Source organism: Diuraphis noxia, unplaced genomic scaffold (assembly GCF_037042655.1).
Source record: "Diuraphis noxia isolate RWA-SAM2 unplaced genomic scaffold, SU_Dnox_SAM2 contig0004, whole genome shotgun sequence".
Lineage (NCBI taxonomy): Eukaryota > Metazoa > Arthropoda > Insecta > Hemiptera > Aphididae > Diuraphis > Diuraphis noxia.
Genome location: NW_028301714.1, coordinates 69518097 through 69590185, shown reverse-complemented (window position 1 = coordinate 69590185; position 72089 = coordinate 69518097). Strand labels below are relative to the sequence as shown.

General features: G+C 29.5%; 1 protein-coding gene across 1 annotated transcript; it reads left to right on the top strand.

The window, feature by feature from the left end:
- Positions 1-12383: 12383 nt before the first annotated feature.
- On the top strand, positions 12384-48468 carry LOC107168169 (uncharacterized; the record flags this gene model as incomplete). Its single annotated transcript, XM_089227078.1, is given in 3 exon segments — positions 12384-13113; positions 19024-19028; positions 47962-48468. Coding segments are annotated over 3 exon segments (1242 nt in total), but the record flags the coding sequence as incomplete, so codon positions are not given.
- Between the last annotated feature and the right edge of the window lie 23621 nt (positions 48469-72089).

The window sequence follows — 72089 nt, the reverse complement described above, 5'->3', positions numbered from 1 at the left end:
CTGGGTACGGAAAATGTTGGCCGCCACTCAATTATTCTTTTTTATACTATTGCTAGGCTAATCTAATACGAAGTTTTCAAATGTTTAACCTTTGATGATGTCACCTTTTTTTAGATAAATTTCTGTTTTTGTTATAAATTTTAGAATTTTACATTGATGTTGGAAATAAGTATAACTATTTTGTACTACAAACTATGAATTTTTAATGAGAAATTAAGCCCATATTATATCTTTATACAACGGAATGAATTTATTCGATCAGTACCTATTAAAATTGTATTTTAGTTAACCTATGAAATACTTCTAAAACGTACTGGACATAACCCACATCACGTGCGAGATGATAATTAAAAAATATAATTTTTTACATGATAATTTGTAAATAGAATTGTTTAAACCAATCGGATATATAGCGATTGAAATTGAAACCAGAAATTCAATTTATTCCAAGTTAGAGAGTTTGACCCCTGTAATATAAATTAATTAATGGATAAATCATTTGAATTACGATGAATATATTATATATTAGGTACTATATTAGGCACATGTTACTGGTTTAACACAAACTTAATTAAAATCAATGGAAATAATAATTTAAAAAAAACGGGGATTCCTATCTGCTGTTGATATGTATGTTGTGTTCCAAAGGTATCTCTGAAGTTATTGAGTAGGTTTCAGTAATTACTAGATATGTATAAAATTTAAATTCAATGATAAGTATTTGTATACAAAAAACGATTCTGAGCGGAGAGCCGGAGACAGCGTGTCAGCATCTACTCGTATTTCTAAGGTTATTTTTCTAGTACTATTACAAACTCAATTATAATATTTTATTCTAAATCAATAATAAGCACGTAATTTAAGATATAAATTTATTGTATGTAAATTTCTAAAATATGAGCTTAAATTAAATTTTCATAATTTTTTTTTACTATTTTCCTAAATAAATTAACTTTTTAAAGTCTGAGCAGAACGATGATTTTAGAATATTTTTTTTCTAAGATCATTTCAGGTAATAAACTGGATCTAGTCTGTACTTACTATTAGGGTCAAAAGCAAAAAATTTCTAAGTTTAATACTTTTGAAAATAAATGTTCATTTAGTCTAAGAGCTCGGATATTTAGTATAAGGTTCATCCTCATAAGTTTTGAGTGTAGATATTTCAAAATATAAAGAAACTTGTACACGATTTTTTTTTATAAGTAATAGAAGAAGTTCAAACTTTTACAAAATTACGAAAACCGCATAATTTTGTAGTTAAAAATGTACCTATATGATGTTCAATTTTACGCTAAGATTTGAAAATTGAATTCGAGTTTCCCCTTAAGTTGTTAATGATAAAATTTAAACAATTTCAAATATATACGTCATGCGATTTTTCATAAACCTTTGTTTGAAGTTTAAATTTGAAACTTTTAATGTATATTATTCATTATTATAATATTATATAGGTTTTAATGTGTTATTCAAAAAATGGAATTTTTAAATTCTATGATGTTTTTCGCAAAAATTAATTCAACTTATCATTTTTGTATTCAATAAATAATATATTGAATATTAATATATTATTGAATTTAAATTTAACACATATAGATTACAATAGCTTACTCAATGACGTACTCTCGACATCTATACTGTATATCTGCAAAGTGGTTATTTAGTTTACTATAATTGTAACTTTTATTGAAGATTATAAATAAAAATAAACTTTTGACCCAATATACCTATTTTGTACCACTTAACCTTAGTTATTTATTTGTCACATGGCTCCTTAAATATAATACTTATTACTATTCCAAGGTCGTATAGTTTTAATTGCATGCCGAGGAATTAGAGTTTTCACCCTGAACACATATGAAATTTGTTATGTTAAGTGTTAACCAAACATTGCCTTCGTATTTGCACCATGTACGCCCACGTTACGGGAAGCAACTTGAAATTTTTGATTTGACCATGAAATTCTCATTTGCAGAGTGTCTGGCCGTTATAACACTTATGGCATATCGATACCAGCATGGTATTAAAATTAATCTGGTTGACATTTTTGTTCGTATAATCAAGTTGAAAAAATATACATAGGTACTTTAAAATACATTTTCTGTATTGGTTTGACATTACGTCTTGCGAATAATGAGTATAAAAAAAGCTATGTTAATAATAAATTATGTATCTATTATTCAAAAATTAATAATAATATTTCAGACTTTGTTTCAATGGTATACTATTGGTAAAGTTATTTAAAATACAAAAAAATTAACACTAATATAGTATTGCTAGTGAGGTTATAAGTAGTACTTAATACATTTCCGTGTGTTTGTTCAATTAACTGTTCATTATGTTAACCACTTTAAACAAAGCTATTATAAAGCAAGCTTTTAGATATCTATTGTAATCTAATATCATATTTATAATAATTTAAATCATATCTACATTTCTTAAAAAAAAAAAATAATAAATGGTTTTCCATATATTTAACTACGATTTTTTAGAAGGTATTATCGTATTTAAGTGTGTAACCGTATAGGTAATTAATATTTAAGTATAAAATTCAAAGATTATGTACATTTTAATCATCTATGATATATCCATACAATTTAAATATTGCAATAATTAAACTATTATTATTGGTTTTGTGTCGAAAATTGATTTTTTTACTATCAATTGTTGTTTTTAAAAAGTGGGGTGGTGATGCATCAAAGCTCAGAACAGCTGTACCGGTGTAACCGGTTTGGTTTAACACTCACAAAAACAAACCTTGCATTACATAAGTTAAGAAAGGGTTTGTGTGGTGTTAACTCCAAATATAATCTCCATCAGTAAGTTATTTGTATCAATTAGATTTTAACACTTTAATTAATAATCCTTGAACATAGAAACAGACTATAGATGAGATTAATCCATTATGTCTGTTTTTTAATATTAATTCTAACTTAATTTTAATATATTTAATATAATTATCAACTGAATTTAAATTAATTAAATTATTGTGTACTTCATTTTTTGAATATTGCTATGAAATTGATCAAAACATGTGTAATATTCCGTAGGAAATAGATACTATATATATGATTACAGACTACAGTTACAACGTGAGTTAACTAATTCAACGCAATAGTTGTTAAAACAAAATTTTCATCAAAAGTCAGGCTATTTAGTACCTATTTTGTAATAATGCATAAATATGCATACAACATACTTTACATACATACTGCTATACGCCTACACATGATAATAGCCTAATACGAAATATTGAATAAGACTTTATATTAGATATATATTCATCAAAAGTAAATATTGTAATCAGTCTTTTAAGAGATACTCGTTAAAAAGTATTAAAGTAGCTACAGTTAGTTTTACATACTATTTTTAAAAAGTATATAAAATACGTAATACTTGGAAAAAAAAGTTTACTTAAAAGTAAATGCTATTAAACTTTTACAAACATTTTTTCTACTTTGTAAACCAATTGAACCATTTTTTTCTATTTTATGTGATTGAATTCAAAATATAAAATATATAAATTAAAAAGTAAAAATATTTGAAAATTATTATTTACCTCTATATTTTAATTTCTAGTACAGGTGCTTTGAGAAATAATTAAAAATACTTTATCCGTGTAATTTTTTCAAAAGCATTTAAAATACATATTTGAGTACATACTTCAAAAAGTTATTGAAATTTAAATACTTTTACTCAACACTTTACAAGAGTGCATGTAGGTATCATTGTGACATGTTAAATAACACTTTGATATTGGTATATTAGATTAATTTAAACAAATATTTAAAGAGCCATTTTAAGTTGCTTTTTATGATCAAATTTAAAAAAAAACTTTATTTAGAAAAACTAAAGGTTAAAATGTATTTTATTAATATTTTCAATTCTGAACGGCTCCGATGAATTATTGATTTTACAATGAAATGTTTTTTTTTTTTTTTGTGTCTGTATACACGAAAAGTACCTAGTCGTAATAATAATGCTTCGATTATCAACTTCAGTAACTTTACTAGTGGGAACATGAATTAAATTTGTGCATTCAAGAGGTCAACATTATTGGGAACTCTCGTTAGGAAGCCATCAAAGCGTCAGGAAAAACAAAAATTATAGAAAGACGGAAATTTAATCTCATAAATCAGTTTTAGAAAAATAGGTATTTCGCTGAGATTGGAAAAACGTAATACAGTAGAAATCTTCATTGAATGTTTATATTACTTGAGCTATTTTTATACATTTTCAATTTTAATTTTTTTTTTTTATAAATCAAAATTATTTATTCGTATGGCAATAATAATAATAATTAAGATACATGGGCAGAATTTTTTTTATACAAATTTTAAATTAAAATTTTGGTAAAACACTAAAATTAGCCAATTAATTTGTAGTTCAACATTTATAAAATTTTCAATTTTTATAGTTATAAGGATAGGTAAAACAAGGTTTCTCAAAAGTGTTTCTTAGTGTGATCAAAAAATCAAAAAATTATATTAACACAGTATATTTTAAATAGATGTTTTGAATTAAAATTTGAATGAAATATGATATTTAACAGAAGATAGTGATGTCACTATATTATAGTTATTTTTTTGTAATTTAAAATATTATTATAAATTATAATATAAGCTGTCGATAGAACATCTTCACATAGAATCGTTTTTTGTATACAATAATTTTATATAATTGAAATCAGATTTAATACATCCATTACATTGACCCACACAGCAGTTTAGCTAATATACACTACCCAGTTGCTCACCTTTTTTGGTTAACGTTTATTTATTTAATTTTATCTCACATAAAAAATTCTGTGACTCCACTAAGTCTCTTGTACAACATTTATAAATGCATATACATATATACGCATAATTTAAAATTTCAATAACAATTAATTAAAATATCAATAATAAAACAGAGAAGACACAAATACATTTCATATTACAAAATAATAGAACATAATTTTGATCTGTTATATGAGTTGACTGTAAATTATTGCAATTCGTATAATTCGCAATTGGGATTGCAATAAATTATAATGGGTAGATACCTAGATATATGATATTCACACTGAGTATCGACACAGTTAATAATTATATTTCTTGAAAAACAAAAAAATGGAGACCTATGAAAAGCTTTAAAATTCACTAGCATATTATATTGATATAGACTCTGTGATAGGTAAATTTACCTAGGGCTACAGAACGGTACATTGATTAACAAATTCCAGATATTATACTATATAGAATCTATTAAGAACAATATAATATTATGTTGAATGTTCCCTGTAGTTAAAAAAATAAAATCAATATTTTTATAATTAATTTCATTGTTATTTGAGACTTTACTTTTAGTATTTTTATAATTGTAATGAGCAAAACATAATTTAATTTAATTTAATTAAAAAAAAAAGGTTACTAGTTATTACTTACTAATAGTAATCTTTCACATGTATTTTTGTATTTACTTCTATAACAAAAAGGTTAAAAATTTTAATTATTGTTTAAATTTTAATTGCAAGGACTATTGGCAATTGACTGATAAACCAATATTACATATTATAACTACTTTGGATAATACATAATATTAACTTAACATCAGAAACGGCGCTAGGATTTGCGGGGCCCCGGGCAAAATAAATAAAAGTCACATTACATATTACCCAAACTAACTAATCACTGAACAGTATAAAATATCATTTAAGAACTGCGAGACCTTGATTATAATTTTAAGATCGCGGGGCCCGGGAAACTGCCCCGATTGCCCCCCCCCCTCGCGCCGTCCCTGTTTAACATAATCAAAGAACTATGACAATAACATGCGATCATATCCTAGTATTGCATGAAGATGTTTTAGATATAGTCCAAAAATTATTATGTCCTTTTAAATATTTGAAGGCAAGGAAAAACACTTCCGGAGTCATCATATATTTATATTTAAAAAAAAAAATGTAGCTAGTTATTTAATTGTTCACCTATTGTCTATTGTCTTAAAAATATTAACCTCGGATAGTAAACATTATAGTTGTAGCTGCTGATTGCCTTCAAATCAAAAAAACGAATCGTCTAATCGTCTACGCGTCATGTCTACGTGTATTCAAAACACGGACGCAAATATGTTTAAACACGACCAGAAGACCACAATTAAAAAAACACGTCCCGTCCTTAACCCACCATTGTGTTTGTTTTACTTTAAGTATTCAAGAAAAGTATTTTATCTTTAATCGCACTACTTCTACTGAAGTTTGATAAATTTGAAGTATTATTTTACTGTCGTATATAGGTATAGATGTGTCGTCTAAGGTACTTAAAACAAATTTATTCAAACGATGGTTAATTCCTTTAGCATCGTCATTTTAGTATATCATAATAATAATTATTATGTAAATTTGTAAACCTCAAAAATTTGAATTATGTTGAATAATTTATTTATTGTGAGCGCTATTAATATTTGTATTGAAATAATTAGGCGCCTACTATACTATATAGTTACTTAATTTATAATTTATATACGCAATTACTCAAAATGTTATATAGGTACACGTTATGATTTTATGTAGAATAATTTTTTCGATAGCTTAGCAAATATAATTTTCCAGATTGACGCTGTAATTAATTATAGGAATGCTATAAAATGGGTCCACTGTATACCATAGAATTGTCTGCATGAAAGACGATCCAACTAGAAATATCACAAAATCGGTATACAATGACCACAGAGTGAAGACAAAAACGTCAAGGTTCCTCATCTAGAGTTTGACATTTCCGTGCGATTATGATTAATAACCACCACGGCGTCCATCTTTGTGCGGAGGTGGGGAGATAAATATACTTAGTATATAATATATAGACGATGAACTCAAGGCAAGTTCGCGACTCAAGATTATTGCCATGGCACAAAACTGAAACCTTGCAAACCTAATAAATTATATTATTACCGAAAAGGTTTCGGTGCCCACTGAATAAGAATGGGTGGGGGAAAAAATCTACGTGATCTTTAGCATTGCTTATTTTTTTGCAAGGTCGCTTCTTCATTATAATAACATATACATACACAATGTCGATATATTATAAGGTTTGGTAATTTGGTCCTTGAGAAGTTCAATCACCTAGAGACCAAAGTAGAATATGACTGAAGAATAAAAAATAAACCATCTCATGATATTTTGCACTTTATACTTTTTCGTTATAGCTTCAGCAGTTATCGTTTTATTATCATCACTTTATCAGAATATAAATACGCGCTTGATATTGTGCAAAAATAAAAAAATTATTTTGCGAATTATTAATGGCAACAACGGTAAGTTGTTTTTTCAACGATTGTGTTGTAAAATTAATTTTTTCCCCCACCTCACCATTGTATCTAATCCGAAGTTGCGTTTTCAATTCGCACAGATAATGAATAATAGCCATTAATATAGTTAATCTCAGGTCGCGCAAGTTCATTGTCACAGAAGAATAATCACTTTTAGGGCAACGACACCTGTTTTAATTAAAATGAAAATAACACACAGCAACAGATAATATATTTTATAATGTGCATACATACTACTATTTATTGATTTTTGAGAAGCAAGAACTGAGTTCTTACAATGTTTGTAGTGCTTTATTATTTTTATAAGCCAATTCAAAATATTGATTGACACCTCCATGGGTGTTATTCTTGTAGCTGTAATTATTATTATCATTATTATTATTATAGGCTAGAGATAAGGTTATTCGGGCGCTGATCCATTGAAAAAAATTATTGGTTTGATATGTTTGAACAAGGCCATAACCCATAATATACTCTCAAGACGCATAAATTGAGACAGTATAGCAGCACTGGCGCACATCGGTGCAAAGATTAACATTCATTTCCTGGGTGACATACACTGGACAAGTACCTACATACACTGGGTGAAGGTTATTTTAATGAAAACAAAATCATATCTACGTTACAAAGTATTTTGATTTAAGCTTACAACTACCTATGTAAAGTGTATAATATAATACATTTTTTTAATCCCCGACTCTTGAGTTAAATCATGTAATTAAGTGTTTCAGAAAAAAATTTGAGTATTAAAATCATAACAATAGCCTGTATGTACTTACACTATACTTTATGTACCTCATACCTATAATAATGAATATTACGACACGATTCTAACAGATTAACATTTCATCATTATAATAACATTACTTTGTTAATAGTTATTAAAAAGAAAGCTACTAAAAAACTTGTAAAATTCATTAAAAAAATATTGATTTATAAAATATTAGGGCAGATTTTAAATAGATCGGACAAAGTTATGAATGTCCCTCCCCTTCAATGGTTTTATACTATATTATTCTTAGTTACTATACCTAATTTAAACGGCTTAAACCTTATTAATCATCAGGTATAATTATTGGTCGTGGTATAGATGGACTTGATTAATTCCTGCTTATAAACTCAATAATGACAATTTAAGGAATCAAAGCAATTATTAATTATATACTTATATAGGTACATCGAGGGAATAATTATTTTGTAGTTGGCAAAATTTTAAAATGCTATAAAACAAATGTAGAAATTAAGATTTTAAAGTTTGTGATTTAATAAATTTAGTTAATTGTTTAAATTCTTAATACAAAACAAGTCCAAATCAAAAATATGATATGTGACATGTGGTACTAAATTTGGATTCCCCCCCCCCCCCCTCCAATTAAAAATATGTCAAATTATTTATTATAACTATTAATTATTAGGTATTAGATAGTACAGAATAAATTTGGATCGTGGGTTGATATTATAACATTTTTTTTAACAGAAATATAAATTATTTATGCAAACATTTTTAATGTGATTGCTAATTATTTATTTTTATGACTTATAATCTTAAATATAAATAACATTAAAAAGATTAACCTAATTAAATTTTATTTACTCATATTTAGAATATATTTCAATAAAAATAAAGATAACTCTTAGTTTTTCACCAAATAAAAAGCTAGTCCATATATAAAAAACTTATAAGTTATAACCCACAAATAAACAAGTATAATTCCTAAATTTGTCTAAAATTTGATTTTTTATAAAATTTATGCACCAATACCCATAAAACTTGTAATTTCCATTCAATATATATATGACTTGTATGTACAAGGGTCATGGTCAAAGATTAGTAAATATAGTAAACTATTTTAGTATGTTATTCTGACCTTCTTTGATAACTACCGAAATGAACACGGCAAAGCTTATTACCTATCATAGTGTGGTGTATAACAATTTACGTGCATTTAAAACATTTAATTTTCATCATCATAGATTACCAGGCTATTAATATTAACTCCGATTAGTTGTATTATTGATTTACCCTTGGCTTTGAAAAACAACTGCAAATGTTTAACTATATATTTTTTATTATTATTTAAAATGATATTTACAATCTATGTTTCAAAGCATGATAAGCAAATTTTTATATTATACTTGGAAATGAAAATTATATAAAATGCATCCTCAAAAATTATTCCTATAATAATTTTTAAGTCATCGAAGTTGATTTGTAGTTAATTATTTATCGTCATTATTTTATGATAGTGACCTAATATAATAAATTAAATTGAAATATTGAAAAATATATGAACTATGAAACTTGTAAAATTATTATTTTATTTTTGTAGGTGGTATAGATTTTTTTTAAGAATATACATTACGTTCAGGGCAGTCAGGAAGCTTTTGCACTAAAATTACCAATTTTGTAAAATATCCAGTGCAAAAACAACATACTTGTCTTCAACAGCAGAATACTTAACTTAATGATGTACATTTGAATACCTATTCAATAAGAAGCGTTCATATACAATGCATACCTACGGATAACGTTTGATACTTTTACGGTGTTATAAATCCAGAAAATGATTAGCACGTAATAATAATATCAAATAGATACATCAAATATTTATAAATGTGTACACTCAATACTGCTTAATATTCTTTTGTATGTAAGTATTCGTATGTATTGTGTATTGTATGGATATTAGATAATATATATCATTAGATCTTTTTATAATAGTTTTTTTTTTATCAATATTGGCTTTTCATTGAATACCTACCACAGTTTTAATACTATAGTTAGTTCGGGTTAACGTATTTATTATTTATGTAAACAATATTATATTACGCATTTAATTTATATTTATTCTAATATACAAAAACAATAAATTAATAAAAAATATTTTGTAGTAAAATTTTGTTGTGTGTATAATTTAGATAGAATAGGTACAATCATTTTTGCACAAAAACTTTTATTATTATGGTTTATTATATTAATTTAAGTTAATGGAAGAACAACCCGGCTGTTATATTCAATATAATATTTAAAAATTAAAAGTATATAGGTACACGAGTAATACATGTAATTTAAAGCAATTTAAACATAAAGTATATATTACTTAATATTTAAATTATTTTTGATACTTTGATTACTTTGAGATTATTGTCTTATAATAACTCCATCACTAAAAAAAAAAAACGGGTAAGTGGATGTCGCCCTGCTGTACATTAGGTGGTGGAGTGGACCTCTGACTAGGGTAGGTTAGATTTGAATGCGATCATTGTATACGAAAAACGATTCTGAACATCTGAACGGAGATGATTTGTCAGTCTAGGATATATTATATTTAAATATTGTCATATATTCTGTTTTGAAAAAAATATTTTATTTTTCAATTAGGACGCATTTTGCATAAGGCATGGTTAATCAATTTTCCAAAAACATTGCATGTAGTTATCATAATTCATAATATCTTATATTATCATAGATATACATATAACTGGTTAGAGGATAAATCGTTATCATTACGCGATTTCATAAAAATTTAAAACTCAAACGCTCAAAACATTTTCCTATAATGACTCTTCAAATTTTCTCTATAGCTATTTTAAGAAAAACTTATGGAACACTTAGTGTTGAATTTTATAACCTTAGATATAAATACAAACAATATTATGAATTTTGAACTACAAAATAATTTGCAAATATTCATGGTTTTTACGAATTTTTGTCAATCTTTGAAATTCAAATGCTAATTAAAATTTAATTTGAATTTCCGAAGGACATTTTTTTGTGATAAAGATTGATAAATTTGTAAGGAATATTGTATTAAATTTTCAAATCTTAGATTTAAAAAGAAAATTTTTTATGAATTTCTAGCTTAAAACAATTTGTAAAAATTTCCGCTTTTCTGTCATTTCTTTATTGTTTTTCCTAATTTTTTTGAAAACTGTTGGAAAATGTTAACTTTTATTTAAGGGGCTCCTAACACATTGTAACAATAGCAGTTGAAAAATATTAAAAATACATAGGCACGATTTTTTTTATAAGCATTAAAAATTGACTAAATACGTAAAAATTATGGCAATGTTCAAATTATCTTAGATAGAAATTCATAAAGTTTTTTTTTTTTTAAATCTAAGATTTGAAAATTTAATACAAGGCTCTTATCATATTTTTACAATAGCAGTTGAATAATAAAATAAATATATTTGCATACTTTTTTTTTAAAAGTATTCAAAGTTTGAATTTTGACAGTAGCTTATGATGCAAAAGTTAGTTATTTAAAAAAATCATTTGGTCAAAAATTCGTGAACTACCTTGGTCCAACCTACTTTAATTCTATGCCTATAATTACAAAAAAAAAACATTGTCTGTAAAATTTTTAATGCCAAAACATTAGTTGTAAAATGGTTGTTTATGTCTTTAAATCAATAATTATTTATATCTGTAAATGAAAACTCTGTTATCTGTTTTCCTTTTTTCTCTTAAAAACCTAATCTTTAAGAAATAATTTAATGTATTGTGTTGTTCATAATAAGTATGTAATCACCAAAAATCAAATTGTAAATTTACATATTATATATTATATAAAATAGTTAACTCTATACCTTCGACACAAGCTATGCTTACGGAAGGTATATAATTTTTTATTCAATTGTATGTATTTAATTGTATGTATAATATAATAAAAAATAAAAAATAAATATATATATATATATATATACAGCTTTCACCTTATTTTCATTTGTATTGATTTATATTTTATCGTTCCAATTTTAGTATATGTACTGCCGAAGCAAGTACAATTATTTATATATTTTATAATATTTTTTTAATTACTTTAATATTGGTGACAATTCGTTCAAAAAATGAAATTGCTCTAAATCTTGAGCATACTACATAAAAAATACTACATCAAATACTGGCTTGAAAATCTGGTGTGGTCAATAAAATCTAATCGATCATAAGCAAAAAAGTCTATAGTTACCAAATAGATTTACGAAATAAATATTAAATAAATTGTGCACAATTAGAAGTAGCCTGCCATCACTCCAACCAAAAAATGAATAAGAAAAATTATCCATGAAATATCTGTAACAAATCATTCCACCAAAGTGGCCTATTGGAAATACATCGACGCACACACACTGGTGAAAAACCGTACGGGTGCGACGTTTGTGACAAATAGTTCAGCAATAATGGCAATTTGACAGTACACCGACGCACACACACTGATGAAAAACCGTACGGGTGCGATATGTGTGACAAATCGTTCAACGATAGTAGCAAGTTGACAGTACATCGACGCATGCACACTGGTGAAAAACCGTACGGGTGCGACGTTTGTGACAAATCGTTCAGCAATACTGGCGATTTGACAAAACATCGACGCACACATAGTGGTGAAAAACCGTACGCTTGCGATGTGTGTGACAAATCATTCAGCCAATGTAGCAGCTTAGCAGTACATCGACGCACACATAGTGGTGAAAAACCGTACTGGTGCGACGTTTGTGACAGATCGTTCAGCAATAATGGCAATTTGACAGTACACCGACGCACACACACTGGCAAAAAACCGTACGGGTGCGATGTGTGTGACAAATCGTTCAACAAGAATAGCGATTTGCCAAAACATCGTTGCACACATAGTGGTGAAAAACCGTACGCGTGCGACGTGTGTGACAAATCGTTCAGCCAATGTGGCAGCTTAGCAGTACATCGCCGTACACACACTGGCGAAAAACCGTATGTGTGCGATGTGTGTGGAAAATCATTCAGCCAATGTAGCGAATTGACAGTACATCGCCGTACACACACTGGCAAATAACACACTTATATACTTTACAATGAATATATTATTTAACATTTTGTTTATTTATTATTTGTTCTTTATTTAATTACATAAATATAATTCATACAAGTTATTCTTATAATATATAACTTAATATCTTAATATATAATAATTTACATATAGAGCAATCTACTGTAATGGTAACTCCGAGTATCGAAAGTACTTACTATTGCTCATTTCAGAAATGATATGTATAATAAATGTTGTTCTGTGAATTTTTTTGATCGCATAGAGTTATTAATTAACTCATTGAGACTTGTCTATGACAGTAATGTATCATTTGGTAATCATAATTTTATTGTATTTTTAGATTCTGATCGGAGTAAGGTATGTATTTATTTTATGATTTTACCATGATGTGTGTGTGTGTGTGTGTTTTTTTATAATAATACTTAATAAGTAATGGCTTAATTTTAGATTCTGAACTCGAAATAATGCTTCAATTTCAATTTTTGGGGTTGGTTTCCGATGTAAAAGTGAATATCCTTGGTGCATTATAGAGGTCAAAAGTAAAAATTTTCCAACAGGCAACAGTTTTAAATAAACAGTTTTTTCGAATAAAAACAAAAAAAAAAAAATGATAGAAAAACGGGAATTTTTACGCAAAACCAATTTTCGACCAAATCTTAAATGGTTGTAATTCAAAAACTAATCACTGTAAATACTTGATATTTTCACCAAATGTTTATGTTAGTGTTATCTATATACAGTTTAATTTTCAAAATTGTTTGACTTTTTTTCAGTTATTTATAGACCACTGAAATTTTCGATTTTTATGAGAATTTTTTTTAAGTATCGGTAAAAAAATTTTGGATCACCAAAAAAACTTGAAAATTTAATACAAGGTTATTTATGAGTTGTTCTTATTGTAGCTAAAAAAAATTAAAAATCGTTAGTCATAAATTTTTTTTATAAGCGTTTATAGTTCAAATCTGTCGAAAACGCGAACATTTGCAAGTAATTTTGAAGTTGAAAAATCATAAAATTTTTTGTGTTTATAACTATAAGGATTAAAAATACAACACTAAGTTTTCCAAAAGTTTTCCTTCAAGTACCTATAGAGAAAACTCGAAGCATCATTATAGGAAAAACTTTAAGTGCGATTGAATTTTAAATTTTTACGAAATAGTGTAACGATAACGATTTATCTTCAAACAATTTTAAATATTTGTTATTATTCAAAAAGTATAAGTCGTAGATATTTGAAAATTTTACCAGTTATTAATATTGGCTTTTTCTTAATATGATTAAATTTTATTTTTGCCTTAACGTGTTCATAGTATACCATACCTTGTCAATATTCGACCAAGTACTTTAGATAGGTAAGTTGATACGTAGTTGAATGTAATTATACATAATATGTAAATATACTAACATTGTACCTATATGATTAGTATCATTATGTCAAATATTTTTTTTTAATACTCATCTTATATTCTCATCACAAAATTATTTTATTTTAATAATTGGAGATATTATAAATGTACTCGCATGTAAGAAATATATTATTTTTGACTTCAGAGGAAGCACTTCATACTATGATATATGGTTTGTAAGATTTAAAATAAACATTAATTTTCTTAAAACTTAGTTTTTAATTTAAGTTTTTTAAATGATTAAAAATGAATGTTACTATTAAGATAAAGTAATTAACATATTATTGGTCACTATTAAATTTTGGCATATACAATAATATCAACGTTTTCAGCGTCACTCATCATCATCTATTCGTTAAAGACTCATTATAATATTATACTTTAGGGCAAAATCTAAAGATTATTATTAATTTTCTACGTTACAAATGACAAGCAGGCACAAATTTATTACAATAAATTGTATATTTTAAAACATTATAAAAAAAGTAAAAAAAAATATATTCATGAAAGCGTATGTTTAGAAATATAGAATATTACTATCTAATTTTAGGTTAGACTATTTTTAAAGATTTTATCAAATAAATTCATTGATTTAAAAATAAAAATAAATACATTCCCATACATGAAAATGACTTTACCAGGGCAACAAACATTGACAAGTAAAACACATATTTAGCAAAAAGATTTCTAGTGGTTCATCAGTGTAACAAGTATTGGACAAATTTCAGTATATTGAATATGTTATTACAGTATTATTTTTAAGTTAAAATAATAGTTAAATTTTCAATTTAATACGTTTATCAAGCACCATGAATATTAGTTTGATGAAAGCAAAAACTTCAATGGCTCTTAGTCAATACAAAACTGCTACTAAGTATTTCAAAGCGTATATAGACGAAAATCCTCATATTCCATTAAACAAAGAAGTATGAAACCAGTTATATGAAGCATACAATAATTTATCGAATGATAAGCGTAAATGTGTATGTGAGCTAGAATCATACTTGGAGTTACCCCAAGACAGCGATCAGGAACGCATCGTAGCCATCACCTCTTTGCTGGATGAAACCAGAAACGATTTAATTGCTATCTGTACTGAAGTCGTTAACATTGTAAACACCAGTTTACTCGTTAATGTGGAAGAAATTCAAATTTGAGAAAAATTGTTATAATACGAAAGGCATTTATTGTCGGTAAATTCCGTAGTTTTCGATATTCGCTGTATATTACATTTAAATTCTAGTAATTTTTAGTAATTTAATAATCAGATAATATGTTAAACTTGACGAATAATATAACTTTAATTCAATTGTGTCTTACATTTAAATTCATATTAAGTCCTACAAAAACAGTATTTTTGTTGAAAATATGTCAAATGTTTAAATTAATTCTTTAAATAGTCATAAGAAATAACCACTTTCAAAATTAAAAGTCAGTAAGCGGTTTTAAATTATAGTAATGAACGAATAAACACCAAAAACTTATAGAAACAATTGAACTAATGGATGATCGTCTTCCTCAAGGTTCATTGTTTGACGATGTAATCACCAGACGACGAGACTGATCTTTTTTTCAACTGTTACTAGCACTTTTTTCAGCTTTTCGTCTATTCACTGTTACTGAATACTGACAAGAACGTGCTGTAAATGAAATAATAATTTTAATGAAAAATGTAAAAAAAAATATTAATATACTGTGTTACAAATATTCGCATCAAACGTAACCAACTAAATAATTGGCGCGTATTCCATTCTTATTCTGAGTTAGTTCATGGACATTCATTGACCCATCTCAGAAAATCGTGCAACAAATAGCAGCAAATAATCTGAAGACTACGCCACTATGGGTTTTATTCAATAAAATATTAGGACTGACAAAAATCATAATATAATCTTGATATAACTACTTATTTTTATAGTGGTTGTTTTTTATTGATTCAAATTTCCCAAGTATATAGGTATCAACAATTTTACACGTTGTTATGGTATCAATATGAAACATCAGCGAGATTTTATTTTATAACGAATTAAAAATAATAAAATTGGTTCATGTATTTGAATTAATTTATATGGTAAACCTATACGTACATAAGTAGAAACATGGATGTCGAGAATAACTTTCCTTTTTTGTTTCAGTTTAGTACGAGTATATAATTTAAAAATACCACATTGTGCACACTAGTACACCGAAAGAAAATACTGGGAAATAGTAGAAAATATGACGTGTATCTAGAACGTACTTACCTATGTATTAAGTATAAATGACATAACGCCCATATAGTTTTATATTAATAAATGTATTTTTTCGTCAACTAAATTGAAAAGTAGGTAACTGCATAAAAAGTAAGACGTATATAAACTATTTTAAAAATTCGGTTGATTTATACTTTTAATCATGATGTTACATTACGCAGTACGTACCTTTATGGAGTGTAATTAAATGTGTGTGTGTGTGTATGTTACGAACATTATTTAAATTTTTAATTCAACTGATATTATTACTGTGTTATATTACAAGTCGCATTGGGACTAGTTCCTCTGCCTGCGTCGGCGTGGTCACTCTACCAGCTATACCCACATCTCGATTCACAACGTGTTCTATTTTATTAACGTTATACGCGGGTTGTGCGTTCCTCGTCCACCCGCCCACCCACCACACAACAACACCCGCACCGCATGCACAGCCGTATAATATTTCCCCGAACCGAGTAAATGAATATCTCCGCACCGCTCTCGTTGTCTGCATAATCAAAAGTCGAGTTTCAAAAGTTCGGAATTTTAGAAGGGGATATGTTGCGAAAAAAAAACCGACCCGTTCGCCCCGCCATATTGGTTCGCGAATTCCCCAAAAACTTTTATTCTCCGGACGTGCGGGGGGGGGGGGGGGCAGAGTCCGGATGAAATCGAAAAACACCGAAGAGCGATATTAATGATGACGTAATCACAATATTATTGTGTTTTCCCGGAAATTCGACGGGCGATAGAATATCTGCACGACCAATTCTCCATTGTACCGTGTTATATTATTATTGACGACGATGTACGTGCGGTGACAACCGAAAATAAAAACACGAGATTATCCCTCATCCGACCCATCCCGCACCCATAACCGTCACCAACGCGCTGCTGTCGGGAGGAATCGCGCGCGTCCCGAAGGTTGCGTTTACCATTTTCGCGTCATCTCCGTTGTCGTGCCGCTTCGCCGACAGTTTCGATGGCGCGTCGGTCGCTGTCGCGGGGAGGAAGAGCAGAGCGCAGTGGTACTACAGACAGACCAGCACACACGCAATGACGGAGAAGAAGAAAAAGTAATACGAATATACGGCGGCGAGTGGCCATGACAACGAGCAAAGTGCCGGAGCGCAAAATAATACATATTATATATTTATATATATATATGTAGGTATGCGTGTATATGTAATAATATGCGCGCGGCGGCGCTTCTGACCTTGGCCGACAGACGGGTTAACGTCCTATATCAGCGTTGCCAACGCCGTCGTCCTAAACTAGAATATTATATATATATAATATATGTATATGTGTGTTGTGTTGTTACAACAATCGCAATACGGGTCCTCTACTACGTACACACACACCGCGAACAACTCCCCCACCAACAATCGGCCATCGCGAACACCACCACCAACACTAAACACCGTCGACGGATACGTTCGTTTTTTATAATACTTACGTCTACATCATCTTTACATTATTATTATTATTATTATTATTATATACCGTATACACCAACTTCCTACCTACCTACCTACCTACCTACCTAGTGTAGCGTGCAACGTATACTAAACTATATTGTTATACATGTATATTATATATTATACGCAATACGATTATTATGCTAGTGCACTTTTTTTTTTTTCTTTCATTCGTCGTTATTTTTGCCCTACCGGTTTTTCGCCGCCGCCGCCGCAGTTATCCAAGAATGTTTCCCTCCGCGATCTCGCGCTCGCCAGTGCGTTTCGATCGCGCGCGCGGCGGTCCTCGACTCGGTGGCCGCCCGAACGTTAACCCTGAACCCGGTCGCGGCGCACGAGGTCATTTGCGCCAATGTACACGCACACAAACGCACACTTACACACACACACTTTATCTAGAACTGGGATTATAAACACGGGTGTGTGTGTGTGTTGAACGAAGAGTTCTTGGCGAAAAAAAAGTGGTTTTTTTCTTGTTCTGCCCCTCCAGAGGATCGGCGGCGGTGGAGCATACACGTTTGCATCGTAATATTATTACGATGACGTTTCGGTAATATCGCTATTCGTTCCAGCGATCGTGTTGAAATGTACGCGGGGGCGATACATTGCTACTAAAAATCATCATATTATTGTAATGTTATTTTATAGTTATTAGTTATTACGATACCGACCCGCGTGTATAATATTCAGGAGTGACGTGATCGCGACACCCAAAGAAACATTAGCGGAAAGGCTTAAACCCCATCACGGTAATTTACCGTCGGTAATACGAAACGAACGTTTAATTCAGATGAAGTACAATCCTTTTTCTGGAGTTAATTGCAAGTCTAACAGAGCGAAATAAATAAATATCGTAAATCTAAAATCCATAAAACATAGAATCTGTCTATAATTACTTCAAGACATAAGTAAAATACTTTAGTCTGTCAATTAACATAGCTAGACAATTTTTTTTTAAATATAAGACAACTTTAACTTCGGGCTGATGTTACCAAATACTATTCGAACGACAGGTATTGAAGCAGTTGTTGTCACACTTGTAGAGGCATTCTGAGACACTAGTGCGTTTTTTGCGAAACGAGTCACCGACGCTATTGGAGTAAAGAAACTGTGTTCGGTGTGCTCGACAGTTGACACTTCGATTAATTTTATAACGCCTGATAGATAAGGTTAGATCAGATGAATGTATACGACAACCGTCTTCTGTTCGGCTTCATTTTATAAACATCAACCGAAATATTCGGAGTGACGGTACCGTGGTTATAATATTCGCATTTGAATGTGTTCAATATACTTCTGCCGGTCTCTTTTATGTTTTTAAAAGACACCTCAATCACATGTGTTGTCCCCGTCTTACAAACGTGGAACATATCAAATAAACTGTTATGCGTGGGACGACGTCTTCATTCCCTCTGTATATTTATAGGAGAAATACCAAAATTTCCCAACGCATAGGAAAGAACTTCATCGGTGCGTCGTTATTTTATAACGCTAACCAATAATTTTTAGTGAATAAGTGAAAAAAACAAACTTGTATGCTCTCGAAATGAAAACTTTAATTGTATTTTTGTTATCAAAAAATAACGAATCTGTAGCACAGATAGAGTTCTTCAAGTTCTTGTGGGTGTGGCGTATCTCTTTAAAAGGACGTCGTACACACATGGACTCTTGAGTGGATAATAGTTTTGAATTTAAATTTGATATTGCCTAGGTCAATTAACTCTAATATTAAAAATAACAGTGTAAAATGGATTATACCTAACATAAAACAATGCGTTAGTACAACGGAGTTAGCCCAACCGGAAAGATGTCCCCTTAAGATTCTTGAGTGTTGATTTATGTTTATCATAGTGTTTGATCAAAATATGTGGTACTATATATAAATCCAGTGTTGCAATATAGGAGTTTTGAGACTGTGAACTGGGGAGTCCCAGCTCCCAACCTAATTATGTTTGATTTTTTCTACAAATTCTACGTTGTATTGATTGTCCAGAGAGAAATCGGATGTCCTTTGCCACGCAAAGGAAACTTTTAGTCTGTTCTATTAGACGATGGAGAACTGGAGACCATCTTATCTCTAAAAGAACACGAAGAAAGAGTGAGGCAGGTGGTTGTTAGAAGGTGATGGGACCTATCTCTGACGTTGCATCCTCCATAAATACGAGTTTTTCTAGGCCTAGCTGGTGATGTGAAGTCGGGACAGTCGGGTCGAGAAGCCCAACGTGTTAGTGTTTTTGAGACTGGACTAAGAAACAGGGTCGAGAAGTAATAGGAAGCTCAGGCCATTGGTCATAAGCACTTTTATAGCTTTGATTGTGAGCCATACTATTGTACGCATGTTGTTGTAATATCACATGTTTTGTATTGTTTGCATCAATAAACGATGGGGACCGGATGAGAAGTAATTCCAACAGCAGTGCTTCCGGTTCTCGATACCTAACGCCAAAAGTATGTAGTTGTAACGTATCTATAAAGTATATTTAAATTTTAAATACTTATACGAGCATACATTTTTTTTCAATCATCACCTATAAAATATAAAATGTGCACAATTTAATTTGTAATTTTAATAGATTTGGGCGTAAATCGTTTCTGCAAAAAACTATATTATTTTTGTGAAATCGGTTAAATGAGTCTTTGCAAACATTTTCAATTCATTCGATTTCCTATCGTCTGACAAACCATTTCACGGTCTTACGTAAAAAGCCAATATATTATGTTAAATACTAAACATTTTTTGAAATCAATTTACATAATTTTATATGAAGGTGGTTTTTTCTTTTAAATACTTTGTATGCATTATATTATACTCTATTTTATACAATCCTGAATGGTATGTATCCGATACATCCGCGTCTAAAATGTAGGTAATTAAATTTGGAAAAAAATACACTTATTCTTTTTCCGACTGCCATCATATCCGTTGGCAGATTGCGTATTCAGTTCAAGCACGTACAACCGAATTCTTGTATACTTATATATTTCGCATCAATCAATTAGTGTGTGTGTGTTCCGTCTTAGTTATCAAAGTTTAACAAATCTTTAGTTGATTTCTTTTCAATCGTTGCCTCACTATATTACCTATATTTAATACCTATACAGTTCTGATTATCCTGATCAATTTAAGGTAAACAATTTGACTTTTACAACATTATATTATTTTTTTGATGTTACACTATGTTAGGTACATGTCGCTACGAAGTCTATATCTTTCGTGGTACAAATGTTCAGTTATATAGTAACTTATATCTTATATTGTTATAATTCAAAAACGTATAATCGTAGTTGATTGAAATTTACACCAAACGTTTTTATTATCATTTTCTATACTTGATAACATTTCCAAAATATTTTTACTTGTTTCGAGTTATTTAATGGCATTTAATAAATATTATTATAATTATTTTTTTTTTTTATTATTGACATCATCAACTTGACAGCGAGTGTGGATTTCAACACGGATTTGATCGTCTGACTCTTGTGGATCGGAGAAGTATCTACTTGTAAGTAAACACTAAAGACAATGCGGTGTTCATAGAAAAATAACAAAAAGTAGTTGTTATTATTTTAGATTCTGAGTCAAGTAATTAATGTATTGATTTTACTATAATATTGCGTGCATGTTTTTTTAAATAATTTATTTTTATTTTTTCTGTAATCACGTTTTAAATCTTACCACACCGATAAACTCATACATTTAAGTGTGACGTGTCCAAAATCTACCATAATATATTTTATTGAGGTTTGGTCGATTTGATACGTAACAAAAAAAACAAATGTTTAGTATTCTTTATGGGTCCCACGTGACAGCAAGATTTTGCACAGTGAGACCATTATTCTGTCAAATTAAAAAATCGTACTTTTTAATACTAAAAATAAAAACAAAATATTACTGTATGTAAAAAAAAATATATTTTATTGAAAAATTTAATGAACAATGTAGTTCGATATATTATGTTCTTCTACGGCCGCGACGTTGCAATCTCGTCGTCTGCAATAATGTTCATCTCAGCCAGTCCAATGTTGGATGATTCGTCCGGTTGAGCGATTATAGTAGTCGAAGCGTCGTCGCCTGTGAACTGCTTTGCATAACTCAATAGACTCGCCAAATCTCCATGAGTTATTTCCTTGTTGTAGTCATCGAATCTGTGTAGCTTGGTCTCCATTTCATCGTATTCGATGTTGCTATTCATTTTGTTGATAACTTTTCTTATGATGGTGGTCTTTTCAATGTGGTCGGATTTCTCTATATTATAAGATGCAGCCATTTTGCAGGTGTATAATAATGCGCGTGTACAAAACAAAAATCAAATGAACCATTTCCAGATTTCGTCGTCGACCAAAGCCGATAATTTCAAACAAACGGTAGTTTATTAGTGGCCAGCTAGTACGCAATAATATTATTATAATTGGCCAGCATCAGTTGGATTTTGAGCCCGTTTATTTTTTCAAACACCCCATTATTATTATTATTATTATTGATTTACCAACTATATTTGGGCGGAGATATACTATTGCATTGTTATATTTTGACGAGGATTTATATTTATCGATTTTAAATTTTTTAAAGGTAGTCTTTTAGATTCTGATTGTAGCGATCAATGTGCACCTATTGCAATTTTTCAATAATTGTGTGTGTGTATGTGTATATGCACGCGTTTTCGATGGAACTACTTACACGACCTTGGTTTGATTTTAATCTATATAATATTAACGGTTATTTTTTAAGTATAAATTCTGAATTTTAACATTATTACGAGTACGTCATTCCTTATTTACAGGAATCTGTACAATTTTTTATCACTGCAATAAAATCGACAACGTTAACATTATGATAGGTACTTAAAAAAAAATAGGTAATTATTTAATTTATTGTTTCTTTTGTCGAAATTTAATATTTTAAATATTATCGTCTATTTCATTAATTACAATTTGTTAATTTATTAATATATTATGTTGTAACCTAGATCTGCCAATTAAACTTACTAATCTTTCGTTATCAAATTTGTTGTATTATTCCATCTGTTTGTCAGATATAAATATTATTAATATGAAATTAAGTGTTATAAACGTAAATACATATTAGACTGTATTTTAATTTGATTAACCTTTTTTCTATACTTATATTTTTTTTAGAAATGAATAAAAATAAACACTTGATATTTCTAAAGTTAGCTGTCCAAGTTGGCAAAACTCACGCGCTTATATTGGTGCTTTTTAAAAATAAAATATTGACCTCAGTTTTTATGGATTTCAACGATTAAGACCTTCAAGAGTACGATAAACCCATTTTAATTTCATATGTATAGCGGACATGCGTCATTTAAAATTGTAGCTGCCACAAGAATAGCATTGAACTTGAAAATATTTTTAGCGTGCGCTGTTTTTTTTTTAATAATTTAGTCACCGGCTAAATCAATATTAATTTAATTATGCATTAACGATTTTTATTGAATTGTACTCCGCAAGTACTCGCCTTTATTGTTTTTTTTTTTTAACCCATTTATTATATTATATTTATAAATATTATATGTACAACGTTAAGTAATATTTCATGTACTAATTCATCGGAAAACCGAACGTAACCAGTTTTAAGTACATGCATAACTGACCGTCTGACCAGTACTTCCAGATGAATTGCGGTCAGAAAGTATTACTCTGTATTCTTAGTATTACATTTATTAATAGAATAACAGACTTATAAGACCATATTATAACATGTAGAATGTGGTGTGATCGATACGATAGATGCGATAAAAACGTATTCCATTTATTTTTATTTACCGTTTATACAGAATGATTTAAAAATGACAAACATGCTCATTGCTCATTTTTATTCAAATACCTAATAAATGTAATACAATTCTGATTAATGGACTGTAATATTTTTGATACTTAGATTTTTTTTAACGAAATTATCTGACTTCCGTAAAAAAGATAGTTCTGATAAAAAAAAACAACTTAAATTTTTAGCTAATAATTTAGGATTATTTATTTTACCTAAATAACGTAGAAATATGTTTCAAACGTTTTTAACCATGAAATGTATTATTTCGAAACTTTAACAAACACACTTTGACTTGTCATTTTCACTTGCTAAAGGAGTAAAGATTATCAAGAAAATTACGAGGGAGGTTTTTTTTTACTTTTGACCCTCCATAGTATCAAATATTTTCAAATTTCTATTGACGTTATACAAAATAAAAATAAATACCATTGTAAAACCAATGGAGCGCTCAGGACCAATAAAGCCAATGTATAATTTAAACGTTGAACGTATATAATGGACTGACGTCAACCTAACTTATGATGAATGAGGACATATTATATTTTTAATTACGTTATTTTACGCTTTATATCTGAGTAAATAATAAATAAACGTATTTGAGTGTATTGGGCTTATATTTTCTTGTGGAAATAAGGACCGTCGTATCAAAAAACTGTCATGAACTATTATATTATTTTTAATTTCAACTGTTCATTTAATCGGAAGTGTAATAAAGTTATTTTACACATCCCACCACGATCGTAATATACGTGATATTCCGATCATTATGAGTAATTAGTATGTTGTTAAATTATGTATAGATGCATAAACAAAAATATATATTTAAACGAGATGCATATAACATCATAAAGAATATTATATTGGCTTGGCTTTGAACTTATTTTTCGTGAACTATTTATAATATAATACTATTATATAGAGCACATGATGCATTGTGAATTTTTCTTTATGGAATTATTATGAATTTGTATCAAGTATATTATTATGCAGTAGCAACACATTACACATGCACCGAATTCGGTGTGGCAATGCACCGGCCGGTTTGACTATCAGTGCAAATGAAAACAATTCACTCACAGCTGAAAATATTTCAAATCTCATTTTACCGTTTGATGTTTATTGAACGCCATATTATACCGTGGTCGTATTAAAAAATAGTTATTATTAATGATTATGCCACACTTTTCACGCGTATAAATGAAATTGAACAGTTCTATCTATATGCGGTATGGCAAGTTTTACCTATATGAATAAATGCCTATTCTTCAACACCTTTAACAGGATTTCTCAAGTATTAAACACAAATAAGCAATATACGATAACTTCTTGAACAAATTGATTATTTTATTTTTTTTTAAGGGGAAATGCTGTTTTCCAGCGATAACCACGGGTGACACTGAATTTAACACGTTGGTGAAGTTTTATTCGTTTTAAATTTGTTTTGGCGTCAAATTTTTTTATTTATTATAAACTATTTTTAAGAAGAAATTTATCATTATTATAACTTGTGTGTAATGTGAATAAAATAGTATATAATATTATAATATTTATAAGAAAACTTAAAATTATTATTATCCTTCAACTATGAAGTTTTATTGGTACACATATAAACCAATAACAAAAAATGTTGGAAAATGTTGTATTTCACTTTTAAAAAGTCGTATAGGTACACCAGTGTTTCTCAACCTGGGGGGTCACCGACTTATTATTTAGGATCGCTTATCATTTAAATATTTGAAACACAACAAATATATCAAAATTAATATATATTCTATGCAGGTAAATAAAAAAAGTATGTAGGGGATCACTAAAAAATTGGAATTCAGAAAGGGGGTCTCCACAGTAAAAAGGTTGAGAAACACTGGTATACTAACATTTTTATTGTATACAAATGTACGTACTGAACTAGTAAATGTGATGGAACCAGTATTGCTTACGTTGACGCAATTACGCGTTATAAATACAGCTAAGTGATGTTACACTTTTTACATAGAACGAAATTGGCAAAAATTGCAATAATTTTTTAGGGGTCTCCTCTTATTTTTTCTCTTTACATTTTCCCGTGACTGCAGGGTTGTCAGGTTTTGCAGAAAGCGTCTGTTGTCGTATTGCCTATACATACATTATACCAAATAATATTTATACATTTTCTAGAGAAAACGTTGCCTAAGCTGTCCCAATGTTTCGATGACGATACTCATTATAATATTGGATTGTTATGTCTGTAAGACATGTAAAAAAATGATTACGATTGGAAACAATGATCGATATTGGTGTTTAAGTAGGTAGGTACTTATATATAAAACCGCGCACGTACGTAATAATAATAATAAGCGTGTAAAGCGTGCCACCAGTAAGTTGACGGTGAACCCATTACGATATAATATTAATATTATACATTATATAGCTTAGTATTATTATAATATACCTAGGCGCCAAATCACGTGAGTTTACATTGAAAACCCGTAACGTATAATATCATGTCTTGTATATTTAACATGTAGACATATTATATACGTCAAATATTCTAGTACCTATTCATATTAGTGTATATTATTATTATTATAATTGTGCGTGAAAAAAAGAAAAGTGTGAGATAATTTCGTTTAAAAAGTGAACGGAACGCGTACGGCGATATTATAATAATATATATTATATTTAGTGTATATACAAATGTAGTGAAGACGCGACGCGCGAGAAAAGAAAAAGGAAGAATATTTAATGATAATAATAATAATAAGTAGGTATTCAAGGTCACGAGCAGCGGCGGCAGTTTATTAACAGATTACGACGAGTTCGTCTGAAGTGCAAGCCGGCCGCCGCTGTGTCTTTTATATATAATACGTTTTGCATAATCGTTAAACCGTCGGCCGGCAACTACATCGGAGGCGGCGGCTAAAATTTTCGAAATATGGGTAGGTACCTTTATGCATACCATCAAAATGGGCTTAATATTATTCGTATTTCTATCGTAATCGTTTTAATTATCGTGTAACACTGACTGTGGCGGACTTTGCGTGATATGCACAAACGACGGGACAGGCGTCGTCGATCCAACTTTGGGGGGGGGGGGGTGGCGATAGGGGTTGGCTGTATCTCAAAATGTATTATTTAAATTTAGTATTTTGTGTTATCCCATGTAAATGTATCGTTATATTATTCATTCACAAATCGTCGTATTTTATTTAAAATTTTTAATAACACACATTTATAAATTGTAGATAACAATACTATGACCGACTGATCTATATTGATTATTGGTTATCTGTTCATTATTGCTACCCGCATACCAAAATCGTTGTGGTGACTGATGACTGATAGAATAATGTAGTGGCGCCCAGATAGGTTAGCAGGGAATGCAACTGTTATCGAGGGGGTGGGTATGTACTACTGCAGGTTTCACAGGGAAATTAAAAAATGTATAACATAAACTATAGTCTATACTTATTGATTTCTTTGAATTTCAGTGAATAATAAGTGAAATATTTGCTATAAATAAAAAATTGGGTGAGTGGGTGGCTAACTTTTTTCACTGCATGTGCTCTTAAAATACCTCTGTGCGCCACTGGAATAATGTGAAATTGTGAAATTTTAAACAGGTTTTTGATAATAAAAGGTAATTTTAAATTCAATAAGGACATTCAATTCAGTTTAAGAGGACGCTACACCCGCATATGTTGTCTCTGTCTTACAAACGTGTAACATAGCAAATTGTATTCTCAGCAGGCCACGTTTAGCTCTGTTAGTTTAAAATTTAGAGTAAATTGACCTCTTATAAAAATTAAAGGTAACATTATTATTGAGGGCATCTCGTAGGTTTTTATTATAGTTTAATTTTAAAGCAAGTTATGTGTATTTTAAAACTCTAAATAATTAATTCTGACAATAATCAGTCTATAATCTGCACTGCGAATAATTGTAAAAATTCACATATTGGCATATACCACATATCATATGAGACGTATTATAATATTCATATGCCTAAAATCCTGTAAACAATAATAGTTAATCCAATGATCACTCTTGCGTTGACCTACTGGCGTATACAAAATATTATATTGCTTGTAATATTATGTATATTGCACATTTTTGACGTTTAAATATTATAACAATGTCGGACGTTTTTATATATTTTACTTTCATTTTCCTTATTATTATTTATGACTCGAATATGCATAATATGTCATACGTGTGTATATTGTTTACATTATCTTTGATGGTTATTGGTTATTATTTATTACTGACGTATAATAGAGACTATAAACTTGACATTGAATTCTCACGGGTGTTTTTTCGTATATTCTCAAGCATCACACAGTATAACGGTTACCTACTTAAGGCAAAAGTTGAACTAAATGAAGTTCCAATTTTCATTTTTCTGGGCGGTTCACAGTTTCACTTTCCAAATTGGTGTCTGATAAACATTATTTATCGTTTATTTTTTTTTTTAACTATTATAATCAAACGCAAACAAAAGATCAGTATTTGGTTTTGTCTAACTCTAACACATTATATTCAAACACTTCCAGGTTAGGTTAGGATGTTCACACTTAAGTCGAACGACTTTTCAATTAGATTGAAATATTGCACAATTTCTGCGTGATTTAGTTGTTCAAGAAGTTGATCCAGACATTTATGTTCGTGAGGAGTAAAAATTCTATTCGAAGGGTTTCGTTTCTGATGATTCAAGGTGCATTTAATATTGTTTGTGGTATATTATATTGGACTGGAAAAAACGAATTTTATTTTTATAGGGGTTTTGGCACAATATTGTGAGACAAGAAAGAATTCGGTCCGTTTTCTTTTAAATCCTGAATATTTAGTTTTGTCTAAGCTGCATGTTCATGTGTGCTGTAAATGTTGTTTTATTTTTCTCTGGACTTTTAAGTGTTCGTGCTATAAAATGTATAGCATAAATTATTTAACATTTAGGAATTTATAATATTACACTTTATATATGATTTTAAGTCAAATGAATTATTGAACTAGAGTCTAGAAAATACAATTCAAAATTTTCTATGAATTTAAAACAATAAATGTATTAGCATAATATATTAATATTTTTATATACATATATGCATCATAATAAATGTGTTTATTAAACATTATACTTGTATCATTATGATTATAAAATGATTTTTAAAAAATAATCGAGTATTCAACCTAAAAAATTAATACAGATTTGGTATCAAAATCGTTTAAATTATACTTAACTATTAATAGTTCACTTAACTTAAAAAAGTGTGTTTAATAAATAAAGGAATCATAGTTGAAGACTCAGCCAAATAGTTACTATTAAAAATTAATAGTAATCACAACTGTTTTCGAAATTATACATAATATATATTATCGATGTATATCAAATCATTAAAAATAATACGTGTGAATTTTTTTTTTTAATTTTGTATCTAGGTAGTCTTATCGTCTTTAAATTGTTTGTGTATTTTTGTCAAACGTTCATTAACACGTGATAAGTGATCGCAGTGAAGTGTATTTTTAAATGAAAATATTTTAACAATCGTCATATATTTTTACAATGTTGTTCTCTTTTATTAAAATTAATCTTGTTATCTAAGGTGTAAAATCTTTTGTTTTCAGAATTGTAGAACTTTTTTGTTAGTATAAATACCAATGTGATTGAAAAAACCAACCAATTGAATACTAGAAAAACCTGTTTACATCAGGGTCACTAACGAAATCCAAACTGAAAATTTAGCCGAAAACATACTCATTTTCTTATACAAATATTGGTCGTTAGTCGTAGTATACTAAAGCACGCATGTTAATTATGCTAATAAATGAAAACGTGTAAGATTAGAAATTAGACATATATTATATATTTTGAATTTGTCAATAGATGCTGTTAAATTGTAGTTATTAGTGGGAATTACTTCACTCATATAAATGTTTTTGGGATGCGTAATAGCATTATTTCAAAATTGAAAACGAACATATGATGATACGCATTGTTATCTGAACAGTAACACTCTCACTTGAGTATAGTTGACTGGCACATCTAAGTTTGATTAGCATGTTAGTTTTAGACTCGAAACGTATCGATTTTATTATGATGTGAGTTTTTGTTAATTTATTTATTTTTCTTGTTTATTTCCCCACCTTTTTTTTCTCTTTTTTTTTTTAACAGGGAAGTAAACATGGTTAATATTTTTATACTCATAACTGCAATCAAATGAATAAGGTAAAATGAGATTAACTTCATTATTATTACAAGATAATACTTCATTTCCAATTATTTATTTATTTATTATGAGGTACCTATATTTTTGCTTAAAATTAGAATATTAAAATATTTCCTACAGTCGCATAATAAACCATTCGGAATTTGAATTCGATGAACTTGATTTTATAACCTTGAGACAGGGTATAGAGCCAAACAATCATTATTATTAAAATAAAATTTACCGAAACACTGCTGTTGTGGTGGTCGATGCACTTACACGCCCACGCCCGCTTCGCTACTGATATTGTAGGGGAACGAACTTACCCTTTTAACGATCGAGGTGGAGAGCGACATCATGTAGGGGGAAAGAAGTATACAACACAGAGGGTTGCTACGACCATTGCAAGGATTCGTCGTTATTTATAGTAACCATGGTTTAGAGGTTAAAAGTCATCGTATCCATCGTATTTGTGTAGCACAACATATTTTCACAAGTGATATTATTATTATTATTTATTACCTATGAATTATCATAACATACACTATAGATCTATTCTTGGCATTTACAATAATCTAGAGTTTAGACCTAGGTCAGTTTAAACGTCATCATTATATGCAGTTAAAAAAAAAGATGAAGTAAAAAAAATAAAAATGTATAAAAATAAATGGCAATACAGTGATCATCAAGATGAAACGGAATTAAGAATCACTGCTTTATTTTTCTTTTTGTGTACCATATATACATACATTATATATATATATATATATACTGCACATATATCCCAAGACGTGTCCTCTAAACAACAATATTTTTATACTTGCGCGCAAACATTTTCTAATTATAAATGTAGACATTCTTCGCCGTCCCAGCTTGCTGTCCTCTGCTGTACAAAAGACGATGTCGACGTGTAACACGTGGTTTTCATTCGTTACTATATTATAATAAATGCTCGACGAAGATCAAGTAGTTTCGGAATCTTGAAGGAAAAAGTTTGTGCTTATATCTACGAAATTGCCAGTTCAAAAAGCCCATGCCGTGTGCAATCATTAATTTAATATTATATGAAATTTGTGATATTTCATTTCACCTACTCATCGGTCGGTATCTCATAATATTAAACTATATCAGTTATACGTATTATAGCAAATCGTATTACGATAATTTCAACGGCTTTGATTTAATAGATTTTAATAAAGGAAAATATTTATATAATAGCTGCAGTGACTGGTAGGCCTCCTATCTCCATGAAACAACTACTTATCCCTGAGCAGATGGAAACTTTTCTTCGCAGTGCTTTTGAACCTTTTGCCTTTTCGTTTTTGCCGCTTTCATTTTTTCTTATAAATATTTTCTATTAATAACTCTATATCCCCCTCCCAAATATACTGGTGTTTCACGATGGTCTGCCATATGGAATAACTTTTATGGTATTCGATATTTTAAAATTTGTTTATATATAATTCATAGACACTTGCGCTGCACTTTTAGAATGTTTTTTATTTTTTAATACTGAAAATAAAAAACTTAAAAATCGATAATTTTTTGGATAAATTCTAAATAGCCTATTTGTGAATCTGATGATAAAGAAAAATGTTGATGGTAAAAAGATTTATCTAAGTCAAGTAGTCGATATTTTTTTAGTTAAATTAATTTGGAACGTAATAATTTTTTAAAAAAATAAGATTGTTGAGAATTTTCTAATATCAGTATATTTCTTAAATTATTTACTCATCATATAATATTAACAATTTTTGTCTTATGTTTAATTAGCATCTTTTTTTTTTGGATCTTTCTAAAACGCCGTTAAATGAATTACTTAACATAATATTTACCCATAATCGGGTAAATAATCTAATCATAGGTATAATGAACGACAGATTGGTAGATTATATGTATGCAATTATACCATCCACCGTTGCTTAAATAAAAATGATAAATACGTAAATATATTAATTAATTGTACAATTTTGATTTGTAACCGATTTATTACTGTAATAATGTTATTTTTTTCCATTAAAAATGATCTCATTTGAAGTAGATAATGGGAGTTAAAAATGATAAGTGTATATAATACCAAAAAAAAAAAAACAGAAAATATGAAAAATGTACAACTTGGGTCTTGGAGATATTGTAAATAATACCATATTGAAAGAGGAATAAGACTAATTAGGTAAGTATACAAAAAAAAATAATATGAACATTCTTCGAAATTTATATCTTATAATATTTTAACCTCTATAGTGTTATTTATGATGGATTTTTATTCTGTTAACCTAATTATAAATAAAGTAGAAGAATGAGATCTGAGAGACTCTCAATAGTTATTTTTCATAAAACTTAATTAAATAAAATATGATTTATTTATTTAGTTATAAAGGTGAAATAAAAATTGAATTAATCATTTTAAATATGTTCAACGAACTTATTTTGTAAAATTCAACAGGCATTATAATTGATGTCACTGCTATGGCTGAATTTAATATTTTACATAAAAAAGATATGATTAAATTTCAATAACTAAACTTTACAATCATTCAGTAAAAATGTATAAGGTTAAAGACATTGTATTAAGTACCTAACTATACGAGTACATATAATCAATTTGGGTCATAGTATTTAGCTATGTACACGTTAAAAGTGTAAATTATTGTAATCTCTTTATGTTCCCTTAGTTTTCATTTATGTTTCTCCTTAATTACGTGATTTAATAGTATAACAATATAATGCCATTGCAATTTTATGCTACCAATTTCGAAAAGCCTGACTTAATTTTTCTTAAAAATGTGTTGTTTTTTTTAAATGCGAATTTTTCATTGATATCTTATTGTATCTATTCACAATTTCTTGAAATATCGACTAATAAAATATATATTCCGATAAATTTTAAATTGACTTATTGGAGTTATCAATTTATAATACATGACCAATTCAGAGCATTTAATAGGGCTGTAATCGACTTTGAACTATTACTGTCTGAATAGGTACTAAAAATAAATAAATAAAGATGTAATTTTAAGATCAGATTTAATTAACTAATTATTGATGTTAACTCGTGTGATGCTTTGTTTTAATAATAATTGATCAATTATTATTTTAATAAACCCTATTTTTATATTTTCATAAATTATTTCAAATAAAAAAGATTTTCAATATTATTTTATTTATTTATATGGCAATAATTTCTTAACATTATAATCTATCATGTATTGATTGTTTATAACAATTTAATTAATGCTTTTTAAAACAATATTAGTAACATTAGCCAATACTTTATTATGAAATTTGATTTAACAATTAAAATATAAAATCAAATTATTTGTATTATTTGAAATTCAAAGCAATGATTATAATATGATATTGGTAATTATCTGATTTTGAACTTTGTTGCACTAATGGATTTCAGCTTTTTTAGATCAATGTAAAGTTATTTATTATTTTAAGATACACGAACCTTAAAAATTAAATTAATCAAACTATAAATATCCATTGAGGTCGGCGAAGTATTGTTACCAAATTACAATATTTTACTTTTGACTTACGAGTAGAGTATTATATAATATCTATTTTCAAATATTTTCTACGATATATGTATAAATTAATGTATTAATTCGTGTTACTATAAAATAGGTCTGTAGGTAGTTAAATATTTTCAAGACTTAACTTCCTTGAAAATAATAATAGAGACTCCTGGATGTATTTAATTTTCGTGTGCACCGTATCCACGCAGTGTAGGTATATTGTATAATATATGAACCATATTAATATTTCAATTGATTGTTCATTTTAATAACTTGTAATCCTTGATATAAACCACGCATATTGGTTGTTCCTTCGCCTTCGTATGATTATAATAATTTACCAAATTATTGATTTAACATAATATTATATGTAAGGACAACGTTTTAACAAATGTCAAAGTTACAATGTTCCTGACTATCCCACTCGCTCAATCGAATAACCTTTAAGGGGCTTATTAATCAAAACTAAGGAAACAAACTCGGTAGGTAATTAATTTAACATTGGGATGTTAAAATGTTTTTAAATTTATATTGATTGTAGGACAATGCTATAGTTATAACCGTCAGTAAAACGCATAAACGTCGTTTGAATAAAGTCACCGTGGTTGTCTAGGGAATTGTGACATTTTTAAAAATATCCAACAATATAATATATTTATACATATATTTTTTTACTTCATAGCATCAATTACAATGGTTATTAGTTTAACATAATGTTTATAACGTTGTATTGAGCTATATTATATATTTCGATTTTTTGAAGATGATCAATTATATTTTTGGTATATCTGATAATGGGACAATTTCTTAGTATAGAATTTCTGAAATGTTGAATTTAATTCTAAAATCAGTTAAATTTAGACTGCAGAGGACGATAGTGAGCTTGCAGAATAAGTGTGGTTTTTGTCTTTTCCAAAAGGTGTACACTTATTCTCTTCGATTTACATTCTTATATGTATATTATGGACCAGGGTTTAACGAAGTGTTTTATTTCTCTAAATTTGTGTTCCGTGGTCTTATAATCGATATAGTAAACCAAGTATTGTGTTGTTTTCTACATAATAATATATTGTCACGGTAAATAATATGTGATATACCTTGAAAAGTTGATAAAATGTTTATTTTCCTCTGTTTAAAAATATAATGCATTTTGTTTTTTGGGGTGAGAAAACGAAACCAGTTTTGAAGCATTGCACTCTGAAAAGTAATTTAAAGGCAGTTTTTGAGTAATCTGGTCGTTGTAGAAATTTGAGCTCCTCAAATGTACAATATGTCGGTATTGTCAACTAAGGGTAATTGATTCACATAAGAGATAATATTTGATAGTTTGTCGATGATTGCAGTTTGAAATTTAAAAAATACTATAAGTGGGCGAACCTATTTGGTTACTCCATTTTCCAACGGATAACATATTTGAAGTGTGAACTTGAAAAGATTGCAGGAAATTTGTTGGGAAAAAAATCACATTTCCACATTTGTTCCAATTTTTATGTAAATTTATTGTGCCGCTAAACAATAGTACTATATATATAATAGATTATAATAGGTATTTAATTGAATATATATACAGTATATAAATGCTACATATTTCATTACGTTATTATACTACAAAATAGTAACAAGAACTTACAATAGCGATTAAGATATTATAAAAGATTAAGTAAGTTCTAAGAAAAGTAGGTAAAAATTATAAATGCATATCATATTATCATGCAAACTATATTATTGATAATATTTTTAAACTATGTTTTGTAAGAGTTGAGCACACACACTCAAACACTATACACTCAATGCGTATATGGAATATATAGTGATCTACGCCAATATTGTGTTATAGCTGTTATTTTTGACATCGTCGTTGTCGCATTTCGTCGGTGCTGTACAGTTTTTTATACTTTTTTTTCGCATCAACCAGCATAGAATATAATATGAATTATAGATTTGTGCGATGACTGATTTGTCTGATGACGTTTTCCCATGAACTAGACCTTGGACTCAGTCACAAACTGTGCTTAGAAATCTCTGTCTCCAAACCGAACGTTTATTCTGTTATACTCCGAAAGTTTACTCAAACGATTCGTTTCCGCAAGTAGGCCGCATGACTATATACTTACGTTATATCATACTTGAAACCAAAAATAATTTCGAAAAACATCTGAATATCGTTTTGGCAATATGTATAAATAAAAAAATAAATATATTTATTCAAGTATAGCATATTATATTATATGGGTAGTACTACAGTAGTTTTATAAACAGTAAACACCTATGCTGCACCGAAAAGAAATTCTACTTGTCTTGTGAAATGCGTAAAATCATTATGTTTTCAGTTGCAGTTATGTGAATTTTTTGATCTCCGATTCGATAAAGTATTAATTTATATGACGTTCATCTGTTGTAAGGAATGCACCTCACACATGCATCTAAGCTTTATTGTTTTTTTCATTAGGAAGTTTAGTATATTAAGCACAATGGTTTACCGTTTTCATTATTTTTTTGACAAGTTATATATATATATATATATATATATGTTCACATTGTATTATAGCTGTATATTAGATTATAATAATAATAATAATAATAATAGTAATAGTAATAATGTTCTGTAACTATGTGAATCACAATGGCGTGCTGCATAAAACTGGTCTTGAAAATCGAACGCAATTGACCCCGACTATATAAAGGGCATTGCTCGTGAAACAACTCTGTTGGCAAAAGATAAGTACAATGTCGATTGGCGTAAAAAAATATTCTATTTTGGCCACGCATCGACTGTATATTATTATATATATGTATACTAGTTCTTTTCAATATTGACGGTCACGGCAATATGTCATTCACAAATTTACTATGCCCAATTATTTGCTCAACTCGACCGTAGAGAAAAAATATATTATAAAAGTATACCAACACACAATTTATATAGTTACTTCTGTTATCTACACGTTTTTATACATTACTAAATAGGTGTATTTTACTATCAATATCAAACAAAAGCAGTGATTTTTTAAAAAATATTATTCGTAATTATAGCTGTAGAAGTGTAAGAAGTAGCGAAGAGTTATCGCACCCGACTTTGAATTGTAAATATTTTTATTCATAACATTCCGTTTATATTTTAATGCGTATTTGCAGGAATACAATTTGATATTTTTTTATTTTTGAATTCGAGATATAGATCAGCAATAGCCAATAATTATTGAGACCGTGAGATAAAATATACTGAATGAATATAATTTAAATTGTTCATATGAGTTAGATATTAACCATATCAGTTTTATCAATGATGTTTAAATTATGTATAATATAAGTACTAAGTAGGTTAGGTTAGGTAATAATAAAAACCAATATTTCGACGAACTCAGAAAATTCAACATTCCAACCAACATGAATGAAGCATTAGGAACAGGCATCGAAAACATCGCAAATATGTTGCTTTCCTAAGAAAAATCGACCTATACAATAAAATTTAAGCCTTCTGCTAACGTCGCTTACGATAACCATAATAGTTAGTGGAAATCGCACAAAATTAGCACCATATTAATTGTATAATTTTAGTTCTAGAAATCACTCATTATGTATTAAACTAATAACAGTAATCTCATTTGCTGTTAATGTTTTTAAGTTAAAAAAAAAATAATAATATGATAAAAATATTTCTAATTTCTAATGGTTATTTAACTCATAGTATAGACAATCATTTGTGCAAACAAAATATTAGTGGTCTATTATAGTTTGTTAATTAGTTATTAATTATTATAGGTAAGTTATAAGTATATTATTATTTTAATTGTAGGTACCTATACGTAATATATTATACGTATACGCTATACACGATGAGGTTAGGTCAGGTTATATAATAAACTTATGCTGTATGTAAATTGTAAGTGCATTCTATGTGTAACTATTAAATCGTTTAAAAATTTGTCAAATTTGTCCTAAAAAATTATGGTAGAACAATTTAGGATTTTTAACTGGTATTAGTTATCTGTTATTATAACCAAACAATTTTATTTTATGATATAAATTATGATGGTGGGACTGGTGGGTAGTATAAGCTATAACGGATTAGAAAAAGTTTTTATTCACTCCCAAAGTAGGATTAATATAATTAAATTATATTAAAATTAATCTAGAGCTTAAAATATTCGGTGCCCTGACAAAAGATTACTTATATACACATTTCTTCTAAATTTTGTCCCTTGCAAACTTCGTGAAAGACGGTTGTTTAGGTGACAGGGTCTATTGTTAATTTTTTTTTGTACTCATGTCTGACCTTGATAACCATAAAAAAAAATTATTTTTTCTGCTGTACGAAAATCCCATGTCGTCCGACGTCGGTATTATATTTTATACAATAATAATACAATAAAAAAATAAATAACCTCGTTGTATTATAAGTTATAATATATTGCTGTAATACATTTAGATTATAAGTTTACACGCTGACCTGAAGTGAAACATATGTGTTAACTCGTCGTGCCGTCATATTATGTAAAAAAAAAAAAGTAAAAATACGTAACCCTCTAGTATTATAGACGTCGGTGTGACGGATTTTTAAGAAAGTGTTTTTTTTTTTCTTAAACGACGTCGTGGTGTTCTCATACTCGCGTTCTCTGGTCGATTTCTTCAGTTATCCTACCCACCCATTGCTATGATAAAAACCATGAATGGATTTTAAAGAAATAAAAATTATTAAAACGAACTTAAAAATATATAACATAGCATATTTTAATAATTGTAAGATGAAAAAGATTAGTGCGCGATTGTTAAAACTAAGATTGTGCAGTAGCAATGCGACGTTTATTCCGATGACTATAATGATACGCAGTGGGCCTCAAAGTGCGTTTCGTCGTCTCATAATAATCAATAAAAATAACATTTAACCATAGATAATATATAATGGATAGGATATCCCTATACTAAATAATACCCATGGGGCAGCGTTCCCGAAGTTTCGGTATGTGCCCCATCTATACCATTGTTACCAGTAGTAACCAACAGGTAACCATTTTGACTATCACTATCTACTAATAATTGTTATCAAACAAATAATAATGTTGAACATTAAATTTGTCGTTTACTGTTTGACTTTAAAACACAATTTTGAATAATCTAAAATTCAACAGAAATACAGTTTAAATTTTAAAGTAATCTTCATTAGCGGGTATTAATTTATTTTATATATTTTATTGACTGTTGTTACCACGGTAGATTACAACCAAATCACTTATTACCTAAATACAAATATAATTAATTATTATAAGTAATTTTGTATATATTCATATTTTCTTATATTTCATATTTATCATATTATACTGTGTTATGGAGTATGGACTTATCGTTATTAATTTCCATTTACCAATTATAAAAGCAACTACTGGCTAAAATAAACTAAAATAATTATTTTGTTTTAAATTTAAATAAAAAATAAAAAAGATTTGTTCATGGGATAAAAAATGTATTACCCCGTAGCTTATCATTCGGGAACGCACGGAGAAGGCTGATGATCCATTATCTATGCATCTAACTAATAAATAATAATACGGACATAATATCATAATGTAACAGTGGGTTAACTTATAGTTGTATTATTTTATCATACAATCGTTTTTTTTTTTTTTTTTTTTAAACGTCACTTACATAATTACATTATTATTGTTGCCATCGCATAATATTCGCATCGTCTCCTGCTGCGGCTGCACATGCACCGGGCAACATATATACACAGAGAACGCACAAACTGATTACGCACACATACGTACACGCGGCGGCAACGTTGTCCAGGGTCATTGCCAAAGCTGATTATACTTATCATTATAATATTATTATAACATTTTGCCGGCGTATAGCTCTCTCTCTCTCTCTCTCTCTGGTAATTAGTATTAACGTTTTACGTGACGATAAAAATATAACACATACATACATAACAATATGCATAATAGGCGCGTACCTGTATGTGTAGGTTTGTGTGTGTGTGCGTGTGTTTGTTTGTGATATAAGTTTGCCCTTATACTCTTTTTTCACTGGGTGTATAATATACACTGTATATTGCAATTACTATATTGTTATTACATCCCATATCGTAAAAAATACAATATACTTGCATTAAAATATTATATAATAAACAACTTTATGATACATTGGAATTTAAAACGATCGTTTGTCTGATGTGTTTGCGTGTGTATTGTAATTATTATTAGTTATGTTATAAATTATTTATATCATGTATAAATTATATATATTTAATATGGATCATATACGATGCACGATACACCGCAGATTTGTTTTCGTTATCTGCTGATAGGTATCACTATAACTTGTAAGTACACACGCTTTAAAATATGTATTAATGACTATTGTCCCCGTTTAGGTACACACAAATTGCGAAAACGTAACAAACAATTATAAAATAATATAATAATACCTAATTGATAATAACATTATACGACGTGTGTGTCTTGTAAAAATAATAATAATAATTGCTATATACGTTAACGAAACGCAATTTCCGGTGACCTTGTTTAGGGCTTATAATATGTGCATTATATAGATAAAATAATAATATGTATATATAATATGTATAATCCTCCCAAAAGGTACCCCGTCGAATCAATGACCGTACGACGTACTCTGTGTGTGTCTGTAGGTCAATTACACCAGACAAAACACACACACACACACACTCATATAAGTGTACATACCTATTATATTACTATGGACGTTCGCATGCGAACACTGCACACTGCACGTACGACCGAGTTAGGCCGTCACAGAGTCCGAGTGATATACATACATACATATTATTATTATTTATTTTTTGTTATATAACATCGCGCCGATCACCACACTTATCATATTATCGTTTTTTTACATTTTTGTTTCACTCGTCGTGTATATGTTAGAAAAACATTCGTTTTAACGAGAGGCGGCAATAAGACACATACGTATCTGGCAACGTCCTCATGGTTGATGCAGGGTTATTATCTGCAATAATAATCATCGTCGTTGCAACAATATATTTATATAGTACAATTGACATATATTAGTATACAAATCAATACATAAAAACGGCTACTAAAAACTGCAATTTATAGATGTTTTAAAAAATATACAAAAAGAAACTTATATTAAACAACGAAGTATTCATGTAATTAAAAACAGACGAATGATGGTATGTGAAAAAGAAAATTCACTAAGACAAAATATGGCAAAATATGAAAGTGGCCAATTAACCCGTCTTGATTATATTAAGAAAGTATCATTCAAGTTTTTACCAATTTTTTAATTTTTTAATTATAACTTTTTATATAATATATGTATATATATATTTTTTATCTATTATATTATTATTATTATATTATTAACCTACACATTTTATTTTACTTACATCCAATTGCATAATAATGATAAAAAAACAATATTTTTAACCTACTGATAGTCGTAATTTGCTATCGACAGTCCTAAGTTTGTATGAAATGAGAAGGAAAATAATGTTTTTACGTTGGGACGCAATTCGGATAGTTGTTAAATATGGTTGGGACGCAATTCGTGTAGTCGTTAAATATCTTTGGGACGCAATTCATATGCAGCGATAAAAACATAGGCACAGAATGAAATTTATAGTAATAATTGTTAACAATATGGTGGGTATAGTATTATAACATATAATAGCTAGGGTTCAGTAGTGGGCTGTAGTCAATTTGCGCCAAAATTGACCCAAAATATTTACAATATAATATGTAATTTCCACCATTTTTTTAAAAATTCGTTTGTAATTTGCACCAATACAAAGATATGTAATTTGCACCATCCTCAGGTAGTAAGAAATAGGAATTGTAATTTACACCAAAATTAAAATCGATTTTTTTCTTTGATAGTATTTTTCGATAGTACAAACTTACAAGTTTTTATATCTTAATATATAAATTTAGTTTTAGTTTTTATTTATAAAATAGCTGAACTTAAACACATATTGATGTAAGTACTAAGTTTATATAAAATTGTATAATTATGAAAATAAAAAAAGTTGGCCAATAAAAAAAATTATATGTTATTATATCGTATTATTATTGTTAAAATTATTATTGTCATTCGTGTAAATCTAGTCTCGACGTCTACGAAGATACCGAGGAAAAATCGACCTAGGATTTTGTTTTGTTTTTTTTTGGGGGGAGGGGGGGAGGGGGATATTATTATACATCAGTACAAGATAAGACGTTACATTATAGCAGCTTTCACGGTTGACTTATAAATATAAAGTATAATATAATTAAATATTAAGTATCAAAACAAAATCAGAAACCTGAATTTTTTGTGAATCGTGATTATAAATTTTACGTCACAATTATATTCTTATACATATTAGTGGCCAAGGGGGGCCCAGGCCCTTCTGGACCCCAATCAAATCCGCCACTGCAAGGGTTTATAACAATCTTTAAATTTAACAATTAACTATTTGATAAAATCATATGTAATATTGTAATGATATGATCACATATCATAATTGTATATTGATTAGTTATCCAATAAAATAAATAACGGTCAAGTTGTCGTACGCAGAAAGCCATTAAAACCCAATAAATACCTTTAATCACTAATGGAAGGAATGATCTGCATTGTTTGGTCACGTAGGAATCCAGACGTAGTTGTGACAAAGTGTCGCCACACGTTATTGATCTATTTTGTGTGCCTGCGTGCCGCCAGAGACAAGGGATGGCCCAATGAAGGCCTCTGCTACCAAGGATATCGATAAATCTTTAGAAACGCAGAGGCCTTTGATGGAGCCGCCTGCGACCCTGGCTGGCTTGACCAAGTCGTCTCCTCTCATCAGTGCCTGAGCACCATCCAACATTAAAACAACCTCAAGAGTGCAAGAGCACCAGTAAAAACTCTTCGACACCAGATATTGCGGGCGACAGCTGGACCGTTTCCTTTTTAAATCGAAATTTAACAGTATTGTTTTTCTTTAATCTGAGTATTTAATAAAAAACCTTTATTTATCTTATTATGTCAACTGCGCATTCAAACACAGCTACGAATAAGGTAAGGTGCATGCGCATCGATATTCATATATTTACATAATAATCTTATATGTTATAATGTATTTATTAAATTTTTTATAATTTAATAATTAATATTTTGGTAAACGGAAAAAAAGTCCCCGGAAAAAAAGATCCGGAAAAAAAGTCCCCGGTGAAAAAGTCCCCGGTAAAAAAGTCCCATGGAAAAAAAGTTCCCGGAAAAAAAGTTCCCGGAAAAAAAGTCTCCCGTTGCAGTATAAGGGCTAGTTCACATGAGAAGCGTTAAACGCGCGTTTATAATTACTATGCAGCTGTATCATAACGCGCGTTTACAGCTTTCTGGCGCGTTACAAAGCGTTAATGCGCGTTGCCATATCTCATACGTAAATTTTCTAAACGGGGGTTTAACGCTTCTCATGTGAACTAGCCCTAAATAAAACGATATTTCCACTATACTTGTTATTTTATTTATAAAATAAATTGAGTTGACAAATCTTATCTGTAGATAGTACATGACAATTAATTGACAATAATATCTATATAGTTTGACAGTTACACACAGTACCATATACAGGTATTATTGAGGTATACCTATCATACCTATCGGCTATCCAATCTCGTATTAGTTTCGAGTTGTACGCGAGTGTAGTTTAACTAGTGTAAGTGTTTAACCATGGAACTTCTTAAATCAAACAAGGGAAATGATAAAATTGCACTAGATGGGTATACTTATACTATAAAAAAGACATGCGAAAGTATAATCCGATGGAAATGTTCCAAAAAATCGTCAATGAAATGTCCAGCTATATTAATCACTGATTTGAAAATTACAAAAATCATACGATTTGAAGAAGAACACTGTCATAGTGCTAATAAAGGTGCAATAGGAGCTATGAAAATCAAACAGCAGATAAAGGAATGTTCACTTCAGACTTGTAACAATCCAGGACAAATTTTTGCCCAAGCTATACAAAGTGTACCAAAGGAGGTATTAATTGAATTACCATCCGAGGATTCAATAAAAAGAAGTATTCGTAATCAAAGAAGCAGTTCAAACCCAAAAAAACCAAATAGTCTACAAGAACTTGTTATTGAAGGTAATTTGCGTTACCTATTATTATAATAATTTATTTATAAGCAAGGCTGGGCATTAACGAGTTAAAAGTTAAAATTAAGTTAAAACGTTAAGTTAATTTTAATTAAGTTAATTAACTCGTTACTTTTTTTACAAATTAACTTTTAACTTAATAAGTTACTTTTTTTTAAGATTAACTATATCGTTTTGCGTTATGTTTTGTGTAATGATATATCATATATTTTGTTAAACGATACGTTTTGTTTTGTGTTATTTAATTATATGTTTATCGTTTTCCGTTAAAAAGTTTGCAAGCCCTGTTTTTTATATTTATATTAATATTACCTATCGAAAATGACCAAAAAAATTAAAAACGTCAAAAAATGCAAAAATATGCAAAATAAAATAATTAATAAAATTTTAAAATTAAAATTCTATTTGTATTATGGTTTTAGATGATTGGACACGTTGTGAAAATGAACGATTTTTGTTGAAAGATAATGGTCCAGAGTCAAGTGAACGGATTATAATATTTGCGTTAGATAGTTCATTAGAACAGTTAGCAAATGCCGATACCTGGTTTATTGATGGGAACTTTGGTTTAGCGCCCGAGCATTTTTTACAGCTATACGTCATTCGAATCCAAGTTAACAACATTTTTATTACGCCAGTGTTTTGCTTACTCGAGCGAAAAACGGAAAACACCTACGAAGAAATGTTCAAAATAATTTTGAATGAGTGTAACAATCGTGAACTGTACCCAGATCCATTATACTTCAATGTTGATTTTGAAATCGCAGTTCACAAAGCTGCCAAAACAGTTTTTGGTGAACATATTTCAATTCGTGGGTGCTTTTATCATTTATCCCAAAGCACTTATAGAAAAATACAAAATCTGGGCTTGAGTAAACAATATAAAGAAGACGAAAACTTCAATTTATATTGTGCTATGATGGATGGATTAGCTTTTCTCCCTGTAGATAAAGTTGGTGAGGGGATGAATTATTTAAAACAAAATTGTCCAACTGGAGCAGAAGATCTACTACAGTATTTTGATGAAAATTATGTTGGAGGTACGTTCAGGAAAGTTAAAAAAACAAACAATATAATTTTAAGAAGAACACCACCATTGTTTGTACCAGAATCATGGAACGTTAATTTAACAACTCTGTCGACAAATCCGCACAGAACTAATAATGCTTGTGAGGGCTGGAATAATAGGTTTTCCCATCTCGTCGGCATTAAACATCCCAGTATTTGGAAACTACTTACAAAAATGTGTCAAGAAGTTGGAACGGACAAAGCAAGAATGGCATTGGCTGAAATAGGAGAAATTAACCGGAGAAAAACAAAAGCTGGTAAAAAAATTGAAGTACGATTAAATATTTTATGTCAGCGTTTTGACGAGGACGAATCTAAAGATGTTCCTAATTTTTTAAAACATATAGGTCAAAATTTAAGAAAAAGATCATTTTATTAAATACTGATTAAAAGCATTTCATATTTTATAAATAACATACGACATATTTTATTGTTTTACATATCTTTTATATTTTTTAGCATTTTTATATTTTTTAAATACCTAACATACGACATATTTTATTATTTAACATAATATCTTTTATAACTAATTAAATAATTTTTTATATTTTTTAAATAATATTATACGACATATTTTATTAAATTTTAAATTATTTTACGAGAGGAATATATCTTATATATCTAAATAAATGTATTTTTATATTTTTTAATTAATATTATTAAAGATGTTTAAGATATTGAATTATTATAATATTTTGTACCTATTTAATTTAGTTGTTTGTTAATTATCTTCAGCAAAATATGTAACATGTAAGTAACCTATGGGCTATGTACCTATATAAATTATAAATACCTATACGATAAAAGACTTAATTTAACCTATACGATAAAAGACTTAATTTAAATCAAATATTAATTTGGGGACTTTTTTTCCGTGGGACTTTTTTACCGGGGACTTTTTCACCGGGGACTTTTTTTCCGAATCTTTTTTTCCAGGGACTTTTTTTCCTACATTCTAATATTTTATTATTATGGTGTACTTGATCGTTCTCGAATCACGACCTCGAGAATCCTTTGACGATCAGGAGGAAGATAATAGCGCAATTTTAATATTTATATCTGGTAGCTTATTCTCCAGTTCTTATAAAAATAGAGAACAATATAGATCCTATAGTGTAACTTAATAAATCAACCAAACACCCTTTTATTTTTAATATCTTCGACATATTAATTGTACTAGTTGTATTACCTATTTTATTATATTTTAATATTATTATTTTAGCTATTTTATTTTATTTTATTTATTTTCTTTTTTTTTGCGTTATTACAATATAATCAAAAGGGACTTATTTTACTATATGAATATAGATGGTAATTTATTATGTATAGTGAATCCTTCAAAACTGATATACATAATTTGATAAGCTCCTGCATAGTGAGGTTGCACAGATCGGAAGAATGGCTTTAGGAACCCTGAGGCTGTACCCCGAGCTCCAAACCAAAGTCGAAAAACTTCCCAATTTGCGATACTATACTGTGGGCGCACACTAGTTGCCTCCCGAAGTCAAAAAGGCTCACAATTTTTATACGAATTGCCTCCCGACTATATACGAGTTGCCTCCCGACGTACCCTAAATGTTATCATAAACGAAAAGGGTCTAGTACTAGTTGCCTCCCGTTAGTCAAGTAATAAATATATGAGTGGTTGCAAATATCATGTAGCAGTAGCAAAATAACTTTGTAATTTCAAAGTCGTAATTTATGACTTATGTTATACAATATTACTTTCGTATTTGATATTTGATACGATTATATTAAAATAATTTTCATTGATGCCCAAATAAAAAAGCTGAGTGAAAAAAAAATATAAAATTTTGAGTACCTACAAATATTGGCTAAAAAATACAAGCCTAAGCAATGTTATAAATAATTTACCATTATATACAATATACATATTATATTAAATTATTATTACCATACATTTATGTTATTGACTAATAATAGGTACTACTTCCTATTTTGTTTGACTTATTGATTTATTATTTTTATAGTTGTGTAATTTGTTTATAAATAATGAGTAATAAATCATTTTTTTTTAAATGTCATATCCCAGACAGCAAAATATGTTTGACAAGAAATAACTATTATAACATTATTGTATATATTATACCTAAGACTGATGTTTTTTAACTGCACTATATATTTTAATTAGTAGTAAAATATGTTTTATTTGTATTGATTATTTTTATATTATTATTGTTTTTACCAAGTCTGATATTTTTAATAATGAATAAACATTACTTATTTATGTGGAACTGTTTAGTGAAGTTAATGAACCACTACTTAATTATATATGGGAGGCAACTAGTGTGAAAATTTTTGGGAGCCAATTCGTATAAGTATAATCATGAACTACCTGGTCATTGGAGGCAACTAGTGTAAATTAACGTTTTTATTTACGATAAGGATGGAAGGCAATTCGTATATTTGGGAAGCAACTATTATGCGCCGTATACTGTTGTTCAAACAATGGAATGCACGGCCTATAGATACTTTTCTTTTCTTCGTTTACTGCATTTTTCTGTTGCGGGTCATTTGTTTTCCAAGCCCAACGGAATGTCGGGTACAGAATGAGGCCGTGGTTTTTACTTATTTCTATGACGTTGATGTCTGTATTTTAAACGACTATGTCAAAAATCTTTAATGGAGATTAAGATAGGGTAAATCTACGAGAATTTGTCACACAAGAAGTATTCACTAGCTATATTAGCTATCAAACGACGAATTTAACACAAATTTTGAATCATAAATAGTTGGTATTTTTAACGGAATATGAAGTGCACGGGTATCAGTTATTATTATAAAATTTAATATAAATTACTAATAATACCTAAAAGCATAATATTATACTTTATTTAATTTAAAAAAAATACTGCATCAAATACTGGCTTAAAAATCTGGTGATGTCAATAAAGTCTAATCGATTATAAGCAGAGAAGTACATAGTTATCAAATAGATTTACGAAAAAACAAATAAATATTAAAAAATTGTGTACAAATAGAAGTAGCCTTGCCATCACTCCGACCAAAAAATGAACAAGAAAAATTATTCATGCAATATCTGTGACAAATCATTTAGCCAATGTAGCAGCTTAGCAGTACATCGACGCACACATAGTGGTGAAAAACCGTACGGGTGCGATGTGTGTGACAAATCGTTCAACGATAGTAGCAAGTTGACAGTACATCGACGCATGCACACTGGTGAAAAACCGTATGGGTGCGACGTTTGTGACAAATCGTTCAGTAATACTGGCGATTTGACAAAACATCGACGCACACACACTGGTGAAAAACCGTACGGGTGCGACGTTTGTGACAAATCGTTCAGCAATACTGGCGATTTGACAAAACATCGACGCACACACACTGGTGAAAAACCGTACGGGTGCAATGTGTGTGACAAATCGTTCACACAGAGTAGCCAATTGCAAAGGCATCGACGCACACACACTGGTGAAAAACCGTACGAGTGCGACGTGTGTGAAAAGTCGTTCTCTTCAAGCTCCAGTTTGACGAAACATAAACTTACGTGCATGGCAATCTGATCAATATGATCAAATATCCGAGATCCAAGGATTGTATTGAAATAGAATAAATCATATTAACAAATAATGTTTGCACTGATAATATATTGTTATTTTTTATATTTATAATGAATATATAATGAATATATTATTTAACACGCTATTTATTCATCATTTGTTCTTAATTTGATTACATAAAGATAATTCATACAAGTTATTCTTACAATATTTAACTTAACATATATACAATTCATAATAATCTACATATACCAAGCATAGCAGTGTGATAAGCTAGACAGTGATAACAATAACTATCACCGATCACCGTCGCAGAGGTTCAGTACATTAAACACTACAGTACGCATCACGAAAACATGCAGATGACCCCAGCGCGCCGTGTGTCGGTTTTTCTGTAAACCAGTGGGCCTCAATACATTAATATTTTAATATTATTAGTATTATTATTATTATTATTATTATTATTATTGTTATAACTATTTCTATTGTTTTTAATTAACTCACGTTTTTATTGTGTACAGTAAATTGTATTTTTTTTTTTTAAAAATCATTAAATACATACACATAATTTATTAATATAAAAATACGAGTTTTAAATTCTATATTTGGCGCGAAACAGTTTGGCCATCACCAACGAGAAATTGCCACTGGTCGCGCGGTGGTCATCCGTACGTTTTCGTGATGCGTACTATAAGTGCGTCTCTCTTCAAACGAATGCACTGCAGTTTCAGGAAACTAGTTTTATTATAAATTTAGATAAAATATATTATTTCTGTGTTTAACTATTTTAAAATTAGAAATAATACGAAAATAATAATATTATTAGTGTTTTTCAGCATACGCGCTTGTTATAATAATATACATAGTACTCAGAATAGTTGTGTGCAAAACTACACCACAATGTTATATTTTACACTTATTATGAAAAAAAAAAAAAAAAACATTCGTTCTCACATGTTTTATTCACCCAAATGAATTACCGAAATTCATTCTAATTACGGTATACATTTTAGGGCCATTCTTACAATGCTCGGTTAGTGCCCAGGGATGTAGTGGAGGGTATGCGTGAGTATGCGGCGCATACCCACTTTTCAAATTTTTAAAAGAGAGCATACTAAAGAAAAAAACTTGAGACCGGAAGTATGCGCTGAAAAACATGCGTATACCCACTTCACAAAACTTGTTTTAAACTAGCTGACAGAAGTATTATTATATATTATGTATTAGGTAAATAAATATACTTTATAATAATATTAATTACATTGTTAAAGTTATTATAATTTAAAATCAACTTAATAAAATAATAACTAATTATATGTTATTAATTTATATAAATGAAATGAGGTGGAGGTGGAGGGGTTGATGCAGGCCGTAGCCAGACCAAATTTTCCGGTGGGGCAAAGCAAACTTTAGGGGGGGGGGTGTTATATATAAAACAATGTCTGTCTAATATTTTGAAGGGGGCAACTCCCTTTCCCACCGTGGCTACGGGCCTGGGTTGATGACAAAAGCTGCCACATATGTAGCATACTCACAAATAACTTTAGGACTACATGCCTGTTAGTGCCTGATAACACTAACCGGAAGAATTTATCATGAGTTAACCGATAGAATTCTACCGGTTAGTCTTAACCGACACTTAACCGGACATTGTAAGAACGGCCCTTAGTGTTTAAGTATTTTATACCCGTATTATATAAGCGTACAGTAGGGTCCCGATAATCCGAACGAGATTGGGGAAAGGGGTCATTCGGATAACCGATTTGTTCGGATTACCTATGGCTTAATAAAAAAACATAAATTTTATTGTAATTTAAAATATGAAATTTTATTTTTATTTGTATTAATTGTGTAAAAACTCGTAATTTCAAAATACAATGAATATATTAAAATATTAATATACAACTATGAGGATAATTAATAACTTTACTATTAAAAATATTGATTTTTTTTTCAGATAGATGAGTGGAAAAAAATGTATGGGCAGTTGCTCAACCTAATGTAGGTGGGTGGGTCTTGCTTTGCAGGTGTGCTTTGCAATACCTCTAAAAACTGACTTCGGCAACACTGAGACATAGGTGATTGTGGAATCTTCTATAGAAACGTTTAGATCCATCACACTTACTGTTTTCAGGTACTGTTTCAGGTCTAGCGTAAAAATTGTGTGGATGAGAATGTGTTCGAAGTGACGTTATTTCGCTTTACTACCGTAGTGGGTGTAACCTAGCTGTGTAATATGTATGGCTATACCAAAAGTTGCGCATTTGTCAAATTTCAATGGCATGCGAAAAATTTTAATTTAGAAAAATTATGGTATTCTTAAAACGTTGCTTGGAAAAAATTCAAAGAAATAAATTATAAAAATTTTAAGAGTTATAATATATTATTCCTATTCTATATGTAAAATTGATTATGTTGCTATATATTAATATATTATATTTATTGTGTTCTATTTAGTGTTCACAAACTTTTAGGCACGTGAAAATTGTCGAACCTTCGATTGCAAAAATTTGGCACTAGACTAAAAAAGGCTCGTCACTCCTAGACTATGTATAATATTTTATAACATCGCAATCGTCGTCGTATTATTATTACCCATTCATCCACAGACCCCGACGAGACGCGAAATGTGCCACACAAAACGTTGGAATATTATTATTTGTTATATTATTTACGTTTTAATTTTTTTTGCCTCATACTAATGCAATCCGCCGAGTACCGATGTACATAATACGTGCATAACATGTGAACTATTACACATCATCATATTATATAATGGACTGTTTTTTTTCTATTATCTGTACTTATATTTTCTATTGCCCTTTAAAATCATATCGAATTAATTGTTATCGTATCCTCTCGTTACGTGCGTGCGTACGTTTCGTTTTAATTTTTCAATGTCACTGTAAATATTATAATCATGTAATTATTAATATAATAAACTTATCCTCACCCACGTCTTACATAATTACGCTCGAGGACGGTTGAAAACCGTTAAAACCGTACGCTACGCGCACGCACGCAGCCACCAGCTGCGTATATTATGTTTTTTTTTAAAACTCGAGTGCAACTACGGATGACGTTTGTGCCAAATTTCGTTTTCATCGAATGGCGAAGAAAACAACAGCAGTAATAATAATAATAATACTTATAATATCCAATCAAGTACAAATAAATTTAACGCATTTATATATGTCTATTATTTTGTCGATTTTACCATAGTCTAAGAGACTGAGGTCTGACACACGTTAGCCCATTGACTGCAATATTTTAAATTAAATAAAAAAAAATCACTATTGAATTAGTAGCTACTAAAAACAGATCATTCGTTAACATAATTCTTCAATGGGTGGTTTTTTTTTTAATCGATTTATTTTAGAGAGGTTCTCAAATTCTGTTTAAAACGATCTTCCATTAGTGGTATGAAATTATAATCGTTAGGGAATGATATTTAAAAAGCTTAAGCCGACTCTTGACTTGCCGGGTTAAAACTATATGTTTAGTGAGAATTATAAACGGCACATACTATATAGTTGATATTGTGTACTTATGAAAAATATTATAATAATAATAATTTTTTGTATTACAGCTTAGAACTTTAGGGTTTAATTAACATAACCACCGAGTTTTCACGTTTATTTTACAAGGACCCTCATAAATAAACTTCACTGCATTATCACCGAGCAAAATATAATTTGTATTCTATATTTCTATTATTCATTTAAACCGTATATGAATAAAATAACAAATTCTAGTGTAATTATTTCCAGATTATGGTGTTGAACTTAAAACAGTGCGAACCAACAAACTTATACAAACAAAAAGTAAAATTACCAAAAAATTTAAAATCCACTGCAGTGACTTAATTTTCCACAACCAGTGTAATATTAATAAGCATTGTAAAATATATTGTATGTTGTATCTTATTTACAAGACGTAATCTTATATTTAATGGATTACTCTTTATATGCAACCTAGTTAAGTACAATTTTATTTTGCAATAACTAACTTCTTATTTTTCGCGAATCGACGAAAAATTAAACATTTTATTATTATTTCTATTTTTTTTTTTTTAATACTACCACCTCCATAAAACTCAACCTTCACGTAGAACACGTCATAATATATATATATATATACAAAAAAAAAGAAAAGAAACTGATAATATTCTCAGTTTAAAATAATAATAATATAATTTAGTTGATCTATCTTGATATATAACCAATGTACAGTTTTTAAAATATTATGTTATACGGGCTTTCTTACAGGGTTTTTATTTATTACTAAACAAATAGAAAAAGTAGTTATAACATGATTTTCACCTTTAACGATTTGTTAAACTCGTTTTAAAAATTATTCCATTTTTAATAGAACAATAAAGGCTTATACGAGTGTATAATATTATATAGGTAATATTACATCATGTATTAACTGTTAAGTTATTTTTTCGTTCACGTCTTAAATGTTTTTATAGCATTTAAAATTTAAATAATTTTTTACGTTGACATTTTTTTGTAGGTCTTCATAATATTTTATCCATAGGTAAACAATATATCTTATTATATTATATCTCGCAAACATCGTGGACAGTTTTTTTTTCTTTTCAAGAATTCTTTGCAGTACCAAGTTTGTTTTTGTTATTGATATAGCTGTTAGTCCAGAAATACATTTGTAAAGAATTAATTCAAATGTAAATTAGCATTTAAATTTTAATAGAATAATTCATATTATTAAGTACATAATAGTATTTATTATAATGGAAGTGTATGGAATACCGGAAAATGTGTTAATTGGCCGGGTAATTTGAATTGTAAATTATTTTGTGAAATAGTTTTAATTAAATTTATTTTAACTAAAAATTATAGGATATTAATGAAAAAAAATTAACAAATTATTAATAATAATGTTATTATAATACTTACCTATGTTCTAAGTGTTTTAAAACAACGTTAATTTTGTTTTCAAATATTTTTATATATTATTATGAATATTTTAAAACAACAATTATAATGATGATCATCACATACCTATTTAATATTGATGGAATAACGCCATGCAAAATAATCGAAAATATAAATTTTTTTCATATATTAATATATAATTTACTGATTTTATAACAATATAACTATTATTTTTATCGATTAATGGTCATATGTCAAAACAATTATATTCTAAAATTAGAGGTAAGTATAATAAAATTAGTATATATTTAAAATCAGTCATACTTTCTTTGCAAGGTTAACTAGCATTCCAGCAAATTATGTAAAAATATATAAGCAATAATAAAATTATAATTGATCTTAATCAAATGATTATAAATATAAAAACTTATTATTATTTATTTCATATGGCGTTATGCCATAAATATTAGGAATATGGTTGTTAAAATTGTTTTCAAATATTCATGAAACATAAATTATAATGAAATTTTAATACAATAATTATTGTATTCAGTAATGTTTCTTCTGTGTTGAGTTTTTCATAAATATTATTATAATAAACATAAATTAATGATAAATATAATAAAAAATATTATACAAAAAGTAATCTGTTTGTATTTGCAGCTCAAATTTCCCGGGATATGTATATACAATGTCCATATAGGTTAAAACGCTCAAAACACTTTTTTAATTAAAATTGAGTTGTTTAAAAAATAAATCCACACACAACATCACTACACCAGTTTTTTGAGATACATATAAAATGTAACTTATTGAAATTAAATTAGTTAAGTCTCGTTATTATAAAAATGATATGATATATCGATATGTGTCAAAGCGTTTAGCGATGTTATAATTCCTTTATTATGGAATATATAGACAACAATAAATGCTGTTTGAGTAAAGCAATTTGTCATTCTACAATAATATTATTATTTATGGGATGGCTTTGGGTTTTGATTATGCATACAATAATGTGTATATAATATTTTATACATTATTATTATATGTTCATCTAATAAGGAAGTGTTCAAGGTTGGAAAAAATGTTTTATTTTACATATATTATGTGGTTTAAACATACTTGCGAATCACAAGTATTTTTTTTAAATTTTTTTTTATCATACTTAACTTTGAAAATATATTCAGCGGTTACTGGTTAACATATTATAATATAATATTTTTATTTTTTAGTCTTACATAGCATTTAAATACATAGAAACACTTGATATGAATTATATTATATATTTTTAGGATTATTATCATTATAATAAATTAATAGACAATGTAATGTGACGTCTGATGGTATCTGAAAAATAGCTTTTAAAATCGGTGTAATGAGTTTAATAAAATTATTATAATTATTTAATTATGAAAAAACTTCATGAGAATAAAATTTTGAAAACGGTGGTGGTTTTTCTGCTTTAGTTAGGTGTCGTTGAGTATAGGACCTAGGTCACTGTAATGTGGATGTGTTAAATAAATGAGTTCAATGATAAACCATTGTATTACGATGAAAAGCGGTTTTGAGCAGATACGGTCTGCCAGCCTCAACTTGACCAATTTCGAAGAATATATTATTATATCTATGTGTATAAAATCCAATTACCACTTTACATTTGCTTTAAATAATTTACATGTCTGATAGTAATAGGTCGTTTGTAAGTATATTTTCTCAAAATTAAATTGATTATTGAAATATCATATCGTACAATAGCTGCTATTTAGAATTTAAATATTAAATAATATTTTGAAAATTCACAGTGAAAAGTAATAATGATAATAACATACGCATACGCGTCGTAACAAAAAGTGTCAAGTTCCTCTAAATAATGTTTTTTGAACTACAGCAAACTACCTAATTAAAAACTTTAAAAATATTCAATTTGATATGTCTAAAAAAAAATTGAACATTTGAACATTTGAAACATTTGAACAATTGAACCCATACTATACTAAGTGATATAGTTTTAAATATTTATGTGTATTTACGTAAAATTTTTTTTTTTTAAGATTGAGCTATTTATTCTACTTCTCTTAAGGTGACACACACACACACACACACACACACACACACACACACACACACACACACACACACACACACACACACACACACACACACACACACACACACACACACACACACACACACACACACACACACACACACACACACACACACACACACACACACACACACACACACACACACACACACACACACACACACACACACACACACACACACACACGCTTGAAGTTTAACAACATTCGACTATTATTATTAATCACTAATAATCGGAATTTTTCTCTTTAGTTTATGGTTATTATTAATCGCAATAACATCGTCGTCCAGTCCAGATCGTTAAAATCATTGTGCTGCTGTAGGCTGTCGAATAATAATAAAATACAATACAAGAAGATGATTAAATAATCGATCTACACGCAGATATACCTAATATGATATTATATTGCATTGGATGCAATTATCACAGACGATTAAATGTATTAATATTGTACGCAAGAAAATACGAGTGTTGTAAATTGCAATTATCATTATTATTGTTATTATAACAATAATAAAACACCTATAATAATCACCACCGTGGTATTACGAGTATAGTCAACAAAATGTTATTGTAGTCGACTTTTGTTTTCAGCGAAGTCGATCGTATATTATGTATTTATGTGTAGTTTCTGAAGTGACTTACTCGTATGAGTTATGACGTGATAACTTTCTTTACATAATAATACTATTATACTTGAGTTGTTCGTGGAACAGTTTTTGAAAGTCTCGACTATGGCGACCTCATGGTATGCCAAAGTAAAACAACCAATCGTTGTATCGTTTTTTTTTTTTTTTTTTTGTCGACATCGTTCATAAAAAAGACGAATCTTCAATCTTCATATCTGGTGCATATCGAATAGAGATTTAAACGGAGTAGGATATCAGCACAGTGTCCAATAAATAACGCGTGCTCTATTATATAATTGTCGTATCATTTTGACATTTAGATTTTTTTGGTTTTTATCGATATATAGAGTCCTCACATCTTTCCGTTTCCAAGTCTCGGTGGACGCGATAATAATTATTATAAAATAGTCATTTTATTATTTAGTTTTAGAAGGTTGGTATATATAATATTTTATTAATATATATATGTGCATATAATATAAAATTACACAGTTGGGTTTTAGTCGAACTAGTCTCTATAGTATAGGTACTATAGATATAATATAATATTATTATGGCGGAGCGTAGGTAGTTGTGATTTTTTTCTTCGGTTTATTTTCAAAACCGAGGTCACCGCCATAATATCTGGACAAAAGGCAGATCGTTGTCCGCGTGCGTGTGAACAAGTTTTAATATTATTATTATTATTATATTTATTTCTTACTTTTTTTCTCTTCTCTTTTTTTTAAGTTAATTTATACGCAGATATTTTTCCTCTCTCGTATATATACGCACGCGCGCGCACACACACACACACGTGTGCCTCTGTGTACGTATATGTATACACAACACGAGCGTTTAATTTCACGATTCGTAAGACTTCACATCGTCGACGACGACAACTTACTCGCGTGGTTTTTCGTAGGCCGAGACGCGCGTGTGTGCGTCCGACACAAGGTCACTGGAGGAACGCGCGCGCGCGACGATAGAAGAGTACCTAACTCCATACAACATAATATAATATGATGCAGCATATATATATATATATATAATGTGTATAATATATGTATGTATAAAACGCGCGCGAGAGTTCTGCAAGGGGCATTGCTCCTCCTGGAAGAGTCAAGGCCGAGTGTTGCCATCTGCAGCGCCAACCATGGGAGCTGAATATTGTTACATACCCATATCTATACATATATAATAATATGTATATACACGACGCGACGCGCGGTCGGCGTGTCGTTCATAATATACGCGTAAATACTAAACGTATATATACGTAATATATATAATAAAATATATTACGAAAAGCAAACGACAGTTCGACTGTATTGTAATGTAATGTATATAGTTATGACGTCCACTCACTTCATAGCCTAAGCATCATCGACCCCCCTACCAACCCTACCCTTGTAGGACGTTTGCTCATTGGTGTATGTGTGTGTGCGTGCGCGCGCGTGCGTATTATTATTATTATTATACGTACAAGCCACATCTATTATATATCGAGTGATCGTTTTCCTTTCAAACATTCAAACCAATATTAAATCGCGTACTATCACTTGTTATACTTATTATCATCACACCAAACACATTTTTCAGAGTGGACCAGAATAAGCCGATTAGCCGAAAACGTTTGCGAGTGTATAAGAGTTCTTATCGAGATATACGTTGATCTACGGTTACCAATAATACCAGTTACGGTCATAACATAATATTATTGTAAAGCAACTTTCGCTTTTTGGGAAAGATGACATTCGTTCATGGATGAAACACACGTATTTTGAATGCAAGAAAATAATCAAAATCATAATTACCTAATATTTTGTACGCGTTCATCAAGTAACTGAAAACATCACCACGCGTAATAATAATAATAATAATAAAGCATCTTATATACGAATTTCAGATTGACCCACAGTCAAAAGACTAAGAATACTATTCTTGTAAAAAGGTAAAAAAAAATTAAGCCTAAATCTTTCTTCCTCGACCACAGTAGTTCATTGGATATAAGTTGTCGAGCTGCGCCTTCCCCAGTAATTAAACACGTGATAACCATATTGCATTATCATGAAAATTATATTCACTAGAGTTAGGTTAGGGCTTTTATAAAGAATCCGGTACGAAATAAATGCATATTGCATCAAAAGAACTATTAAAATATTAACAGCAGAACTCAGAAAATATGCAAAACATTTAGTGTATAATAATATGACGTTACTATAGTGTGTAATTCCATATAAAATGGAACCGTTTAACTATATTCGCTTGAAAGTTTTATAAAAGCAACTATTACAATGCTCAACAGAAATAAATGAGTGTATCATTGTGAGTAGGTACCTATATGTTACCTAAAGTGATTTTGCTTACTATAATATTTTTTTAACTCATTTTTATTAAGTAAATAAATAAAGTATGTACATAACGAAACGAGATCGTAAGATCGCGTATTATAGAAGTCGATATTTGAATGTTATGATGACGTGTGAGTGGGGGTCGGGGTATAGGTACCTACTATACTTACACTCGTCACACACATTGTAGGTACACAATACTATTGTTGGGGGTGGAGTGGCCGAGCGGACTAAGGCGTCTGTTGTGACGCAGTCGCCGGTTCGATTCTCGGTCATGGGCGGCATCGCTCTTTGGGCATTTCACGATGTCTGGAGAGAGAGGCCGCCGCCCCCAAACCGGGCATGGCAGAAACTTACGGGTGCCCATTCAAAATTCTGCCAAAAAAAACCCCACGTGTTAAAAACCTACAGTACCTTCCCTTACAGTTCCCCAGGCTAATGACCTCGGTTGTCGAAGCCTTAACCCTAATAAAAAAAAAAAAAAAAAAATACTATTGTTATGAATTCGTTTTCTTCTTGCAGTTCGGATTCCTCGCCAATTTGATTATCAGTTGTATTTCCGTTCTACTATATAACGTCAGCGCAGTATATAGGTACGGTGATCATCACGTTATACATTAATAATAATTACAATATAATTTATATTATTAAATTCTAGTCTTTTATGGAAGGTACTATAAGTTCACTACCTAACTGATGCGTGCATAGACTAGACAGAGAAGACAATTATGCGATCGGTACAAAGTTTATAACTGTAGTATTTGCATTGACCTAACTCATCGGAGAGACAAAAATGTGTATACAGTACCCAAAGCCATTTAATTTACAACAAAAATGCTATTTTTATTGAATTGTTTACTAAAGTTTCCTTTCATGTGATTGGTGGCCCGTAAATGTATTCATCACAAAAGTAAGCAGGTTCGTATTTACTAGTAATCGAATTCTAAAACTTTACGACGCAGATTTAGATTAAGTGCAGATTTGTATTAACTATATATATATTTATTTATTTTATTACTTATTTATTAGAGCCACAACAATTAAGGTTATTGGCATATTGTGCAATGTAAACATTAAATTAGATGCTAAATAACATCAAAAAAATACAAATGTCAGACAAGGTTATACAATTTGGTTATTTTAAGAAACTTCATGATTTTGATAGTGTTTTCGTGATCAGGTCCAAGTGCTTCATATAGGCTCAGGTATACTTAAGGCTGTTCTGGTGTCTGCATAGTTTCGACAGTATAGGAGGATATGTTTAACCGTTAGAGCTTCCCCGCAAGTTGTAAATGGGTCTGGGTCTTCTCGTTTCATGAGGTGACGATGAGTAAGCCAGGTGTGTCAAATTCTTAGTCTATTGAATATTAATTACAACTTCGTGACGTCTTTGGGAAGGTAAGTTGGCCATGGGTTTGGAGAGTTTAATTTCATTGAGTTTAAAATTCCGTTAAAATTATTTATTCAAAAAAGGATTTATACTGATTTAAATTTTAAATATTTCTTTAGTCACCACTTTTTAATTTTGCGGGCTTCTTTTAATTCCAAAAAGAAATTTTATTAGGTATATTAGACAACATTTTATGCATGTTTTATCCAAATTTTGGTCACACTTAATACTTAAAAGATAGGATAGTTTTTATTTTGGCCTGATATTTAATCAATATAATAATTATATGTATAATGTATAATAAGAATTATATATGGGTTATCTTGTAAAAACAATTAACCTTTTTTTCATTTGGTTTTTTCCGGGGGGGGGGGGGGAATTGAAACGGTCCAACAAAGTTATTATAAAAATGCCAGTTGTAAGAGTGTAGCAAACGCTATTTATAAATAACCCATACTTTTTCCACATGCTTTCATTCTGAAAAGAAATATTATTGTATCAGATAAAATCTTATATTATTACATCTCCAAAAGTTGTAAGGACATTATTTCTATGTTCTTTAGCATCTCCAAAAATTATACATTTTAAATACATACGTCTACCGTGTAACACAAATTTTCAAAAAGTGTAATGTATGTTCTGAGCCCCTTTTTTACAAAGAGATTTCTACACACGTTCGCTGTGTAACACAAAATCTCAACAAGTATAACACATTATACACATGTGTGCCTATATCGTCTGTTACACAAAAATTATGAAATTTTTTTGAGATTTTTCAAAATCTAAATTCAAATTATCATACGGATAATTTGCAATCGAGTTTAGAAATACTTTAACGTTCGTTACATTACAATGATCGAATAGACTACAATCTTTTGTTAACGAACTTTTTACGATCTTTTTGTAACCCAACTATAATAAATCGTGGTTTTAAAAGTAACAATCTGACTACTAAAATTAACAATTTACAATTAATTTATTACTTACACATGTTAGCTGCACTGAGCTGTAATTCTTTAATGTCAAAATTAATTTTTCCTTACATTTTAGTAACTAATTAACCACCGTTAAACCAAGTTGTGTTTTATGTTTATTTTTCTATCTCTTAAGAATATTTTTTTTTATAGTAATACATTTTGATTTTCAATGTCATTTAAAACATGAACTTACAAAAAACTAGCAATGACATTTCTTCATTAGTTTATTTAGTATGAAGCAAATCATTCCCAGCATATCCGGAATACATTACATTTACATCCAGATTAAAAACGCATGATATATTACCATCAAATATACCTCAAAATAAATATTTATTGGCTGATTGTGGTTTAATATATATACAGAGGAGTAAAAGATGTTTTAGAATGTTTTTTCCTGCGAACTTGTCTTACACGATTGGAAAAAAGGCGATATACCATGGATTGAACACTCGAGACATAATCCGGAATGTATATATGTATTATTATTATCAAAAGGAAATCACTTTGTTAAATGTGTAAAAATCAAATGCGGAAGAGCTAAATGTAATTGTGAAATTGAATCATATGATACCACTTGCTAGTACGTTAAGATGTATATGTATAAAAATGTTATATAATGGGTATCGAATAAATTATCGAATTCTATTAAACAACTTAAATCCTTTATCTTTTAAATACGTGATCTAATGGATAAGGCGTGAAGTTCTGTTTAAATATAAAAGGTTTAATTTCAGGTTTGATGCAAATTAATATAAGTATATAATCATTAATAATTAATAATTCTTCTTCCCTCTCCACACTTATCAATTAGGTCACGTATTTACTTTTTTTTCTTTTTAAATAATTTTAGTATAAAATGTTGTTGTATTTAAAAATATTATCAGTATATGATAAACACTTTAACAAACGTAATTCATCAGAACGAAAAAAAAAATCGATAAGAATTTAAAGATCGTTAGCTACAATATGATTTCACCGGTTGTTTCAAAGTTGGTTTACGAAATTCGACCGTATGGCAAAAAAAGTGTAACAGTTGGATTGCTAGTTAACAAAAAGATTTCAATCGTTATATTATTAGAATGTAAAATATCTAAAAAGATTTTAAATCTCGATCTAGAACAATGGCTTACATTAATGTGTGAAAATAATTACAATGCAATTATTTCTGAATCGTTGAATCTATGGGGGAAAGCAATAGCAATGTCCGCAGCTGAAGACACTTGGACACTGTTGCCCTTCACCCCGTGTACCTAGTCGGCTATATTATAGTACCATACAATGTATTATGTATATATCGTATATAATATGTAATTGGTAATTAGTAGGTAATTTAGCGTAATAAAAGTGCGAACAGGTAGCTCGAATGTGCTGTACAGTGGCGTAAACTGGGGTCGCACGGGGTTGCATTTGCGACCTCTGAAATTATTATAGAGTTGCAAGAGTGTCTTTTTGCGACGAAAATAACGATTTCAGTTTTCAAAAAACTTTTATAAAACTTTTTAGGGGGGTTATGATGGCTTAGCCCCCCAAAAGTCTGTCTAACCTGGAAACTGATTGCAACCCTAACAATTTAGCCCAATTTACGTCACTGGTGCTGTATATGTATCTACCTATAAGTATAGACCGTAGACGAGATATATAGTTAACGGTTGGGTTCCTGACGATTTTTTAGTTATTTTTTTTTTTTATTGTTTCGGGTAAAGAAGTGCGCGTGCGCGTTTACGTGACTTTTTGACGAAAATCGAATTACAGAGATCTGGTGGTTTGTGAATTCTTCGGTTTCCCCGTTTGTATATACGCTTACCTATACATATGTTTACGTGACAGGGATGATAATAATGTGCGTCTTCTCCCTCCGCGCAAAGTTATCGAATGCTCGACTTGTATCCGAAATTCGACTAAATATAGAAACGTAACGTGTCGACGAACGCGAGGGGAGCGTGCGCGTAAATTGGCTACAATAAAGCGACAGATATTATAGAATATATATATATATATATATTAAAGAATAGATGCAAGACACATAACAAAGAACCCGTCGACGAGGAGAACAAAATATATATATTATTATTCGTAGTAAAAGCTGTCGTAAATTGCAAACACCCCGAAAATATCCTGATCTGGTTATAGTTACCTAATTGCACTTTTAATGAAATTGATATCCATTTCATAGACTTCGATTACAATATTGTGTTACTGCGTCAGGTCCTTTTTATGTTCGTAAAATGCAAGCCCTAACCATCAATGGTGGTACCAATATAATAAAAAACTTTTTTTTTTTATAAATGTCAAGTAATGTCAAAAGTTTCTTGTCACTGAACACAGTTGATATTTATATGACTCAAATCGTTCAATTTAGCTAATATTTTTTTTTTTTATATATATAATGTACATTGTAGAGTGTAGCAATATACGCATAATAGATGGAAGAACAGAAACCAGCAAATAATATTGGACACAAAACGAACGATAGGAATCTACTTCTTTTTACAAAAATAAATAAAATGTGTACAGTGTAATATGAATTTGATAACATTTCTATAATGTTGTCGTACAACACGACTTGACAAATGACAACAATGCCTTTGGCGGACACTGTACTGAAACTGTAAATGTTATGATTTTAATTTTAATAATGGCATTAACCCCTTTAATATAAAATGGTCTGATGTTTTGATGGTTATTCTTTATCTCTTAACTTATAGTTATGAAATATTGAAACAATATTGTTATATTTTTGTATTATTTCAAAACCAATTTCACAAATATTTTATTCTGCTTGATTTGATAAAGGAAATGTCCTTTATTTAGTCGAAACTACCTACACGAAATACATTAAGAGATATTATTTTGTTAAAACGCTTTAGTTTAGAATTTAATAACATATTTAAGTCCGTTATGCAATAAACTGGAAATTGACATTTTATTCTTAGAATATTTGGTCTTCAAACGTACAGAACTACAGAAGAAGTGTACTATTGGCACTATTGACAGTCTGGAAAGTTATTACCGAGTAAGAGTATTCATCCCTATTCTAGATGATTGCATTGAGCTCACGGTCGGGTTTTAGAACATCAATCCATAATTCTAAAGATCCATAATACTTCTACACACAATATACATAAATAACTAAAGATATTACACAAAGTATAAATAGATGTTAAGGCTTTTCATTTCATTAACTGTATGAATAAAATAAAATATGTTCGTTTCATGATGAACAGAGAAAACGACAATTATACGAACGAAGCGTAGGTATACAAAAGGTATGTATAAAATGTAAACGATAATATTTTACGTGAATGTGACATTATATAATATAATATCATGCGTAATGAAATATTAAACAACAGCCTTTTACGCATAATGTACTATTAGCTAGGTACGTTTTTTATTTTTATTTTTTTATTTACGGTCAACATTAACACGATGATGGTACAAGATTTACCATTCATTAAATATATTTATATCAATAATATGTTAGTTAAAAAATCGGTGATGTCGCGATACGAATCCATTCATGATAGATTCTAATTAAAATTCGAGTGAAAATATTATTACTCGATCGCGGATAGTTTTATACGAACCTAACTTTACATATTGAGCGTGTTTGCTGCAGGCCATTTAAAATCTTGGGTTTTATTAAGCACGTAACAACTGAGTTTAAATTAGCTTCTCTCCTTTAGCTAGGCACTGCAGTACTGTTCGCTCGTTAGGCCTATCCTTGAATATGGCTCTACATCTTCTGTCATTCGGGATCCTAATAATGTTCGAAACACAATTATGCACGAACGAGTCAAAAAACATTTTTTTTAAATATGCCGGTCATGTACTCAAAATTGAATATCCTTCTCGTAATTATTTACCAGTACTCGAGTGTCTTATATACGTATTCGATTCACTAACAGACCGCAGGCGTGTTGCTAACCTTAAATTTCTATCCAAACTAATAAATGGACAGATTGACTTACCGCACCTTCTCTCCCCATATAATTCCTTTGAATGTCCCTCCGTGCTTTACTCGTCGACACGCCATGCGTCGCATTGGAGCCGCCGAGAGTTAATCCTTCCGTGACACATGTCGTTTAGCTGGACAACAATGGTTTACGGCTGATGTAGTTAGTGTAGATCGGCAAAGCCATTTAATGTGTCCATCGTCGGTGAGCGGTAAACTTCCAATGTTTGTTCGCTGTCTTGTCGCACATATATCTGTTTCAGATTACTTCGGCGCGTAATACTATTACGTTGTGATATTGTATACATTATATACAACGTATACGACCACTGCCCGCGAGTATTGTACCATTGCAACTGGTGTCAATAATGAATAATTTTTTTATTTCGTATGGCTTAGATAAATATTACATTTAATTCACAGTTTAACATAGGTAACATATATGGGGTACAACTGTGAATCGCGTCCACATAGTGTACTCTGGACAACGTCCTAGACGGAAAAAGATTTACCGAACTCGGCTCCATCGTATACTGTCCTAGACCTCACGATGACACATAACGTTCAATCAACTATTCATAGACAAAACATAAAAACGGTCCTTCTCAGGACCAATTGACTATAGAGATGTGGGCCCACAGCTCTACATCTTACAACTCGACATAGAGGACATTAGCCGTAATATGACTGAATTAATAATAATTATTACACGTCATATCATACACTTCATATATCATTATGTTATAATAAATTAAAGTTACAAGGACATAGTAAAAATTAATATGTGCAAGTATGCGAGCTAATATTTCTCTTGAAATGCCGCTTCCGGTATATTATCATGTATATAGGTACTATATAAGTATTTACATAGGCGCAAATAGGGGGGAGGGCGCTTAGGGGATATTAGAAAAATAGCGCCCTCAATTTTAAAATTAGCGCCCTAAAATAATGTCCGTGTTTACGTGTCAAAAATTTTCCTTACAAAAAAAAAATCTAAAACGAGAATAGTTTAAGCACCATTTTTTATTGTAATTGCGCCTACGAGTATTTATGTTTTATGGGAAGAGGTGTGCACTCCTGAACAGGAAAAACTCGTTCGACATAGTAACCATCACCATCGTCAAAAAAATTTTAAGAAAATTATTTATGATCGTAGTTTCCGCGGATTAACCGTCGTGTGCTGTTTACGCGAATCATCCAACAACTCGATCCTCAATATCACGATAACTTCTTTGGTTTCCCCTTGAAATATTTTCAAGTTTGGTGAGGTATAAAGCAAGAAAAATGTGTGTGAGTAATTGTTTTCCTTGAGATTCGAGTTGTGACAGATAGAACTGACTTTTGGAATAATTTTGATTCAAATAATTTGTTTTTTCCACTAAGCTGAGACCTCAGCGGTACATGTATAATAATTTTTATATGCTTATTTTTTAGTACTGAAAGTAAACAAAATTAAAATTGTTTTGAATAAATTCAAAATAGTCTATTTGTGAATCTGATTATATAGAACAATTTTGATGGTAAAAAGATTTATCTAAGTCAAGTAGTGTAATTTTTAGATTTTCTTTAAATTTCAATATTTTTTTGGTTAAATAATTTAGAACGTAATAACTTTTTTTAAAAATCTGATTTTTTAGAATTTGCTGACATGAGCATATTTCATAGATTATTTACTTATCATATAATATTAACAATTTTTTTCATACGTATGAATAACATAATATTTTTTCTTTTTTTGTCAGGTCTTTCTGTTACACCTTGTATACCATCGATGCTGATTTTTTTTTTATCTTTCGGACGTCGACGAATAATACCTATAACAAATATGTGCGTGTCGATGTTTTTCTTTTGTTATTTCAATCTTTCCTAGTACACACTTAGGAAAACTCTAAATATTCCACGGTGCAGACATAAATCTGATGATTTTTATTTTATTTTCTGTAGTCTCGTGTGCCATCGTACTGTACATAATATAATGATGTCACACCAAGCGTCAGTAAAAAAAAAAACATTTTTTTTCCTCGCGCTTAAAAAATTAACCACCATACGAAATTCCATCCGAATCCCGCCAGACGCAACGGCGGCGGTGGCGTTTAATCTTTTTAAACACGAGAAAATATTGTTTACGATGCACGCGAGCGTGTGTTTAGGCTCCTACGCGCACGTGCCGAGAAACAGTTTTATGAATAAAAACACTAAGGTTGAACGCATTGTGCTGCCATATATATAATATAATATGCACATCAAATCGAGTGCGCCGGCCATAGATTATATTAGAATATCGTGTGTGTGTGTGTGACGTGTGTTATACGTATTTATAGTGATATAATATAATATTTACCGTGTGAAATGTATATAATATGTTGCTGCACCTACGACGACAATATGCAGACACGCGCATTTACCTGCATGTTATATGCAGCCTGCACGTGTGTATAGGTACATTATGTTATATTATTCTCTCAAACGTTGGGAAAACTCACGGTTGAACCTTACAAATCGTCTGGCTTGAGTACCTATATAGTGCGTGTGACGGCTATATACAAATTCATCCGTGTGGGATGTATTATGCATATTATATATGATATTTCGAGACTACCAATATAATATATAAGTAGTCTCTATAGCGAAATATAGGTGCAACCAGTCTATAAGCTCCTGTTATGGGGGGGAGCCCCATAAATATTTCCGTACTCCACCTAGATCAGCGATTTTCAACTTTTTCCATTCTAGTATACCCTTTAACCTGTCACCACTATTTCACGTATCCCAAACACCAATTTTTGGAATATAAAATATAATGGAAAATAATAATAATATTAATTTTGGGAGTAACCGAATTGGTTCCCGTTTATGTACAGGTCATTTTTAATTTTTAATAGGTACAAAATATAAATGTACTTACGCGGCTACACTCTATAATCTACGGTATATTAGTATAATCTACAGTATATTAGTATAATATACAATAAGATGGCAATGTATTTATATATTGGAAGCTTAGCAAATTATCGGTGTTACCCCGATCAATTGAGATAACGATTGAGATATATGTACTTTTATCGCTGTTTATTATATCGTCTATATCCTATATGTACGAATGACAATAATGTTAATGAGCAGTGAGCACTGTACAGTCTCGAATAACACATCGTATGAATTTGTAATTTTTATTTCGTATTTTTATTTTTTATTTTTATTTTTCGCAATTATGGAGTCTATGTTTAGTGAAAAGGGAGCTAAGTTGTTGATTATTGACAATTACAAGTTTGGATTCCAAAAAAACCTAGCAGATGATAACATACAGAGGTGGATATACCATACACAAAATGAAAGTGTAAAGCATACGTCAAATTGAACAGAGATTGTTTGTGTGAAAAACTATTAACTCATAACCACGAAAGTGAAGGTGGTGGTAAAATTATTGTGCGACAGCAATTGACAAATTTACTAAAAAGGACAATTCCTGAGTTACCACATAGAAAAACCACATAAAAGTGTCAGTGAATATTAAATAATATTAAATTTCGTAGTAATAATACTAGGAAACTTACTAACAAACAAGAAAAAAATAACAAATACTTGGAAAATTGTATAACTGAGTACATTAATAAAAAGCTTACGCGAATTGAATACCTACTTAAAGAAAGTTTCAATTTTACAAATCAACGATTTTAATTAATTGTATTTATTATATTTTATTATTTGTATTTTATACCTACATCTAGTGATGACTATAATTGATTTCCAAATCAACGCTTTAAAATTGTATATATTATATCATTACTTTTATAACCTTCATCAAGCCCTAATTTACACCCTAAAGTGCAGATGGAGCACTTGCATTTGGCCCCCAATTTCTGGGGGCCCTTGGTTTTTTTTTATCATCATTTCCTACCCTCTTTATGTAGATTTTTCTTGAAATTTTTTTTTTGATTTGGGGCTCTCGAAAAAAATTGTACACTTGGCACTAATTTTATTAAATCAGGCCCTGACCTTCATTACGCACATTTTTAACCAAGCCTACTTTTAAGTTGACAGTCCTAAGCCTGTAAAATTGAGAAGGAAAACGTGCGTAATTAAACGGGAACTCATTTGGCTTACCTTAATAAAATACCTTTTTCAAATGGAAACCAATTCGGCACGTGGGGTTGGAGCTCGGGAACCAATTCGGTACCTGCAGCCTTAATTTTAAAAGAAAATTTGGTAATATTTATTTATTTGAATCAGCTTGCTTCATATAATGTATATAAAAATAATAATTTCAACTTAACAAAATAATAAATTTAATAGCATAAACTATTTTAGCTACATTAAATTTCACTTTCTCTGCCATTACTGAATTTTTTTTCGCATAGTTCTTGAAATCATATCACGTGTCCTTAAGGGTTGAAAACCGCTTGTCTAGAAGAATGAACCTCACAACTACTGATTTTATTATACTTTTAGTTCCCTTCCTCTCCCTTAATGCAAGTTCTAGTTGCAACTACGTCTATATAGATTGTGCAGAGTACTGAGCCCCTTTATAGGCCGACGAGTTAATTTTTTTAAAGCTTTTTAACTATCATCTTTTTCGTTTTTGTTTTTCATTACTTCTGTGAAGCCCCTCAAATTTGGTTTACACTTATCGTTACTCATCAGTCAAAAAATGAATTGTTTGTAATTAAATTTAATGTCAAACATGTAGATACAGTTACTTCAGCGAACAAATAGCGTTACTTATGTAGAGACACCATTGAGAATTATTTAAAGGATTTGCTGATGTTTTATAAATGAATAACTATTATACTACTGAACGGTTTGTCACGATTAAAATTTAAAGTTTATCAAAATATTTATTTAGTAAATATTACTATATGAATTTAAATATTAACATATTATATCGACACATCATTGAAATATACTATATTTTGCTACATAGAAATCCCATATATACGTATGAACGTTAGGCCCATATTTTAATCACACAATGAATGATTGTATAACATATGATTTAAGTCATAATACATATATATTAACTAGACAATTAGTCCATATAGATGACTCCTTTGTTACACCGAAACTATTTTTGTTATCTATTTAATTAATGCCAAACAGCTTTTTAAAATACAGCAAAAAAAAATAAAAATAAATAACTACAATGGTAAAATAGTTAAAACAGTTAACAACTTGTGAAACAAACTTATAATAAATTGACGTAAATTAATTTAAATGACTTAATTGATAAATTTTGAAATAAAACAAAAAAGTAATAATAAAGTGAGCCTCCGTAGTTCATATTGTTAGAGTCGCTAAATAAAGTTTAATACTCAAAAGAGTTATTTAAATTGTGCTTCAATCTTGAAAGTGGGGCATTCCTGGAGAAGTTAGATTTATTGATGGATGTATAGAAAGTACTTTGAAGCCTATAGTATTACTAGGAATACAAAAACTCAGTTCACCCAGAATCCTCGGGGCATCACCTCTGCCTTCGATCGGATGCTGAATAAAAGTGATACCAAAATTAACACGTCTAGCCGAAAGGGAATCTAGTCGCTTGACTAACAGGTCTGTAATCATGTAGTGCATGAGGGATGTTAAGCAATGACCGGCGAAGCGCATAAAACAGTTTTGAACACGATCAATTTGACAAATGTCAACGGCAGTATAAGGTGACCAAACAACAGATCCATATTCAATAACCAGACGGACTAATGCTTAATAGAGAGCCAAAAGGCAATTAGTAGAACTAAAGTTGACTGAGTGTTATTGTTATGGATTATCATTGGACCGACGTAATGAACTATAATTCTGCAGCCAATGAAATTATATAATATTGGAAGTGTTCGAATTAATTCTTCACATAATTACTGTATAAAAACGATTTAATCTTGAATTTATGTTTATAAAAAAGTATCTATTATAAAAAGAATTAGCTCACTAAATTTCAGTCACGAAATTTGTTTTGTTTCTCTAGTTTCTACAGCTCGACCAATAGAGTATTAACGTTAAACTCAAAATTTAAAATATGCTTTTAAATTATATAGCCATCATGATCAGACTGCTTTTGAGTTCTATTAAAACTACTATAATGTACATAATATTATAATGTAATATTTTCTGATATAAAAATTATTTTGGATTTTCCGACAGCTTAGTACTTACTATTCATTGGATCATTATTCTGTGGCCATTGACTTTGTGAAGAAACTGGTTACAATTTACAATTAGGTACCTATATACCCTATTAAATTATTTTATGTAAGTATTTTTACGAGTATCTAACGATGTGATACTAATAATAACCATTCCTTGTACACAAACAACATTTTTAATTAACTGGATTTTTTAACCAAATACAGAAAAATATAGAAATATAACTATCCCGTTACAAAATGAATGGGCGAAGGGTACGCGTCTCGCTTCGCTTATCCTGCCATATTATACAATTTATAATGTGTTGTGTTAATAATTTATTATTATACATTTTAAAGTAATATTTCGATGAAATTATTTACAAAAATGTACATCATACATATTATTAAAGATATGGGTATGGAAACTTAAAAAGAAACCATTGAATAGATATAACATAATAAAAGTACGGTACTTTGTAGGTTCAACTAATATACCCATTAACTTTCAAACTTTCTGAAAAGGATAAAAAAAATATTATACACAATATACAACATGTAAACTTGGATCTGAACTTAATATAAAAATGGATCGAAGAGAGATGACAGATTTAAAATAATTGCCTAAGCCTCTCTAAAATATACTGAAATTTTCTTACATTACCTATATATTATTCAAGTATTCAACTACTATTTTGATCGCCAACATTTTCCAAGCAATATGATTTGCGATTCACAAAATGCGTAAATTCACAATGTGGAAAATGTGAACTTTACCAACACACAATTTTCACGATTGATCATCGCATAACATACAGAGTGTGACAAAAATACCGGACAAATATAGATACAAATAAAAATTAATATTATAATTAAGGTAATGGTTTTTGAAATGTTGTTGTTTGAGTTACACTGCTAGTGAATGTGCACTTTGAATGCACTTCAAAGTGCAGAAATTCAGCCTTAAGACGTTTTAACCAGTGGGCAGCGGGCAGCGGGTAAGAGATCAATGATGGTTAAAATTACACGCTGCACTATATTTCTTTCAACAAAAGATGTGCTTCACTTTCATTACTCAACTCATCATCTCATGCACTTAAGGATATGAATGCTTTCGGTATTACATATAAGCTGAAACAAAACTGTTAGACATACTTTTTATCAAGAGATCCACGCAGACGCGGAAATCGCTAGGCAATCTTTGAAAATAATTTCA